We start from the raw sequence: 72,089 nt of genomic DNA, 5'->3' as shown, positions 1-72,089 counted from the left end.
AAGGGGGGAAATCCGAGGGGGAGAAGAACCATGAGAGACTATGGACTCCAGGAATCAAACTAAAGGTTTTAGAGGGGAGGGGCGTGGGGGGATGGGTTAGCCTGGTGATGGGTATTAAGGAGGGCACGTACTGCATGGAGCACTGGGTGTTAAATGCAAACAATGAATCATGGAACACCACATCAAAAACTAATGATGTACTGTATGGTGACTAACATAACAATAAAAAAATAATAATAATAAAAAAAATTTAAATAGACCATAAATCTAAATGGAAAATGTAAAGCTATGAAATTGGGAGAAGAAAGCTTAGGAGAAAATCGTTGTGAACTTAAATTAGGCAAAGAACTCTTAAGACATCAAAAGCATGATTCATAAGTGAACAATTGACAAATTGGACTTCATCAAAATTAAAAACTTCTGCTCTGCAAAAGCCACTTAAAGAAATGAAAAAAAGAATCTATACTGCTAGAAACTATTGCAAGTCACATATGTGATAAAAGACTTGTACTCAGAACCCCCCAAAAACCTCTCAAACTCAATAGTAAGAAAACAACTCAATAAAAAAAAAATGCTCAGAGCATACAAATGGCCAACAGACACATAAGAAATGCTCAACATCACTCAGCATCAATACAAATCAAAACCACAATGAGATACCTCGCACGAGTCAGAACGGCTATAATTAACAACTCAGGTAACAACAGATGTTGGCGAGGTTGTGGAGAAAGCGGAACCCTCTTACACTGTTGGTGGGAATGCAAGCTGGTGCAGCCACTCTGGAAAGCATTTTGTAATATATATAATTGTTAAAGCAGCATGTTGTACACCTGAAACCCATATAATATTATATGTCAACTATACTTCAATTAAAAATTTAAAAATAAATAAATAAAACAACTCAGAGAACTGTATAAGCAAAACAAGGGAGTCAATTCTACAGCTTAAATTTTAAAAAATTGTAAAAAAGACTTTGCAAAGAGTATTTTATAGCAGGGCTTCAGTGGCTCCCATGTAGTCCCATGTGAGAACAACAATAGTCATTAATAAAGTATCCTCCTTCCCTCCTTTCCCCCAGAAGGTTACACAATCAACCAAGACACTGGGACAGTGCTTGGGCCAAGAGTTTCTTCTAAGTAAGTGGTAACTCAACAACAAAATGTAGCATTACGGCCATGACTATGGGGTCACAGCGCATAAGGACCAAAAGAGTCTAGGATCTAACCAGCTCATGTGTGCACCTGCCCCCAGCACCCAAGGGACAGAGTTAAGAACCAACAAAAGGCTAAACCATGTTCTATGGCACTTAGCAGGCTGTGTGTCGCACATTTTATCATCAGGAAATCAGTCCAGTGGGGGCTTCTGAAGTTGGTGTCAACTGGAATTAATAACAGAGATTTTTTCTTTTTTTTTTTTTTTAAAGATTTATTTATTTATTTTAGAGAGAGAGAGAATGCAGGGAGTGGAGACGGGGCAGAGGGAGAGGGAGAGAGAGAGAATCTCAAGCAAACTCCCTGATAAGCACAGAGCCTGATGTGGGGCTCGATCTCAGGACCCCAAGATCACAGCCCAAGCCAAAATCAAGAGTTGGACATTTAACTGACTGAGCCACCCAGGTGCCCCAATAACAGAGATTTTTTTTTTTTTTTAACCACATGTGCCTTGACCAGTTCCTCTGGAAGAAAAGAATGCTATTTAGAATTTGTCAAAATTTGTAGGCATTAGGTATTTGTCAAAATTCACAGAACTGCACACCAAAAAGAGTAAATTATATTTTGCTTAAGCAAAAAAAAAAAAAAAAAAAAAAATTAACCTTTGGGAAAAGCCTATTATCTCTTTGCTCAGATCTGAACCATCCACTTTCTTTTTTTTTTCTTTTTTTCTCTTTCTTTCTTTCTTTCGTTCGTTCGTTCGTTCTTTCATTCTTTCGTTCTTTCGTTCTTTTTTTTTGTGGGCAGCAAAGCAAGGTTTATTGAGTAATAGCAAAGTGATAGTACAAAGCTCCCAAGGAGGAGGGAGGGGACCCAAGAGGATTGCCCCTGAACCATCCACTTCCAACAAAGCAAAAAGAACGGGGTGGTGTTTAGATACTAATAATCTTCATTGACAGCAGTATCAAAAACAGGAGGAGACACCAACCAAGGGCCAGAGTTGGCTTTAACACCTACATGGCTGGTGACTGAACTAGGCCTACCGCTGACTTGGCGCAATCTTCTGAGATCAATGTAGAAAGCCACATTCACTGCACTTCCAAAAAAAGAAAAAAATGTCCTTGGAAAACCAGTGACGGTGTGGTACTGTAATGCCTTCTATATGTTTCTTCATAAAATAGCACTTTCCTTACTAGTTTTTGTCTAAGTGTTCAGTGGGAGGAGAGACAATCCTGATTTGTTTAGAATATGTTCCCTTCTGGGCAGACATCTGACTTTTTATTTCTCACTGACTTTTTCTATCAGTGTGAGCTCCTTACCACCCCTCCTTCAGCCCTGCTTTCTGTCAGGCCCCTTCACTTCCTTGACGATACTTCTAAAAGCGGTGTTTCAAGTGACGCTTTGCAATCTAAAACAAACGATGTGTACCTTTTTGGGTTTTTTGTTTTTTGTTTTTTGTTTTTAAAGATTTTATTTATTCATGAGAGACAGAGAGACAGAGAGAGAAGCAGGCTCCCAAGGAGCAGGGAGCCCAATGTGGGACTCGATCCCAGGACCCTGGGATCATGACCTGAGCCGAAGGCAGACGCTTAACCATCTGAGCCACCCAGGCGCCCTACCTTTTTGTTTTTAAAAAGATTTATTTATTTGAGAGAGAGAGTGCAAGCAAGCAGGGGAGGGGTGGAGGGAGAAGGAGAGAATCTCAAGCAGACTCCACGCTGAGTGCAGAGCCCTACCTGGGACTCAACCCACGACCCTGAGGTCATGATCTGAGCTGAAACCAAGAACCAGATGTTCAACCAACTGAGCCACCCAGGCACCCCACGATGTACATCTTTTGAAAGATAAAAGAGAATCGGAGCTTCCTCTCCTCTTTGCCCTCACCTCCCAAGTGCCCATGCAACCTTGTTTGCCCCCATCCAGCCCGCGGCCATGTAGATACAGGCCAAAACTCACCACGATTCTATTTCTGATTAAACTGCAAAGAACATAAAAGTATATTATTACGTGCGACATTTGCCATAGGTTTCTCAAAAATAGCTTTTATCAAGTTAAGGAAATTCCTTTCTAGGTCTAGTTTGCTAATTTTTGTTTTTAGTTTTATCTGCAGGTATCTGAGATGTTATTAATGTGGTAAATTACACAGGTAGATATTTTAGTGTTGAACTATCTTTAACTAAATCCTACTTTCATATGTATATGTTCATAAGCTGCTGGATTCAATTTGTTAATATTTTGTTTGAGATTTTTGCCACTATCTTTATAATTAATTCCTTGCATTTTTAAAAATCTGGTTTAAATACTAAGAACTTCCATAGTGTCATCTTCCTCACGTGACTTGGCCAGATATTTCAACTCATTGTGGGGAAAAATTAAATCTTCATCCACCATAAGAAGAAGTCAATAATAGATAAATTAAAATTGATTAGCCACAAAATATCAATATAAGAATTACTGAAGAATAAGAAAGTAAATATGAGAAGAAACTTCCAACAGGATTGAAAAGAGTTGCCTCTAGAGAAAAGAGTGACAAAACTGGGAACTGCTTGATTTGCTTTCGTTTTATTTTGTTTTGTTTGTTAAAATAACCCTTTCAGTATTACTTTTCTTTTTAAACCATGAATATGTATTACTTTGATAAAAACTAAGAAACACATTTAGGTCTCACAAAACTCAGAGACATTTCTGGTGCAGAATCTATTTTGAAATCTGTGACATCTTTCTTTCTTTTTTCTAGTGAACATATATTGCAGTCATGGCTTGTTTATCTAAGCTTTTTCCAACCAGTACATTTTGCTCTTCTCTGTTCTGAACATGTGAAGCTTTTTCCCTCCACCTTATAACATCCCCCAAAACTAGACTTCTCCCAAGCAAATGTTGGAAGACATTTTTAACTACACCCCCCACCACCACCACCACCACTATTAGAAAGCATCCAATGAAGTAATCCTTATAGTCATTTTCAAACTTGAAGGACTATATGAAGGACTTCTGGTCTGGTAACAGAATTCCATAGAGGTCATGCACTGGTTGGTTGAGGGGTTTTTTGACATCTGGTTGAATGAGAAGGGCTGTGCTTTGCTTGGACAACTCATTCAGGATACACGATGGCTGCTGGAGGGATCCGTGAGTGATGATGCTGTCAGGAGGCACATCCTAGACCCAGTGTGGGCTGATTAGGAAGGGCTGCCCTTCACAGACACTGGTCCACCATCACTAGTTCATGGCAAGGCTGACTCTGGAGAGGAGAGAATACCTGCCATTTGTAGGATTATCATTTTAAATCAGGAGGCAGACTGATAGAAGGTAAGCTGCAAACCAATCATGACACAAAGTATTCTTTTTTGATTTGTTTCTTCTTGTTTGCAGTGGAAATGGGAGTCTCTCTCTTTTTTCTCTTAAAATAGTTAAGGCAGTAGCTTTTGAGTTTTGCGGGATTTTTCAAAATCGCCGCTGTTTGCTTGAATATTTGTTGAACCTTGTGGCTAAGATGGAAGGAGGTGACATTTTCTCTAAATTTGCATATTTAATCAACATTTCAGATTCCTTGCAGCAGACTGTTGCTCCCTTCCATCTATGGTTGCTATTGTTATTGTTGATACAGTTTAAAAGAGTTGAAAAAGTAGCTTTTAGCTTTGTGAGGTACTTTTCATTGAGAATTGAGGCCACAAGTGGTTATCATCTTGGAGCCTGTGGGGGAAATTCTTAAAATCAGGATTTCAGACTCTAAGGATAAATCTGCTTCCTTCTGTTATTTGTGTTTTTTGTCAAGTTTTTGGAAGAATTTCAGACTAATCTTTTTAATTCTGGAGGCTGGCTGGCTGTGGGATTTGAAGACTGTGATTGAGTTAAGAGGATGGTTGCTAGATAATAGTAATAGGAATGATGAGGTTTGGGGACTATATTGACATTTGGCTTCTGATTAGATTGGAAAAAGGGCAATTATAGTTGATGTGGCCATATTATATTTGATTGGATTAAAGTGTGGCTGGTTGGATTATCTAATTGAAAAAGGAGGTGGCCAAGCAATCTGATTTATGTTCTATCTAATAAAGGTCATCATACAGGGAGCCTGGAGAGAAGAAGGTATTGGTAACTTTGTGTATCTGTGGGTGGTGGTGGCAGTGGAGGCTACTGGAGACTTTCTGTAGGAGATGACCTTGAAGCTGATCTTGAGGGCTGGCACCATGAAGAGCAGGGCTCTAGGAAGAGTCTGTCCAAAAGAAACAGTTTATGAAAGGGCATCGTGTAGTCAGGAACACTGAAATGTTCCAGGTGACCGCCAAGTGGTGTGGAGCATTGGGAAATGAGTGGGTGGGTTAGGGTTAGGGTAGGAAAAATTTAACATTCCAGTTTGATCTTAAAAGAGAGAGTTGGAGGAGATTTTTCAAGAACGGGAGTGACATTATCAGGTTCATTTTTATTTCTTATGAGGATCACTGGATAATGTATAGAAGATAGAAAAGAATGAGAATAAACTCATGATGGGACACCTATGAGGAGGATTTAGGTGGGGAAGAAAAAAGCACAATTCCTGCATTAAGACCAGTGGTAGGAAAGGAGAGAAAAGGAAAATATATGAAAAAAAATTTTTTTTTAATTGTCTATGTGTGAAGGACAGTAGTCTAGGAAAACACCTGGGTTTCTTGTTTGGCGACTTTGGTGAGTGGTAACACCACATTATTTTCTTCTTGGCATGTAGGTGTCATATTTGACTATAATAACATAAAAGGTTTCTTCTTGAGGTTGTGCCCACAGGCATCTGTGCTTTTAGAAGGGGCTAGCTGAAAGGCTGGCATAAAGTTCACAGCCCATTTTTCTAAATGTGGTCCCATGAAGCACTGGTTTTGAGAATTATGAACAGCTACTCTGTATGCAGAAATGCTGAATAATCCAAAACTTTTGGGAAACATGAAATACTATACCCCTCTTGGAGAGTCATGGTGGAAACATATCAGAGACTCAGGGTAAAGAAACTCTTCAAATTTAACTCAGAATTTCCCATAGTTACTTGAGGTGAGAACCCTTTTTTCACAGAACACATATTTTGGGGGATCTAACTAGACTGAATGCAGTCTTTATATTATGAAATTTGGGACGGGGGCAAATTTGATTATCCAAGAATCACTGTGTTTGAATCAGAAGACAGAACTGTATCCAGTGGTGCGCTGATAAAGATTTTTTTTTTTTTTTTTTTTTTTTTTTTTTTTTAAAGATTTTATTTATTTATTCATGAGAGACAGAGAGAGAGAGAGAGAGGCAGAGGGAGAAGCAGGCTCCCCGCAGAGCAGGGAGCCCGATGCGGGACTCGATCCCGGGACTCCAGGATCATGACCTGAGCCGAAGGCAGACGCTTAACCATCTGAGCCACCCAGGCGCCCGGTGCGCTGATAAAGATTTACCGACCAACCTGGGGGAGGCGGGGGAGGTAGGAGAGAGAAGAGGTGTTAGAGATACAGGAGGAAGCATGAAATAGTTATGTTGGGGGGCAAGACAGCAGACTCACCGAGGCAGCATGATAGAATTACCAGACAGTTTTGAGGGCCCTTTGGAGGTTTGAGGTCATGAACTTAAAGTGAGACAAGCCCGCAACAGTCGTGCTATTTTCTCCAGCTGCCTGGGTTTAGGAGTTGAGAAGACAGGGGCTAGGTGTAACCAGGATGAGAGCTTTTCCAGGCAAGAATAACAGGAGGGAAAGGAGCATGAGAGATTGGGAATCTGTGCAACCTCTGGTAGGTAAGGAAGGAGTAAGGACAGGCGGGTGTGATGATAAGGGAGAGGTGCTGGGTCTTTGGATCGGAGGTCTTGAGCTATCAGAGGACAGTTCAAGTTGAGGTACTGGAGTAAGTAATTTGAAAATAAAGGAGGTGACTGAGTTCCCATTTGGGAGATGGGGCACTTGCTGGTAGTATAAGAACTAGGGTGTGACAAAGGAAGCGAGAAGGTCTGGGTGTCAGGTGGGTTCTGCTGATGACATCCAGGATTAGGATGGTTGGAGGATGGAGGGGGAAGGCATTTGAGCCAGGTGCTAATCCTCAAGGGTTCAGGAGGACGGGGAATTACGGAAATGACAGCAACAGCTGGGATGGTATCACTGGGTTGCATGAGCTTCAAGGGAGATGGAGTTAAAAAAAAAAAAATAGAAGAGATGTTTTCGAAACTGCAAAGACACTCATTGCACTTTTAGACTTTAAGATGATGTAGACGCCAGAAGAAAACAACCTGTACTTTAGGGAGCTGCAGGGAGAAATGGTCTTCTCAGGGAACAGCAGGCTTCCAGTGTGAGACAAGAAGGTAAAAGGGAAGGTTCCCAGAGGTGGCGGAGGATTTAGAAGAGTTTGCTGATGAGGTGCTGCCTTCTAGAGGGCAGAGTGGAAGAGTTTAAGAGAGTGGGGATGATTGGATGAGACCCTGTCTGGAGTTTATGGGGGTGAGGGTCCAGAGGATGATGGAGCTGTGGTGCCTCAGGCAGGTTGAGACTGGTCCCAAGGGAGGATGGTCAGCTCCAGTTGAGTCTAGTGAAGTTAGGGGGAGGCCTCACTCCAGTTGGCTGAAACACCAAGAAGCAGTTTTTTTACTTAGATCTCCTCTGCCTTCTATAGTTCCCTAGATGTCCTGTTTTCCACAGCAAGCGGGGCTGTACCCACAGTGCTTCTGAATTCTTTAACACGGGGCATAAGGCCTACTCAACAAATCCTCACTGCAGGAATTATTCTTGAGGGACAGCAACTAACATGGTCCTGCCTCACTCTTAACACATTAATGGGAGCTTAGCTAACATTACTGCCCTCTAGGAGAGTACTAAAAGGTGCTTCTGTCTGACTCTTCTCCCCTCACTCCCTTGCATCCCCAAGAAGTGCTCTGCATCTGATTGAGGGGACAGGTAGGTGCCTGCGCCCCCAGGGCCAGCGTGGGCATTTTCCTCTCAGACTCTGCTTTCCACCGGCCAACACACCCGAATCCAAGCCACGGCTGGCCTGCCTTCTTGGTGCCCGGACTCTTGCATGTGTGTGCTTGAGGGGGTACCTGGACGGATGAGGACACCTGCACAGGGAAGAGTTTGCTCTGTCAAACCGCCCTCTCCACGTGCAGCTCTCAAAACCCAGCCTTGTACTGTCCCTATGGGGGGGGGGGGGCGCTCCTAGTCACACACAGCTGTTTAGATTTAAATTAACTAAACTAAAATAAAAAGACAGCACCTCGACGGCACCCAGCCACATTCCAAGGGCTCAGTAGCCTCATACGGCTGCACACATCGGTCAGCACAGCTACAGAACATTTCCATCGTCTCAGAAAGTTCTATTAGAATGCACCGCCGCGAAATATTCATGAAGCTGTTATTCTGGTCCCTTTCTAACTCAGGCGCTTTTCATTGCTGCAGAGTCCGGGAGCTAGCCCCGAAAGCCCCGGGCGTTGGGAAGGTCCTGGAAGCGGGCGTGACTGCGTGTGCGCCGAGCCGCGAGCATGGCTCAGTACAAGGGCACGATGCGCGAGGCCGGCAGGGCCATGCACCTGATCAAGCAGCGGGAAAAGCAGAAGGAGCAGATGGAGGTGCTGAAGCAGCGGATCGCCGAGGAGACCATCATCAAGTCGAAGGTGGACAAGAAATTCTCGGCTCATTACGACGCCGTGGAGGCCGAGCTGAAGTCGAGCACGGTGGGCCTGGTAACCCTGAACGACATGAAGGCCAAGCAGGAGGCCCTGCTGAAGGACCGAGAGAGGCAGCTAGCCAAGAGGGAGCAGCTGGAGGCGCGGCGGCTGCAGCTGGAGGCGCTGCGGGAGAAGGAGCGCAAGCAGGAGCAGAAGCGCAAGATCTGCAGCCTGTCCTTCACGCCCGACGAGGGCGACGCGGGCGACGCGGGCGACGCGGACGCGGACGCGGCGGCTGGGGAGCGGCCCAGGTCCGCGGGGCCGAGCAAGAGGAAGAAGAACCTGGGGAAGAATCCAGACGTGGACACGAGCTTCCTGCCGGACCGCGAGCGCGAGGAGGAGGAGAACCGGCTGCGGGAGCAGCTGCGGCAGGAGTGGGAGGCCAGGCGCGAGAAGGTGAAGCGCGAGGAGATGGAGGTCACGTTCAGCTACTGGGACGGCTCGGGGCACCGGCGCACGGTCCGCATCCACAAGGGCAGCACGGTGCAGCAGTTCCTGAGGAAGGCGCTGCAGGGGCTGCGCAAGGACTTCCGCGAGCTGCGGGCGGCCGGCGTGGAGCAGCTCATGTACATCAAGGAGGACCTGATCCTGCCCCACTACCACACCTTCTACGACTTCATCGTCACCAAGGCCCGGGGCAAGAGCGGGCCGCTCTTCAGCTTCGACGTGCACGACGACGTGCGGCTGCTGAGCGACGCCACCATGGAGAAGGACGAGTCGCACGCGGGCAAGGTGGTGCTGCGCAGCTGGTACGAGAAGAACAAGCACATCTTCCCCGCCAGCCGCTGGGAGCCCTACGACCCCGAGAAGAAGTGGGACAAGTACACGATCCGATGATCCCTGAGGCTCCCCTGAGGCTCCCTGTCCTACCCCTCCACGGTCCTGCAGAGCCCTGGCACGCGTCACCTCCGCAGCTCCCTGGTGGCCTCCTGCCCACTTCAGGGCAGCGACAACCAGCATAGGAAACAGATTTCTGTACCCCGTAACTTAATTTGGTGACCTTAATTTCTTGCCCAAAATTGAATAAAGAACTGAGGGTTCACATTATTCAAGTGTGGTCGTTCTATTGCTGATGTTATTTTGGGGTGTTTGGTTGTTTGTGGGGTGGGTGGGTATTTTTAATGTTACTGTGTGGATTCATTATTAGGCTCTGTTGAGCTATACTGAAACCATCACTGGGCACACTGTGGGACAGAATGGGAATGACGGGTGCATTTTTGACCTGGGTCACACTGTTAAAGCAAGTAGTCACCAGCATGGACTCTGGAGCCAAACTGCCTGGGTTTGATTCTCAACTCAGCTTCTTCACTTGCTGTGTAATTTGGGACAGATTAATTGAACCTGTGCCTCAGTTTCCTCTCCTGTGAGTAGGGATAAGAATAGCACTGACCTCATAAGATCCATGTGACGATTAAATGAGTTAATATTTGTAAAGTACTTAGAACTCAATAAATATCTGCTATTGTTCTTCTTATGGTCGTGGTTAATTTATTTAAAGAACTGCTATGACCCATTTCAGAACCATGTGAGGGCAAAGGTTGACCTGCCCATAACTTTTCCCAAGATCAGCGGAGGAGGAGGGAAGGTGGCTCACAAACTGGGGGAGCAGCCCCCTCTTGAGTGGCCCTTAGCCGGGTTGTTGAGCCTCAGGGGTTAGGAGTTGGTTAGTATAGGCTAGAGACTGGATTACTGCTATGCCTTGGGCCTCAGGCTCCGATATGGCTCTGCACAGTGCTGTTAAAGATCCGGTCATTATTTAAAATTTTGATAATTTTATTCATTGTGGATTTCCTTGTGTTAATGTTGATTTTTTAAAATATTGTGTTAAATATCTTAAAATTTAATTTTTTGAGAGACAGAGGGGGAGGGGCAGAGGGAGAGAGAGAATCCCAAACAGGGTCCACACTCAGTGCAGAGTCCCAACACGGGGCTCAGCTCATGACCTGAGCCGAAATCAAGAGTTGGAAGCTCAATTGACTGAGCCACCCAGGAACCCCTAAAATATTTATCTTAATTACTGAGTTTTGGGGGTGTTTCCATCCCCTCCCCACGCCCCATTTACCTTAATGACCAAGGCAGATGCCTCACTCATCTTACCCCAGTCCCAGCTTGGAGGATAGGAGGGACCCTTTTTTTTGCAGAGTTCTTGCCTCAACCCATAAACAAGAACTTCCACCAGAATATTGGCCCTCTAGGGCAGTGGGTCCCAGCCTGGCCTGCCCATTAGGATCAGCAGGGAAGCTTTTTTTTTTTTTTTTTTTTTTTAATTTTATTATGTTGGGTGCCTGGGTGGCTCAGTTGGTTAAGCGACTGCCTTCGGCTCAGGTCATGATCCCAGAGTCCCAGGATCGAGTCCCGCATCGGGCTCCCTGCTCAGCAGGGAGCCTGCTTCTCCCTCTGACCCTACCCCCTCTCATGTGCTCTCTGTCTCTCTCATTCTCTCTGTCTCAAATAAATAAATAAAATCTTTAAAAACAAAAAACAAAAAACAATGTTTAAATTTTATTATGTTAGTCACCATACAATACATCATTGGTTTTTGATGTGGTGATCCACGATCCATTGTTTTCATATAACACCCAGTGCTCCATGCAGTACATGCCCTCCTTAATACCCATCACTGGGCTAACCCATCCCCCCTCCCCCCTCCCCTCTAAAACCCTGTTTGTTTCTCAGAGTCCATAGTCTCTCATGGTTCATCTCTCCCTCCAATCCCCCCCGCCATTTTTCCCTTCCTTCTCCTAATGTCCTCCATGCTATTCCTTATATTCCACAAATAAGTGAAACCATATGATAATTGACTTTCTCTGCTTGACTTATTTCACTTAGCATAATCTCCTCCAGTCCCATCCATGTTGATGTAAAAGTTGGGTATTCATCCTTTCTGATGGCTGAGTAATATTCCATTGTATATATGGACCACATCTTCTTTATCCACTCATCTGTTGAAGGGCATCTCAGCTCTTTCCACAGTTTGGCTATTGCGGACATTGCTGCTATGAACATTGGGGAGCATATGGCCCTTCTTTTCACTACATCTGTGTCTTTGGGGTAAATACCCAGGAGTACAATTGCTGGGCCATAGGGTAGATCTATTTTTAAATTTTTGAGGAACCTCCACACTGTTTTCCAAAGTGGCTGTACCAACTTGCATTCCCACCAACAGTGTAAGAGGGTTCCCCTTTCTTCACAACCTCTCCAACATTTTTGTTTATTTCCCTGTCCATTTTTGCCATTCTAACTGGTGTAAGGTGGTATCTCAATGTGGTTTTGATTTGGATTTCCCTGATGGCTAATGATGAGGAACATTTTTTCATGTGTCTGTTAGCCATTTGTATGTCTTCTTCAGAGAAGTGTCTTTTCTATCTTCTGCCCACTTTTTGACTTGATTATTTGTTTTTTGGGTGTTGAGTTTGAGAAGTTCTTTATAGATCTTAGATACCAGCCCTTTATCTGTAGTGTCATTTGCAAATATCTTCTTCCATTCTGTGGGTTGCCTTGAGAGCTAAAGACCACTCTGCTCAAGAATGTTTGGGTCAACCAGGAAATCAAAGGAGAACTTAAACAATTCTTGGAAATCAATGAGAACAAAAACATATCGGTCCAAAACCTATGGGATACTGCAAAGGCGGTCCTAAGGGGGAAATACATAGCCATCCAAGCCTCAAAAAAATAGAAAAATCCCAAATTCACCAACTAACTCTACATCTTAAAGAACTAGACAAAAAGCAACAAACGATGCCTAAGCCATGTATTAGAAAAGAGAAATAATTAAAATTAGAGCAGAGATCAATGAATTAGAAACCAGAAACACAGTAGATCAGATCAACAAAACTAGAAGTTGGTTCTTTGAAAGAATTAATAAGATCGATAAACCACTGGCCAGACTTATCCAAAAGAAAAGAGAAAGGACCCAAATTAATAAAATTAGGAATGAAAAGGGAGAGATCACGACTAACACCAAGGAAATAGAAACAATTATTAGAAATTATTATCAGCAACTATATGCCAATAAACTGAACAATCTGGATGAAATGGAGGCCTTCTGGAAACCTATAAGCTGCCAAGACTGAAACAGGAAGAAATTGACAACCTGAATAGGCCAATAACCAGTAACGAGATTGAAGCAGTGATCAAAAACCTCCCAAAAACAAGAGTCAAGGGCCTGATGGATTCCCTGGGGAATTCTACCAAACATTCAAAGAAGAAATAATACCTATTCTACTGAAGCTGTTTCAAAAAATAGAAACAGAAGGAAAACTTCCAAACTCATTCTATGAGGCCAGCATTACCTTAATCCCCAAACCAGGCAAAGACCCCATCAAAAAGGAGAATTTCAGAACGATATCCCTGATGAATATGGATTCCAAAATTCTCAACAAAATCCTAGCTAATAGGATCCAACAATACATTAAAAGGATCATCCACCACGACCAAGTGGGATTTATCCCCGGGATGCAAGGGTGGTTCAACATTCGCAAATCAATCAATGTGATAGAACACATTAATAAGAGGAGGGAGAAGAACCATATGGTCCTCTCAACTGATGCAGAAAAAGCATTTGACAAAATATAACATCCTTTCCTGATTAAAACTCTTCAGAGTATAGGGATAGAAGGAACATTCCTCAAGTTCATAAAATCCATCTATGATAAACCCACAGCGAATATCATCCTCAATGGGGAAAAGCTGAGAGCCTTTCCCTTAAGATCAGGAACATGTCAAGGATGCCCACTCTCGCCACTATTGTTCAACATAATACTAGAAGTCCTAGCAACAGCAATCAGACAACAAAAAGAAATAAAAGGTATTCAAATTGGCAAAGAAGAAGTCAAACTCTCTCTTTTCGCAGACGACATGATACTTTATGTGGAAAACCCAAAAGGCTCCACCCCCAAATTACTAGAACTCATCCAGCAATTCAGTAATGTGGCAGGATACAAAATCAATGCACAGAAATCAGTTGCTTTCTTATATGCTAACAATGCAACTGTAGAAAGAGAAATTAGAGCAACGATTCCATTTACAATAGCACCAAAAACCATAAGATATCTCGGAATAAACCTAACCAAAGAGGTAAAGGATCTAGGAACTACATACTCTAGGAACTACAAAACACTCATGAAAGAAATTGAAGAAGACACAAAAAGATGGAAAAATATTCCATGCTCATGGATCGGAAGAATAAACATTGTTAAAATGTCTATGCTGCCCAGAGCAATCTATACCTTCAATGCCATCCCGATCAAAATTCCAATGACATTTTTCAAAGTGCTGGAACAAACAATCCTAAAATTTGTATGGAATCAGAAAAGACCCTGAATCGCCAAGGAAATGTTGAAAAAGAAAAACAAAGCTGGGGGCATCACGTTGCCTGATTTCAAGATGTATTATAAAGCAATGATCACCAAGACAGCATGGTACTGGCACAAAAACAGACATATAGACCTATGGAACAGAATAGAGAACCCAGATACGGACCTCAACTCTATGGTCAAATAATCTTTGACAAAGCAGGAAAAAACATGCAATGGAAAAAAGACAGTCTCTTCAATAAATGGTGCTGGGAAAACTGGACAGCCACATGCAGAAGAATGAAACCCGACCATTCCCTAACACCATTCACAAAGATAAACTCAAAGTGGATGAAAGACCTCAATGTGAGACAGGAATCCATCCAAATCCTAGAGGAGAACATAGGCAGTAACCTCTTTGACATCGCCCACAGCAACTTCTTTCAAGATACATCTCCAAAAGCTAGTGAAACAAAAGCAAAAATGAACTTTTGGGACTTCATCAAGGTAAAAAGCTTCTGCACATCAGGGAAGCTTTTAAACCATCCAATTCCCAGTGACACTCAGAGCGAGGATCTCAGTGGGAGGCACACATTAGCATGTTTTGAAGCTCTGCAGTATTCAATGTGCAGTCAGGTTTGAGAATGAATGTGTTAGGGTTGCCCTCTCTCTACCTCTTACTAAGTCCTCTGCTGAGATTCCAGGCCATAAGCACACCTGGGTCAGAGCCCAGGACAGGCTGAGGACCACCAGAGTGGACTCTGGTTTATTTCAGTGGGGTGTGAAATGGTACCCAAAGTATGATCCTTGGAGCGGCAGTGTCAGCACCTGGAAGCTTATTAGAAAGAATCACAGGTCCCGCTTCACACCACTGAATTGGAATGTGTGGTCCAACAAGATCACCAGGTGATTCATATGCACACTAAGATTCAAGACTGCCAGACTGTGCTGGCTACATGTCTGCTCTGTAATCTGCAGTTCTAACATGTTAACTCAAGACCTAGACTTAGAGGGTACTAATAAGTAGAACCCTGCGTCTTTGGTTGTAGGTCCAAGCCACATTTTCTAATCCAGCTTTAATTTAAATGTTGATATGCTGGCCACAGTCCAACTCCTGCATCTATTTCTTAATTGGCTTGGTGTTACTTAGATTTACCTTACTTTGTTCTACCATGCATGACAAAACCTCCAAAGTAACAGTGCCTTAAGCAAGCCTATTTCTTTTCCTATGCAAGCCAAGAGATAAGTTTGCATAGCATCAGTCAAGGACCCAGGCTACTTCCATCTCTTCTTGTATCCAAGTGGCCTCCATACCCACAGTTACATCATAAGCCAAGATGGAAGCTCCAACTCCAGTCACTGCATCCACATCCCAAGGAACAGGAAGAAGGTAAAGGGAGAAAGGAAAGTCCTAAAGGCATAAAATGCCTATCTCTTAAGGATACCTGTAAATTGACAAATAATAATTTGGTTTAGATCCCTTTTGCCAGAAGTTGGTTACTTGGCCACACCTTGCTACAAGGAAAGCTGGGAGATACAGTCTTTTTTTGTCAATTTTTAAATTTTTTTTTCATTTTTTTTGATTTTTCAACTTGAGTACAGTTAAGATACAATGTTATATCAGTTTCAGGTATACAATGTAGTGATTCAACAATTCTAACAATACTCAGTGCTCATCATGGTAAGTGCACTCTTAATCCCCTTCACCTATGTCACCCATCCCCCCCACCCAACCATCTGTTTGTCTCTATAGTTATAAGTCTGTTTTTTGGTTTGTCTCTTTTTTCTTGTTCATTTATTTCTTAAATTCCACATACAAGTGAAATCATAGGGTGTTTTTCTTTCTCGGACTGACCTATTTCACTTAGCATCATACCCCCTACATCATCTATGTTGTTGCAAATGGCAAGATTTCATTCTTTTTCATGACTAATATTCCATTATATATATATATATATGGAATGTATGTCTGTATGTATGTACATGGTATATATACACATACCACATCCTCTTTATCCATTCATCTATTGATGAACATGGGCTGCTTCTATAACTTGGCTAATGTAAATAATGCTGCAATAAACATAGGGGTGCATATATCTTTTTGAACTAGTGTTTTCATATTCTTTAGATAAATTCCCAGGAGTGCAGTTATTGGATCATATGGTGATTCTGAGGAACCTCCATACTGTTCTCCACAATGGCTGCACCAGTTTGCATTCCCACCAACAGTGCACAAGTGTTCCTTTTTCTCCACATCCTCACCAACACCTGTTGTTTCTTGTGTTGTTGATTTAAGCCATTCTGACAGGTGTGAGGTGATATCTCATTGTGGTTTTGATCTGTATTTCCGATGATGAGTGATGTTGATATTTTTTCATGTGTCTGTGGCCATCTGGATGTCTTCTTTGAAGAAATGTCTGTTCATGTCTTCTGACCATTTTTAAATTGGATTATTTGTTTTTTTCTGGTGCTGAGCTGTATGGGAGATGTAGTCTTGAGTTGAAGTACATCCTTACTGAATTTCTGTCCTCTGTATCTGTCCATTTCTGATAAAGGGTTGTATAAGTCTCCAGCTATGATAGTGAGCTAAGCATGATAACCACTACACTATGGAAACTTAATTCCAACTATGATAGTGGATTCGTCTATCCTTGCAATTCTCTCAGTTTTTGCCACACCTACTTTGATGCTCTTTGTTAGGAGCATGCATGTTAAGGATTGTCATGTCTTCCTGAAGAATTGACCTTTTGTCATTATGTAATGCCCTTCTTTATCCCTGATACTGTTCATTGCTTTGGAATCTGCTCTGTCTGAAATTAATGTAGCTGCTCCTTTCTTTTGAATAGAATGGTATATTTTTTTTCCTCCATCCATTTACTTTAAATCTATATGCCTATATTTAAAGTGGGTTTCTTGTAGACATGTATAGTTGGGTCATTTTTTTATTTTATGATTTTATTTATTTGAGAGAGAGAGAGAGCAAGAGAGAACACAAACAGTGGGAAGGGGCAGAGGGAGAAACAGACTCCCCGCTGAGCCTGATGCAGGGTTCTACCCCAGGACCCTGAGATCATGACCTGAGCTGAAGGCAGACACTTAACTGACTGAGCCACCCAGGCACCCCAGGTCATTTTTTTTTTTTTATCCACTCTGACAGTCTCTGTCTTTTATTGTTGCATTAGGACCACTGATGTTCAAACTGATTATTGATATGGTTGGATGAATGCCTACATATTTGTTATTATTTACTATTTTTTGCCTCTATTTTTGTCTTCCACTCTTTTTCTGCTTTTTATGGTTTTAACTGAGCATTTTATATAATTCTATTTTCTCTCCTTTCTTGGCATATCAGTTACAGTTTTTTAAAAAAACTTGTCTTAGTGGTTGCCCAGAGTTTGCAATATACATTTACAGTAATACAAGTCCACTTTCAAATAAAGTATTGCTTCACAGGTAGTGTAGGTACCTTATACTAAAAAAGTAATCCCAGTTCCCCCTTCCAGGGCCTTGTATCATTGCTGCCACTCATGTAACTTATATAGAAGCATATGTAAGCATATATATATATATACATATATATATGTATATACATAAGCATACATTATCAAATACATGGTTGCTATTATTTTGAACAAACTGTTATCTGTTAGATAAATTAAGAATAAGAAAAACAAAATATTTAATTTTACCTTCACTTATTCCTTCAACACTCTTCCTTTATGTAGATCTGAGTTTCTGTCCTATAGCATTTACCTTCTCTCTAAAGAACTTCTTTTAACATTTCTTACAAGGCAGGTCTACTGGGGGAAAAAAAAATCCCTCAGTTTTTGTTTGTCTGAGAAAATCTTTATTTCTCCTTCATTTTTGAAGGATAATTTTGCAGGTTACAGAACTGTAGGGTGGTGTGAGTTTTTTGTTTTTGTTTTTCCTCTCAACATTTTAAACATTTCACTCCACTCTGTTCTTGACTGCAGGGTTTCTGAGAAGTAAGATATAATTATCTGTTCCTCTATAGATGAGGTTTTTTTTTCCCTTTGGCTCATTTTGGGATTTTTTTTATCTTTGATTTTCTGTATTTTAAAAATGATACACCTAAGGTATATATATGTATATATATATATAACATTTATCCTTCTCGGTGTTCTTTGAGCTTTCTAGATCTGTGGTTTGGTGTCTGACATTAATTTAGATAAATTTTCAGTCATTATTGTTTCAAATATTTCTTCTGTTCCTTTCTCTCTTCTCCTTATGGTATTTCCATTATGCGCATGTTACAACTTTTGTAGTTGTCCCACAGTCCTTGGCCATTCTATTATTTTCTCTTTTTTTTCTTTATTCCCTTTGATTTTCCATTTTGGAGGTTTCTATTGAGATGTCTTCAAGATCAGAGATTCTTTGCTCAGCCATGTCCAATCTGCTAGTAAGCCGATCAAAGGCACGCTTCCTTTTTGTTATAGTGCTTTTGATCTTTAGCATTTCTTTTGGGGTCTTTCTTAGGATTTCCATCTCTCTGCTTACATTGCTTATCTGTTTTCACACGCTATTTATCTATTAGCACACTTAGCCTACTTAAATTCCCAGTTCTGATAATTCTAACAGCCCTGACATGTCTGGTTCTGATGCTTTCTCTGTCTCTTCAAATTGTGGTTTTTGCCTTTTGGTATGTCTTGTAATTTTTTCTTGATAGCTAGACATGATATACCAGGTAAAAGTCTTTTAGTGAGACTATGCCCCTGGACTGTGAGCTTCAGAAGTGTTTTCCAGTTTTTTTCTCTCCCCCCTTAAGTTAAACAGGATGGTAAAAGTGGGCTGGAATTGGGTATTTCCTTTCTCTCAAGTCAGTTAAGCTCTGATAATACCCCAGCAGATTAGGCTCTAGTTAACTAGTTTCTTCTGAGGGCAGACCTTGTTAAGAAAAGAGTGCTCTGTTGCATTCAAAATTGTTTCCTTTCCCCTCCCCTTGCAGGAAACAGGAAGGAATTTTTCTCTGATATTTACTGTGGGAATCTGATTGACCTCCTGAAGTTAAAACAAAAGTATGGGGTCCCTGAAATTCTCAAGAGTTGATCACACTGAGCCTGAAGTAATTGTCAATTACAGTTCAGGTTTCTGTATACTAGCAAGGTTTCTGCATCCTGGCACTGTTCCTGCAGAGGTTTCTCCTCATGGGTTTCTGCTCTGGTAAGTTGAGATTCCTTTGATCTGTCTGTTTCTCTAGTTCTGGGACAACATTCTGTTCTGTGACCTTACTTCTCTGATGGTTCTATGAGAGTTGTTGATTTTTTCAGTTTGTTTGACTTTTTATTTGTTTATTAAGTTAGGATGGAGACTTCTGAGCTCTTTATATGCCTACCCAGAAACCAGGAGTACTCCTACCCCTTCAATATTAGGAAGCATTGAGCATTCTAATAACTTTAGCCTCTTGAAACAGAGATCTTCTGCAGTCTTCTGATGTGTTCCAGTCTGGGTTGGTTTCTCTAAGTGGTCCATGGCTGACATTCTGGAACCTCCCTTCACCATTATCCTGGAAATACTCTCCACCTGTCTTGTATGTTAAATTCCATGTTTCCTGTATCTTGGGTCTTCTTCTTTCTTGATTTACTTCCTCTTTTTGATGAAGTACATTCTCCCATTGCTTGATGATGAAGGATATTTGAAAAGTATTTGTTTTTAGAGCTTGAATATTTAAAATTTTTCTTCATTTTACCTTACCACATGATTGAAAGTTTAGCAGATGGAACTCACTTTCTGTCAAAAGGAATTGTTCCATAGTCTCATAGTTTGCTTTCTTGATTATTCCATTTCATATATTTAACAGAAGGTCAAGCGTAGGGGTGGTTACATAAAATCCAGGGCAACCATCCCTGACCCTCCTGGAGGAATGGCTGAGATGAGGCTTCCTCCATTTTCTTGCCCCTCAGTTCCTCTGTATGTTTTAAGATGCTCTGCTCCTGCCTGCCCAAAGAGGACTTCTTCTCAAAGGAAGAAACCCTCCTTTGCTGGGTCATCTAATTTCCCAGTCTTCTCCCTGGCAAGTCTTCACCCAGATGTAAGTCTTCTCCCTCTATTGTCCATACCACTTTGTACTTGTCAGATATTCCCCCCACATTTCCACGTATCCTTTGTAAACTCCTTAAGCCCAGGGGTCAAGATTTTATGACTCCTGTCTCCCCAGATTGACTAGACCACAAAAACTTTGTTTACTTGACTCGGACGGAGATGAAATTTATTCCAGGATACAAGTGTACATGCACAGACGTCAGCTGGCCCAAATCTTTCTGGATAGAATTCAAGACTGAAGTAGACAGAATGCATTATTTTGGAGGCTCCCATCCAAATCAATTTAGGAGAAAATTGTTACCTCCTTGAGTGGTACTAATGGCTCCACAGAACACAAGACACAACCCATCCCCCTTCTGCTGCTGCTGACCCCAAACTAACACCATGGGGACACACTTGTCATTGCACCACCTCTAAGATGAAGTCTGTGTTCTAACTAAAGTGCTGCATTTCAACATCCTCTATTACTGGTCTGTGTATTATTATTAGCCAACTGCCTATTCTTCAGCCTGAAAAACCCTGTAGAAGACTATTCATAATGAGAGCTAACATTTAGTACATGCAGTTATGCTGGAAACTGTTCTAAGCACTTCAGCTATTTTAACTAATTTAATTCTTATGAGGATCCTATGAGACAGGTTGTTATTCCCATTTTACAGATGAGGCTTAAGTAATTTCTTCAAAGTTAAACACCAGTGAGAGCAGAGTTGGGCACTGCTGCGTTTCTTCCCTTTGCCAAGTAGAAAGCACCTGATTTATTTTCGCTTGCTTTTGGGGATAGAAAAAAGACAATCCTCATGCAATGAGGGCAAAAATGCTTTTATGCAGAGTCAGTGTGAAGGCCACTCAACTTTGAACATTTCCCTGTAAAATTACATGGGAGAAAGCCCGTGTACAGATAAGCTCTTGGGGATCATCACATGATCTCCCCTCTTCTTCAAACACCCTAATTAATTGAGTTACTTAGGAAAAATATTAATAGATGAAAGGGAAGAGCTTCAACTAGTGTGACACAAACAGGTGCCAAGCAGGTATATTGATTTGAGAGCCATCACAGGGATCTCAGGGTCAGGGTCTCATTTGTGTTTTTCATTATTTCTCAAAATGAGGGATCAGAGTTTCTGCATTCCTAACTGAAGGATTGCGGCAAGGAAAGGCATTTCTCATGGATTCATATATTTTTGCCAGGTAAATATAATAATAAGTGATATTAAGATGAAAAAGAAAAACCAGATGAAGAAAAAACAATCCCATACTGGGAATTTATAGACTTTTTGAAAAGTAACATATATTTATATTTGTGTGTATGTATGTATCTGTACATGTACATGAGGTGTGTGTGTGTGCGTGGGTGTGTGGTGTGCATGTGTGTGTGTTTTTATTTGGATCTCCAGCAGAAAAGAAAAGCTCCTTCACAGGCCTCAGGGGCCACAAGATACTGAGTGTATTTCACTAGGGCAGTGTTGAGTAGTAGTTAGGGCTAATGAGCTGGAGAAGCTGAGATCACTGGGAAAGCAATGGGATTTTAATCCACACATGTGGGAGCCACTTTCCAAGAGGGCCCCCAATGATTTTTTTCTTCTTGGTTTCATGCCCTTGTGTAACCAATAAGATTTGGATAAGATGACAGTGTGTAACATTTAAGACTAGGTTATAAGAGGCATTGTACCATTTTTCCACCTTACTCTTTTGAATAACTCACTCTGGGGGAGGCCAGCTATCACTTTGTGATATTTAGCAGCTATAGGGACAGGCCCACCTGGCATGAAATAAAGAACCAAGGCCTTCTTCTAGCAACCAACAAAAACAGAGCATCCAACTTGGAGTCAGATAGCCCCAGTCGAGCTTTCTGATGACTGCAGCCCAGGCCAACAACATGACTGATCTCACGAGAGATCCTGAGCCATATATAACTAATATAGATGTATTAATTGAGACATATTTTATATACCATAAAATGTACTCATTTAAAGTTCAGTGATTTTTAGTATATTCATGGATCTGTGCAAACATTACCATAATATGATTTTAGAACATTTTCATCACTCCAGAAACAAACCCTGTACTCATCACCCTCCTCCCCAGCCCTAAGCATTTACTAATTACCTTCTGTTTCTAGAGATTTGCCTATTCTGGACATATCATATCAATAGAATTATATACAATGTGGCCTTTTGTGTCTGACTTCTGTCACTTATCATAATATTTTCAGGATTCATCCATGTAGTAGCATGTATCAATACTTCATTCCCTTTTATGGCCAAATAATATTTCAGTGCATGGGTATACTACTTTTCCTTTATCTATTTATTAGTTGATGGACATTTGGGTTGTTTTCATTTTCTGGCTTTTATGAATAATGTTGCTGTGAACATTTGTGTATAAGTTTTTGTGTGGACGTGTTTTCACTTCTCTTCTCTTATACATAGGAGCAGAATTACCGGATCTTATGGTGACTATATGTGTAAACTGTTGAGGAACTTCAAGGCTATTTTCCAAAGCAGCCACAGCATTTTATGTTCCCATCAGTAATGTCTGAGGGTTTCAAATTCCCTTATTATCAACAACGCTTATTATCATCCATCTTTCTATTTAAGCCATCCTTTTAGGTGTGAAGTGGTATCTCGTGGTGGTTATGATTTGCATTTCCCAGATGGCTTTTGATGTTGAACATCTTTTCCTGTGCTTATTGGCCACTTGTGTATTTTCCATGAAAATTTTCTATTCAGATCCTTGGCCCATTTTTAATGGGGTTACTTGTCTTTTTATTATTGAGTCTTACGAGTTCTTTACATATAATAATCCAAGTGCTGTGTCAGGTATATGATTTGCAAGTATATTTTCCATTCTGTATGTTGTCTTTGCACTTTCTTGATAGTATTATTTCAGACAAAAGTTTTAACTTTAATGTAGTTCAGTTTATCTACTTTTTTATTTTGTTGCTGGTTCTTTGGTATCATATCTAAGAAACTATTGCAGAATCCAGGCTTATAAAATTTATTCCTGTTTTCCTTTAAGAGTTTTAGAGTTTTACCTCTTACATTTATGTCTTTTGATTCATTTTAAGTTAATTTTTGTATATGGTGTGAGGTGTGAGGTAAGGGCCCAAATTAATACTTTTGCATGTGGCTATCTAGTCCCAGCACCATCTGTTGAAAAGGCTATTCTTTCCCCATTAAATAGTCTTGGCACCCAAATGACACAGATCAGTTGACCATAGACACATGGGTTTATATCTGGACTCATGGGTTTATATCTGGACCTATTCTATAGAATAGATCAATTCTATTCCATTCACCTATGTGTCTATTGTTATGCCAACACTACACTGTCTTTGTTACTGTTGCTTTTAAATAGTTTTGAAATAGGGAAGTACGTGTCCTCTGACTTTTTCTTCTTTCTCAAAGCAGTGAATTTTCTCAGTTTTTAGTTTATCTGGGAATGTCTTTATTTCACCTTCATTTTTAAAAGATAGTTTTGCTGATCATAAGCTTCTTGATTCATAGGTTGGTTGGTTGATTTTTCCATCATATTGAATATGGCCTTTGGCTTCCATTATTTTTGATGATAAGTCAGCTTATTGAGGATTTGTTCAGTCTTATTAGTAATCCCTTGCATATGATGAGTCATTTTTCTCTTGTGGCCTTTAAGATTGTTTCTTTATTGTTGGCTTTCAACATTTTGACTATGATGTGTCTGGGTGTGGCTCTGTGCTTTAATCTTACTGAGAATTAATTGAGCTCCTTGTATGTGTAGATTAATTCTTTTCAGCAAATTCTGAAGTTTCCAGCCATTATTTCTCTTAATATTTTTTTCAGTTCCTTTCTCCCTATCTTCTCCTTCTGGTATACCCAGTATGCATATGTTGATGTACTTAAAGATGTCCCACATTTCTCTGAGGCTCAATTTATTTATCATTTTTTCTCTTTTGTTACTACTGCATAATCTCCATTTATCTCCCAGTTTGCTTATGCTGTCTTCTACCAGCTCAAATCTGTAGTTAAGTCCCTCCACTGAAATTTTCATTTTAGTTAACTATAATTTCAACTCTAGAATTTCCATTTGGTTCTATTCTGTAATTTATATCTCTTTTTTTATATTTTCTATTTGGTGAGACATCATCATCACACTTTCCTTTAGTTCTTTAGACATGGACACCTTTAGTTCTTTGAACATATTTATAATAGATGCTTTGAAGTTTTTATCTGCTATGTCCAACATCTAGACCCCTTAAAGGTAATTTCTATTGTCTGCTTTTCATCCTGTGCATTAGTCATATTTTCCTGTTTCTTTGCATGTCCTCATATTTTCTGTTGAAAACTGGACGTTTTAGATAATATATTGTAGCAATTAGGGATGCTGATTTTCTCCCTTCTGAGGACTGTTGCTGTTGTTGTTTGCTTAGTGAGTTGGCTTGACCCGTTCAGTGAAATCTATTTTCCCTGCACTGTGCAGCCTCTGATATCTCTGCTCAAACTTTTTGGCCTCAATTTTATCTTTAAGCCTGGTTTCCAGTCACCCCTGAGTCAGCATAGGTTATCAGTGAGCCTCTGATTGGTCAGAGGTTGTAGTTAAGCCCCCTGAACTGATGATTTTCACTTGCTACCATTAGATTTGGGTGTGGTTTGGAGACTGCTTTCGCTGTTCAGGGTTTTTACAGGTTGCCCCACTTTTAGCCAGGGACTAATAGCTCAGAATTTGTCTCCATTTACTCTTTGAAGGACTCAGTCTTGGGCATACACACAGAGTTCCTGATCACAGGATAAGTGCAGGTTTAGCTGAGCTCTCTTTGACTCTCTCTTTCCATGACCTCCTCATTAAGCTTCTGGCTAGTCTGCTTCTATACGTATCATACCCACTTGTTAGCTTCCACTAATTGCTGGTCAATTACTTCATTGTTTTCACTAATGACTTGGGGCATAAATTGCTCCATAGTCTGATCCAGTGAAAGTAGAACCCCTTAGCAGCATCAGGGGATTGCCAGTCTTAAGGCTTGCTCCAACTTTTTCCTGGACAGGATCTCTGTGCTTTGGATGAAGAGTCAGAGAGGTGGGGAGATCGGGAACTCACTCTTTACCAGCTGCACCATCCTTGTCAAGCAAGAGCTGTGTGGGGGGAAGGTAGGAACTGGCACCATCAGCTAGCTACCACTACTGCTCATTATAGATCTTCCACAGCCCAGAGGTAAGGTTTGGGGGTTGGGGTGGGAGGTGGGATTTGCCAGTATTCACCAGCTGCCAAATCTGCCTGCAATAGCTCTTCCACCTCAGGAAACTGGAGGAAACGGGAGCTGCCCCTCAGCTGTTAGCCTTGACTGTCTCTTGGGAAGGTCTCTTTAATTAGATATAAATGGTCTGGTTCCAATTCAAAGACAGTCACAATAATATCTCACCTCATACATTCTTCTGCAATGTGATCTTGTACCTCCTTCATCAAAAGGGGAGGTTTATTTCTCCACCTCCTTGGGTGGGTGGCAGGCCCTGTGTCTGCTTTGACTAGTGCAACATAGGGGGAATAATGCTGTTCCTGTGGATGGAGTTTGAACTGGCCTCACATCTTCTCTTCCTGCCTCTCACAGTCCTTGCTCCCAAGACACACTCTCCTAAGATTCATCTATCATGCTGTGAAAAGCCAGTCTATGTGCAGAGGCCATGTTAAGGTGCTTCAGTTGGTTCTCTAAACTGAGCTTCCAGCCTATAGCCAGCATCAACTGCCAGCCATGTGAGTGACCCATCTTGGCTGTTCCAGCCCAGATAAGGCTCCAAATGACTTCAGCCCCCACAGATAGCATGCACAGGAGAACCACCCAGGTAAGCCCAGTAGATCCACAGAATCATAAGAGGTAATATGTTGAATATTGTTGCTTTAAGCCATGAAGTTTGGCTCAATGTGTTCACCAACCTGGAAGTTCCCAAACCCCATTGTTTAGGGGTTTTATGGATGTTTCATTGCATAGGCATGATTGGTGAAATCACTGGCCATTGGTGATGGAAAGTCTGTAGCCCTTCTTCTCTCCCCAAAGGTCAGGGGGTAGAGATGAAAGTTTCAACCCTCTAATCACATGGTTGGTTCCTCTGGCTGCCAGCCTCCATCCTAAAGCTGTCTAGAGGACCAGCAAGAGTCACCTTATTAACATAAAATCAGGTGTAGTCTACGGGACTTGTTAGGAATAACATATACTCTTATCACTCAGGAAATTCCAAGGGTCTCAGGAGTTCTGTGCTCCAGGGTCAAAGACCAAATTTATGTATTTTTTCTTATACCACAACCCTATATAAGCAACATCTACCTAAATCAGTGACTTCCAAACTTCTTTGGCCATGACCCTTAAATATATCTTACATCCTAACCAAGTGTGCAAACACCACACACATATATATGTAAGTGCATATATATCACTGAAACCAAAATTTTTTTTTAAGATTTTATTTATTTATTTGAGAGAGAGAGAATGAGAGAGAGAGAACACATGAGAGGGGATAGGGTCAGAGGAAGAAGCAGACCCCCCGCCGAGCAGGGAGCCCGATGCGGGACTCGATCCCGGGACTCCAGGATCATGACCTGAGCCGAAGGCAGTCGCCCAACCAACTGAGCCACCCAGGTGCCCTGAAACCGAAATTTTATTCAATTTCTAGGAAATCATGTTCACCCTCACTATATGCAATATACTCCGATATTTTCAATTCAGTTCAATTCATTCCTGTTCCCTTCTGTTTCTCTTTCTTCCTTTGTCTTTCAAATGCTGACTCCAATGAATGAAATGGCTTTCTTGACCCACTAATGTGTCTCCAGCCATAGTCTGAAAGACACTGTGCTCTCAGTAGCCAAGACTTACTGTATCTCTAGATCTCTGAGACTTTATAGAGAAGAGGGAGAAACAGACACCCTTTGTCAAGGAGAGCCACCCCCTGGACCAGCAGGTAAAGATTCAAACGTGCAGAGTAAGAGAACAGAGCTCAGTGAGCGTCAACTATCTAACTATAAAGAAGAATGAGAACAGGTGATAGACGGCAGAGGAAAGACGTCCATCCCTTACAGCCAGCTCTCCCTCACACAACTACTGAACACATGCTTTTCAGTCAGTCACTTGTTTCAGAAACCCAAATTTGTGCTCCAGGACCCTCTGAGCCCCATACCTGCCCTCAAGCTTGTCCTTGAGTCCTTCTGTAGCACCTCTGCCCTGAGGCTTCAGACTATTCCTGAGAAGGCTGACTTCATAGAGTCTGGGTGACCTCACCACCAGACACCAATAGCCAGCAGGTTGACCAGCACAGAATCTCTTCCAGAGCTGTGGACATAGTCAGAAAGGGAGTCCTCGCCCAGCCCTGGAAAAGGGATTCTGGCTAGAAGAACCAAGTATGTCCCAGAAAGGATGGCTAAGGGCTTTGTTCTTAGAGCTGTCACACCCAGCCTTGTGGGTTTAACGACAGATGTTCTTTGAGATTCTAGAGAAGCATATGGCTTTTTACGCTTTCTTTATTCTTTCCTGGGTTAAATTGCTCTGGCATTGTCTCACTTCTTCTAATGGACCGTGTCTAACATCTGTGCAGTTACAAATGGGGCATGCTCATTTGTGGGTTTATGGAGCTTGAATAACCTCAAGTCTGCCAGGGATCCGCTGCTTCACGCAGACAGAGGGAAGTAGGGGGCACTGCTGGAGTGTGAAGTAAGTCAGTTCACAGGGCAAGGAAAAGTACTGAAGTGATGGGCATTAAGGACAAAACAAAAATCCTAACCTAACTCTCCTGTAATATTGTTGAATCTGGATTCATTTGCCTTCTCTAGAGGTTGTATGTGATATTTAAATGGCATTTATTGGGTTTCATTTTTTTTATATTATAAATGTAACATGCATATTACAGCGAACTTTTAAAATATAAAAAAGGAAACAAATCACTCATAATTGTGCTACTCAAAGAAGACCACATTTATTGTTTTGATTTTTTTTCTTTTATTCATTTTATCCCAGGCATGTGCATACTTGAGATACATTTGAATCATTAAACCGTATATGCAATTTTGTAATCTCCTTTTTAAATATCCCATTATATTCCCCGTGTGGTCTTCAAAAGCATCCCACAGAATATTTTTATCTCAATTTCTCTTTCATTCTTATAAAAAATATACGTGTAACCCCATTGATATCATCAAAGATAAACCGATTTGGAATATGCAGTATTTCAGTGTTCTAGATTTTAAAAATTAGTGTCCTCAGTAATGACAGGCCAAAGTAAAGAGAATACAGACCTCTCTTATTTTTCTGCAATCGCTTTGAAATTAGGCTTTCTCTGTATGGTGGTGGCACCTCCTATGCGTTCATTTGTGGTAGTTGAGATGCGCATTTGTGTATCCTGGGAAAGAGGCCTAGAACCCTTTTTTCAGGATTAAAATCCTACTTTTTAAAGAGTTGAAGGTCTACTAATCTAAACACTGAATTTTTTTGAAGGGGGAGAGTAACAAAGTCTCTTTTCAAATCAAGTAATTGTGAAGTTGAGTTTCTCTCTGGGACCATTTAAACACTGTTTGCAGTCCCCTAACACTGAGGTACAGCCTTTTCAGACTTGCAGACAGAGAGCTCTAGAACCCTCCATAATTGCTATGAAATGGAAATTCTTCTGAATTCTATGGATTTTATTGGGGGGGGATATTTGATTTCAATTTGGGCATAGAAAGTGGGAGATGGGCAGGAAACTTTTTAAAAATTATAAAACTCTTCCCTTGTCCCCACCCAGCTCCCTTTGTGCACCTACAATATTGTTCTTAGTTTTTTAGAGAATTTAAACCAGCTCCCACCAAGCCACGCCTCTTTTCCCAAGAGCCCATTAGAAGCCTAATGTGGGGCCCAGACTCGATCCCATCCACCTGCAGAGGACAGAAGGCCTCCTTGCTCAGAAATTGCACCACCCCCTTCCTTCCTGTTAATGATATAATAAACTGCAAATTTCTCATTTATACTTTATAATATCTACATCCTCCCTATCAATCCAGCTACCTTTTCCAGCTACCCTCAAATGAAAAGGCAGCTTTACTCCTGTTCCTCCAAATGAAGTAGACTTCAAATAAGGGAAAATAAGGACACTAAGTCCTCTGGCCCATTTGATGGCATCCATCAGAAAGCTGACGGGGAGAATAAAATGCCATTCAAATGGGTCCTTTGTGTGGCTTTGAATGAGTATGTTGAACAAGGCAGTACTTGGGCATCTCCGGGGTTTTCACCTGGGCCAGATAAGGTGCCACAAGATAAATTCCTTCCGTGTTTCTATGGATGCCGAGCAACCAAGGGCCCGGGACTGCTTTTGAGGGCTGGTGCAAAGCAATATCCTCCTCCACAAAGGACGCTTTTATCTGATTGGGGCTGCGAGATGGCAAGTCTTCTTCCCTCTCCTGGCACCCGAGGACCAGGCCATGGGGACAGTGCTAGGGCCTAAGTGACAAGGAGAAGAGCTGGGAAAAGCTGTTTGCGGGGAGGAAAAGCAGCCCAGAAGCACCAACGTTCTGCATGCAGGACCCTACCTGCTCAGAGTCACAGGGGCCTCGGTCCTGGCAGAGTTCTCAAGCATTCCTTCCTAGAGAATAGTGACCTGGGGAACCTGTGTTTTCCACTGATGCTAACCTCGGGCTCAGTCAGCCTCCAAGTCTTCACCACAACTGCATCCCTGGGCTCTATCAGCCACCAATCCAGCCTCCAATCTACAACCTACAGATTTAAGAAATATTTAACCAGGAGGTAAGGGAATTGGTTTTGGTTGGGTTGGACACAATAGTTTAGTTTTGTCTTTTCAAGGAAGCTGTGATTTTTCAAGGCACCAGATTTGTAGCTGTATCAACCATTTAATGCCACTGATAAAAACCCAGTGCTGTAAGGTACAAAGTGACAACAAGAGTTAAACACCTTGATCTTCCAAACCTACTTCCTTCTGTCTTTGCACCATTGTTTCCTTCCTGCGCCACACTCCCTGTGCCGAATATTAGGTGGGTCATTCTGGTCTGTGTTATTTGGTAGAGATTAAAATCTCTTCCACCTCCGCCTTCATAAAGAAGCCAAGATGAATCTCAATTTCAATTGTAAGTAACAAGCCAAAAAAAAAAAAAAAAAGAAGAAGAAGAAGAAGAAGAAGAAGAAAAGAAAAAGGAAATGAGATCAAATTTTAAAATTTTCCTCCAGGACAAAAAAAAGAATGTGTGTGTTTGTATTTTCTCTTTTTCCTGTCTCATTGTATATGATTTCACATCACAAGAATTTGTTACAAGTCAGACCCAGTTCCACCTTTGAAAGAGGCACCAAAATGCAGTTATGGAAAGGAAGGTATTTCATCTACGAGGCCAGCGTTGGAGGATGTCCTGCGGCTCTTAAACTTTGGTGAACATGGGTCACAAGAGCTTCTTAAAACTGTAAAGATCCTGCCAGACTTCCACTCCGAGAGATTCAACTCAGTACACCTCCAGGGGATTCTAAAGCAAATGAGTGGAGGTGGGGCGGGGTTCAGTCTTTGAGACACACTGCAAATTAGAGCAAAACACCTCTGGCTGTAGCAGCCTGTCGACCTTGGGGAGGACCAGAAGGTTGGGGGTGAAGAAGTGAAAGCCATAAGGATAGACATCCTTTTAAAGATGTTTAGAAAGGGAAAGGAAGAAATTGAACAGTAGCTAGTGGTAGGTGTGGGGAACAAGGAGATACTGTGTGCCTTAAAAAAAAAAAAAAAAAGAATGGAAAAATTTAAGTGTATTTATGTGCCGAAATGAAAGGACCAATAGTGAGAGAGGTTGACGATAACAGGAGAATGGAAGATGACCGGAATCTAGGCCCCAGAAGAGGTAAGAAGACTTAAGATCCAGTGCATCACCAGTGCATGACCAACCAGCTTTGCAGAGGACGAAGGGAATTTATCTCTGAGTCAAGAAGCAATTCAAATAATAACCTTCTGAGATAAGAGAAAATGGATGGACTCCTAAAGTTTCTATAGAACAGTGTTGCTTAGTAGTTTGAACTTACTTGAAGTGCTGAAATAGGGAAATAAGACTTAAAGAAAAAAATGCATACCCGGGAGAGCTCTAGTTGTCAAACCCCAAATGGTACCCTCTCCTAAGAAGCAGTGGTCCCTAAATGTTGGGGAGAAATGGCTCTATCTTCTCACCAAAAAGGGGACAATTGGAATCCTAACTTTTTCTCATGGCCACTGTCTGACCCTCTTATTAAAAACATCCTGCAATGTTAATGGAGCACTGGGTGTTATGCACAAACAATGAATCATGGAACACTTCATCTAAAACTAAGGATGTAATGTATGGGGATTAACATAAGAATAAAAAAAATTTAAAAAAAATAAAAACATCCTGCAATGTTAGATTGTAACTTTTTTGAGGCCAGTGACCCACTGATTCTCAGGGGATAATATTTCACAAAGCACTAGGCTGTGTTAAAGGGATCTGATACATTGTTTCTGATGTTTATTTTGCATTATACACAAGTTATGTGTATCTATTATTACAGAAATGTACATTCGTATTCCAGCAAATAGAGACAGGCAGGAAAGGGGGGGGGAGTCAATCACAGTCACACGAAGATGTGACTTTTAAGACTTGAGTGCTGGGGTGCCTGGGTGGCTCAGTTGGTTAAGCGACTGCCTTCGGCTCAGGTCATGATCCCGGAGTCCCTGGATCGAGTCCCGCATCGGGCTCCCTGCTCGGCAGGGAGTCTGCTTCTCCCTCTGACCCTCCCCCCCTCTCATGTGCTCGCTCTCTCTCATTCTCTCTCTCTCAAATAAATAAATAAAATCTTAAAAAAAAAAAAAAGACTTGTGTGCTGTATTAACTAACCTCCGGGAGGCCCCCAATAATCCTTGCCTCCCAGTATTCGCACCCTTACGCTGTCCCCTCCCACACAGAATCAGAAGTGGCCCTGTGTGCCAGTAGAACATGGCAAAAGTCTGCCTTTTGAGGCTAGGTCAGAAAGGACATTGCCGCTTCCACCTGTAACCAGCGGTTTTCAATTGCAGCGCTATTAACATTTTGGACCAGAGAATTCTTTAGGGTGGGTGGCTGTTCTGTGCATTGTAAGAGGTTTGGTAGCATCCCTGGTCTCTACCTGTTCAATGCCAGTAGCACCTCGTGCTCAGTTGTAAAAATAACAAATGTCTCCAGACATTGCTCAATGTCCCCGGGGTGAGAGGCAAAAGTCTCTCCAGCTGAGGGCCACTGACCTGGATTGTTGACCTGCTGGCTCTGGGGGAAACCACCTACCAAGCATCATGGCACATCGTGTGTGACCACCACACTGTGGAGAGGAACTGAGTCCCCCCTCCCATCTAATAGCAGGTACCAAGGGACCACCACTGTAAGAAAGCCACCTGGAGGGTGGATCAAGTCACCAGATGACTGTGGACCAGCCAAAACTGATGGCAAACTTCACGGGAGCCAGAACGACCCGGATGGACTGCTCCCAAATTCTTAACCTATGGAAACTAGGAGAGATAATAGTGATGATGTTTTAAAAACCACTCAGTTTTGGGGTGACGTGCTTAGTTGATTCCTTTGTTTAGCAATTATCTTTGATGTTTGCATACTGAGTACATATAGAGTAGATAGGCACTATTCTAAAACCCTTTTTCTTTCTTTCCCTCAGGTCTAGGTGAAAAATGAAGATCAGCATGATTGTTTACTTGCTACATAAAATTATCTTGTGAACTTGAATTATTCATAAAATTTCAGTTAGTGGGTAGAAAATAAGTTACAAACACTAGCCCTCAGGTATGTGGTGGAATGAGAGGCTGGCTCCAGAGAAAGCCTTAGCTATCGCATCCTAATTTTTGTGAACTAAGTTCCTGTCTCCAAAGCAATGACATTATAATCTGTAGGAACCCCCACTCCCTGCCTGGCCAGATCTCTAGAAGAATTAATAATGCATCTTAGGGGGCCTCAGTTCTTCATTTAGGCATACGTCATGAAGCGAACTCAGGAGTAAGTACCCTGGTGAATTATGCTAATTCAGATTGCTTACGGATGGGTCTACCTACCTCCACAGGCTTAAAGAGAATGTGAATATCGTTTACTACTTAAAAAAACAAATCTAGGTGTCTTTTCTAAACAGGCTGAATACACTGCTCCTGCAGTGAGGTGCTTACTGAGGTAGGAAATCACATTTATCAGTCCTGAGAACAATGAATCTGAGGCTCTGCTCTTGCTGGTCCTGTTGCTTTAGTATTAACCTCTGGGACCAGTGTGTTTGCCCTGAGATTTTGGCAAGGTAGCTTGGGGGTTTTGTTTGTGTCATTGTGTGTTTCCCATACGATTCTCATTTTTGACAGTGGATTAAATACCCTGTGCCTCCTTTTTCTTTTCTTTTCTTTTTTTTTTTTTTAGGGGCCATAGGCTTGAAAGGGTGATTCAGCTTTGGTTTCCAATACTGTTAACAAAAATGTATTACTCCAGGGTGGCTGGGTGGCTCAGTCGTTAAGCGTCTGCCTTCGGCTCAGGTCACGATCCCAGGGTTCTGGGATCGAGCCCCGCATCAGGCTCCCTGCTCAGCAGGAAGCCTGCTTCTCCCTCTCCCACTCCCCCTGCTTGTGTTCCCTCTCTTGCTGTGACTCTCTCTGTCAAACAAATAAATAAAATCCTTTAAAAAAATATGTATTACTCCACTTTTTTACTATGGTCGACAAATACATATATTATTCCATTAGCAAATTGTCTGCTGTTTTTAGATTACTGAATCCAGTTATCCAGTTCTGGAAATATAAATGCCATGCCAGTGATTATCCTGGAAATTTATTAGGAGAGAGAAAACTGGAAATTAGGGAGCAAAGAACTATTAAATTCTTATTTCCTTGGTTTGATTTTAAAGTTCTACCAGCTGACAGATCACCAAGCATTTATTTGAGGGAAAAGGACAGAAAGGAAGGAAAGAAGAATAAGAAAACATTTTTAGACCTTAAAATGAGCCAGATACTTTGTGAGACTCTGCATTTTCTCATTTAGCCTTCATTAAGAAGGTAGGTACCATCCTCCCCAATATCAGATGTGGAAACTGAGGCATTCAGAGCTTTAGCAACTTGTCCTGATTTTTAAGTGGTCGAAGCAGGATTTGACCCTAGCTCTGCCTTCTTCCTGGCCACTACGCTAAGCCAAATAGATGACATTTCTCTTTGTGTCAGAGTTCTTGACTGCAAACAATGAAAAACAGCTGTGATAAGCAAAGAGGAATTTACTGGATGGAAACGGGGTTGGTGGGAAGTGGGAGAGGATATGAGTTGTGGCTCACAGAATCAATAGGAGAGCGAAGGACCAAACTTGGGAATCAGTTCAAATAAGGCATCTCTGAAGTCCTAAGATACAGCCATAGTCTCCCAGGCCTGCTGACTCTTTTTCTGAGAATGACTCAACCCTTTCTCCCAGCCTTCCCTCGAGAGTCAGAGTCCCAGATAACATGTCTAATTGGCCAAGCTTAGGGCTCATGCTTACCCATAGAGATGCATCCCAACATGAGGAAGCCTCTGAATTCACCCTCCACCAAGACCTCATAAAGCAGGGGAGATGTGGGGTCATGGACGCCAGACAGAAAGGCATGTCAAATGTCCACCGAGCTCTTGAAAACTAAATGTCTTTTCTTATGGGAAAAACCAACCAACCAACCCTGTAGAGTTGCAATGTAAATGTGACAAATCTACCTGGGATGAATGGGTCTTCCTGGTTAGAACATACACTCCATGAGGGGTGGGACTGTATCTGTCCTGGTGTCACCCAGAGTCTGGGACATGATGAGTATCCTGATAAATATTCCTTGAATGAATGATTTTCATGAATAAATTTTGCCTACTGTTTCTCCCATACTTTATCTGGGGACATCACACTTAGAGTTCTGCGCAGATCAGACATACTTAACTCTATGTGCAGACTTAAAATATAAACCAGGAGAAAGAAAACTCCCCAGCATTCCTGCACAGTATTATGACCAAATGTCGTTCAGTGCAAAAGCAGTAAAGCTCAGGATCAACCTTCCTTGTTACACTTTCCTGCAGAAATTTCACAAACCATGTTCCTTTTTTTAAATTTAAAGATAATGTATCATCAAAATTAGTTTTAAAGAACATCCAAAGCATATCCCCACCATTTTTGCATATTATCTTTATCTTTTTCTCCAATACATAAAATATTTAGTGTAGTTATAATTAGAGTTTACGTACCTTTTATTATTATTTTTTCCACAAGATATTAATGACACTGTTCTAGGTTTCAAAATTGACTACATAAATTACAATGTTAGTGGTGGCATAATATTCCATGATCTTGATGTACCATAATTCAATAAGCTATTTCCTTATTGTTGGACATCTGGTTCATATGAATCAGACTTTTAACAAGATATGTCTTCAGAGGAGATCTAGAATATGGTCAACAGATGGCTTGTGAAAGTGATTTTGATATTACAGTATATTTATTGATGACTGCAGTCAATAAAATGTAACTAAGGATTGCTCACAAACTGGTTGGTGATGTGGGCATTACATACACAAATAGAATTTAAGGCAAATTAGAGGGATATATGAAGTTCAACAGGATGACAAAAGTAAATGAGAAGGAAAGAGTCAAATAAGCATAGAAACAAAATGGAGCCAAACACACAGATAAGGAGATTTTAGTCCCATTATTCATTGATATGTTAGAATTTTCATGCTCCAGGGGTTTCTCTATTTAAATCCATGATTCCAGTTAGTCATGAAACATTTGTGTTTGAGTGTGTTCTCCAGACCTAATATCCCTGGTAATGATAAATCTTTTTTCAGTTTCTCCCTAAGATTATTTTAAATCCATATTCCTAGAATAAAGCAACAGCTTTTGGAGTCAAAGGCAGGAATGGACAGAGATGGGAAAAGAAACAGAGGAATCCCGGGGTGAATTTTGAATTATGGGCTGGTGGAAATTTATGAAGATAACTTGAACAGAAATAGAAAAAAAAATTAAAAATTAAAAAAATTAAAAGAACTATTTCTGTAGAGTGTATTTTTATTAAGAAAAAAACAAAAAGCTATATAATGCCATTTATGCCTTGTATCAGACACACTCTCTAAAGCATTCAGAATATGTCTTAGGTCTTAAGGGGCTGAAGTCGTCCATTTATAAAAACCAGATCCTTATCCCTGCCCACACTGTTCCCAGTTAAGCAATGGGTCAGATTCCATCTCCCTGGAATGTTTTATCAGTTGGAGCGACAAACTGGAAAATTATTCACATTGATTTGGCTCTGATAGGAACAAATGTTTCTTCATTTTTCTTCCTTCCTTCACTGGTCCTGCTGTGACTTTGTACCAACCTTGAAAATTCACCCAAACTCTGATACAATGGGACGCCCCTATGTGATGGAAAATCGTCTTCGGAGACAGTGGCCTGTGACAGTACAAAACCCAAGTCCTAGTTCTGCACAGGGGAATGCCCTAGGTCATCCTAGGTCTCTTGGAGGATGTGTCTATAATAGAAAATACATCCTTATTCCTCAGGTTTTATCTGCTCTTTAAATGGCAGTTACTACAACTCCTATGTTAAGGAAGTGATCAAATTCTATCATGCGGATGAATATACTTAATTACATAACCGTATCAGACTGGATAGATGAATGGACAGATAAATAGATAGATAGATGATAGACAGATAAATAGATAGATAGATACATAGCCTTTCTGACATCATGCCCCATCACCCCTTAAGTACTTCACCATGTACCTCTTAAAAACGAGAACAGTCTCCCATACCACGCGACTCTCCAAGTCCGGAAATCCACATTGACACAGCACAGCCATCCAATCGGTAGACCTTGTTCAACTCTCTCAGCCATGTCTCTTTTCCCTTGCCATGCAGGCTCCCCCCCGGAACACGCATTGCATTGAGTTGTCCATCCCACTAGTGTCCTGTCAGGACTACCCCTGTTTCTGCCTGCCTCTAGTGTCCTTGATCTGTCTTCAAGAGCACAGGCTTTTCATTCCCTCTACCAGCAGGAACACCACCGGCATGATGCTGGGCTCTCCTCAGCACGTCACTTCAGAAGGCTCACGCTGCCAGCCTGTCCCACCTGTGGTGGTGGTACCTTGATCACCTAGTCAAGCTGTCTGCCACCTTCCCTCTTACATTTGATTAATATTTTGTGGGCAGATAGTCTCACGTTTTGCCAGTATCCTATTTCTCATGAACCCTCCACTCACCAGTGACATACACATATATCAACTACCATTACAATTGTTGCCTAGTGGTCATTATTTATTTCCGTTATTCCTCCTACCTTTATTAGTTGGCATTATACTATAAGGAAGAGCTCTCCCTTCATCACATTTATTTATTCATTTACGTATTATTTTTTTTTTAGAGAGGAAGAGAGAGATCGTGCACGTGTGAGTGGGGGGAGGGGCAGAGGGAGAGAGAATCCCAAGCAGGCTCCACACCCAGCGCAGAGCCCGATGCGGGGCTCCATCTCCCAACCCTGAGCTCATGACCTGAGCCCAAATCAAGAGTCGGTAGCTTAACCGCCTGAGCCACCCAGGCGCCCCTTCTTATTTTTTCAGTATGGACTCACTGATTCCTATCTCATACAATGGGTTGTAATCCAATTATCTATTCTGAGACTTAAGTTATTCCAAAATTGGCCAGTGAGGGCCCCTTCAAGTCGGCTCGTGTGTCTTTCTGACATGTTGTCATCATTCTACACATGATGCAGAATCCTGGGGAAGTAGGAGAACCACTTTAGGTCAGCTGATCTGGGAAGGCCTCTCTGAGGGGGTGAGTCTGGATGACAAGGCCACGGGGGTGGCAAAGGCAATGCCTCAGGAACGCGCAGGCTCCAGGTTCAGGAACTGAGTCGAGGCCGGTGCACCTGCAACACAGACCAGGGAAGGAGTTTGGGGGTCATGCTAGGCGAGATGGGAGGACACTGGAGGGTTTTAAGTAGGGGTGTGCCATGATTCGGTTTCTATGTCCAAGCACCATGCGGGCTGCCATGCGGAGGATGCTCTGCGGGAGAGCAGGAACGGAAGCAGACAGCAGACAGGAGGGGAGAACATCCTGTGTTCAGTAAGCAGGAGACCAGCTACTCCCTCTCCAGACTGACTTCCCGCTCTGGAAGCTACGATGCCTGATTAAGTCAATAACGCGTGTTCGCTTGCTCCCTCATTCGGCTTCTGTTCTGTACGAGACCCTGTCAGGTGACACGTGGGGCTTGACTTCACTGGACTCTCTGTCCCAGCATCCCCCCTCCTGGCTCCTGGCCCAGTACCTGCTGGATGACTCATTAGCATCTGTGAGCACCTCAAAGTCCCTAGGATGGAAGTCCTTGTGTAGCCTCAGCATCGCGCATGCTCTGGTTCTATCCTCTCAGGTTCTAGGTGACTTGCCTGGGATCACGGGCATCACCCCATCCTCTTGCTCCTGGCTTCCACCTTCCATGCCAATGTCTCCCAGCTCCAAGGATTCACAGCTCAACTCTCTCCGTTGTCCTTGGCATGCTTTTCTACATATACACAAAATAAAAATTGCATGCCTGGCCACACAAGGAAGAAAGATCGATCCCTGTGGATCCACACTTGGAAGAGTTAGTGTGATTTATTAAAGTAGGATTTCTTAAAACCCACACCTTTGCCTCACTTGAGAGGTGAAGGTGTTTCCTAGAACACAAGCCCTGATTTCCCCGGGGCTCTTCCTCTGCATCCCCTCAACTCTCTATCTATTGAGTCAAAATAAAACAAGGTCATCTGCACCTTGTCTCCAACACAGTGCTTTCCTCTCGCCTCCTGGCCTTTCCCCGACCCCAGCCCCCAGCGCATAAGCTACCACGTGCACATGGACAGTGCACCACTGGGAAATATCCCCAGTGATCACGAGGTTGTATTCGTCTTCTGCTGCCACCAAATTTACCACAAACTTAGCCCCTCATGATGACACAAGCATATTAAATCATGGTTCCTGTGGGTTAGGAGACCAAGTACGAGGTAGCCAGGGGCCCCTGCAGGGACTCCCCAGCCTGAAATCCAGGTGTTGGCCTTGGGCTTTGATCTCACTGAGACCCAGGGTCCCCTTCCAAGCTCATTGGTAAAATTCAGGTCCTTGTGTTTATATGAGTGAAGTCCCAGGGGAACCCCTGTTCCCTGCCATGTGGCCTCCCCAGCGACATGGCAGCTCCAGGCCAAAGAGAGCTGCTGTCTCAACTCTCTCTTTTCAGACTGGCCTCCTTTCAAGGCTCAACTGCTTAGGTCAGGCCCACCCAGGACAGGCTTCCTTCTAATGAGCTCAAAGTCAACTGGTGAGGGACCTCAATTTCATCCGAATAATCCCTTTATCTTTGCCATAGAAGCAACTTAATGCCAGGAGTGAAACCCCATCCTATTCACAAGTCTTGCCCACACTCAAGAGGAAATTATATGGACGGAACATGGGCATGGGGGGAAGGACTCATGGGCCACCTTAGAATTCTGATTACTTGAGTAGAGTTTCCCCTTAGGTTTTTTTTTAATTTATTTCTAACTGTAGTGAAATACACGTAAACTTTATTGTTTTAATCATTTTTAAGTGTGCAGGTAGTCTAGTGGTATCAAAGACATCTACAGGGTTGTGCTACCATCCCCTCCATCCGTCTCTGGAACTCTTCTCATCTTGCAAAACTGAGACCCCGCCCGTGAAACACTAACTGCCCATCCCCCCTCCCCCAGTCCCTGGCAACCGCACCCGCCCCTCCCCATTCCCAGCTTCTCCAATGCAGTGATGGCAGGAGGAAAATCAGATAAAACGAAAAATTTGCCTGTCTCACTTCAAAGGCTTGCAATTTCATCAGAGCCTCCTTTCTTGTGCAACTCAAATTAAAGATGCCCCTGGGCTTGTTCTTTGAAAGCCTTGTGTCCTCAGCCCCAGGGCTGGGACGGTAAACTCTGGTCCCTTTGCTGGGCAGAAGAGAGAGGAAGAGAGGAGTCAGATGACAGAAATAGGACCCACTGCCCGATCCCATACTGCCCACAACCTCAAACACAGCATGCATTAAAATCAAAACTTCTCCCTGAGTCAGCAGTGTGGTCCATTTTCTTTGATTTGGAAAAGGAACTGAGTCCAGACCAAATGAGGAAACTCATGCCTCTTTTGTGTCTCCATTTCCCAGCTAACTAATGGGGTCTGCAAAGTCAACTTTTTTTAAATCACATGCTCCCTGTAGAGAGGGAAGTAACATACTAGAATAACCTAAAATGCTTTTAATACTACGAGAATTATGGGGCGCCTGGGTGGCTCAGTTGTTAAGCGTCTGCCTTCGGCTCAGGTCATGATCCCAGGGTTCTGGGATCGAGTCCCACATCAGTCTCCTTGCTCAGTGGGAAGCCTGCTTCTCCCTCTCCCACTCCCCCTGCTTGCGTTCCCTCTCTCACTGCGTCTCTCTCTGTCAAATAAATAAAACCTTAAAAAAAAAAAAAACTACGAGAATTATGGTCTTAAACTGCACAATGAAAGATAATTCTTCAGTGGTTTTTTGTGTGTTTGTTTGTTTTGTGAAACTTCCCTACTCATAAATCTGTCAGTATTTAATAGGGTAACAAACATGACTTTGAGTCGAAGGTTTCTCATTGAAGCAATGCGTCGTGGGTAAAAAAGCCCTGCTTTTTACACCTCAGGAGTCTTAGGCACACCTGTGTCCAAAACATAGGGGAATTTTATTCCCTTCATTTAGGTATGGATGTTATATTTTATACACTGTAGACTTCCACAGCTTTGTTCACAAGGCATAATTATTTCCAGACAAGATGCTGGCTCAGATTGACTGCCTTGTTCCCAATGTGGCTTTTGAGTTTCGCAAGCAGCAAACTCAGGGCTTTCCTTCACTGTCCCTTCTGTACATCCTGGTAACGTGGCAGAGAGAAATCATAACTACACAAGAGGTCATAATTTCAAGTTATGATGAAGTGTTTCCAGAACAAAATAACTTGGTGTTCGAATTCCGAACCCACATGGGCAGAAACTATAATTTTCTGTGTGGATGGCAACTCTCTTCTACCAACAGAAGGAGACGGATCATGCCAACGGCTTCTGCTTTTGAAATATGCCTGTGCCTGGAGCCAAAGATGAACATCAGTGGCCTGTCCACGTGGTCAGCCCCTCGGTGAGAGCGAAACAGCCAGGTGCAAGCAGCTGTGAGTCCTGACCTACTGAAGAACCACAGCGGCGGGTTTCGGTTGCCCGGGCCCTCTGCACACCTGGCAAGAGGAGTGAAGTGGCGTCTGGCCCCCCTTGCTGGGAACCATCAATGGGAAGCCTTGGTGTCTCTGTTGCACCACCACAGAAATATGTTGAGTATTGCAGAACTTGTACTTGCATTGGTTTCCCTCGGGGACTTGGTTTTAAATAGCAAAGCAAACACCAATGCAAGAGCCTTCTTGCTTAAAAAAAAAAAAAATCAGGTTCATTTACATTGCCACATCAATATTTTTAACGTGCTTGAGGGTGCAAGAAAACTCCATAGAGTAGACAATTAACAAGTACCAGCTCCTAAAGATTCCTTTGCAGCGATTCCCACCTCCTCCAGAGGGAAAGGAATTCCAGTTCCATGATGTCACGGCATTAGCCGATCTTTCTGAAGGACGCAGCTACCCAAATGTGCACATGTTCTGTTTGTACGATGTCCTCTTGTGTGTCCCAAAGGCATGAGAGATGAACGAGCCATGGCGACATTCAGCAAGCTGTGTCTGACCCAGAACTCTCCTGAGTCACATGCTTGCACACACAGACACAGTTATTTGTGCACTTCTGACCCTGCCTGGCCTCCCTCCACTGTCTAGCTTTGAGCCTCATTTTTGTCCCGGAGCTTCCTCTTGTCTCCTCTACACCGTGTTTGAAAAAGTGCTCTAGCTTCCTTGTTGTCATGTGCAGAAGTGTCCCGGCTGCTTCTCAGCCTCCCGCCTGCATTTCCTCTCACTGGTTCTTTCTGAGGTTCCGGCTATGACCTCACTCCTGCTCTCCAACGTGCCAAGGAGCTTGGTCTCGGAGGAGCTCGCCCTCACCCACCCACGGCTGGCTCCTCTCTTCACACTTCATCGCAGAACTGTGTCAGCAGCCCCTGAAGCACTGATCCTTGCCCTCGAGGATGGATCTGTCTCTGAGCTGGAGGCTCCACTTAGCTGTGTCCTCGCCCTTCTTCCCTCCCCCACCCGCCCCAAAACCAAATAGTCTCCAAGACTTCCCACTCTGCCTCCCTCCAGGTCCTTCTGATTCACTTCCTCCTTTGTCTTCCACACAAACCCATGTCTCTCCACTGGCCTGACTTCAAAACTGTGATTAGGGTCAAACAGAGCCTTGCAGAGGCAGGGAATCTGATCTAACATCATGTAAATAACTGTAAGTTATGGTTGCGGCACATCTGTAGAATATGAAAAGAATTTAGAATAGAAGTCAGCCAGAAATAGCATTGTGACATCCAGTCATGTGGTACAGAGACCTGGCAGGAAGAAGTAGGTAACATGGAACCGAATACGGGAGGCCGGGCTGTGCACCCAACTCATTGCAAGGCATTGACAGAGCACATATGGGACCAGGCTCAGCGTGGCATCGAGAAAAATCATCCTGGACGATTTGACCGCTAGCTCACACTTCCTCCCTAATATCCCTGCACATGATAAAACCTCAGTGGGCTGGTAAGGAGTCCCCCAAAATTCACTGAAGAATTCAATCCCAAATGTATTTGGAATGATATAATTTTTTCCTTAGTGGACACATGACTTTTAATACTAAAAAGATACAGAATTAAGTATAAACATGAGAAAGGTAAATCAAATCTATTATTTATTTATTTATTTATTTATTATTTATTTTTATTATTATGTTATGTTAATCACCATACATTACATCATTAGTTTTTGATGTAGTGTTCCATGATTCATTGTGCATAACACCCAGTGCTCCAATGCAGTACATGCCCTCTTTAATACCCGTCATGAGGCTAACCCATCCCCCCACCCCCATCCCCTCTAGAACCCTCAGTTTCTTTCTCAGAGTCCATAGTCTCTCATGGTTTGTCTCCCCACTCCGATTTCCCCCCTTCTTTCTTCCCTTCCTGCTATCTTCTTCTTTTTTTTTTTTTAACATATAATGTATTATTTGTTTCAGAGGTACAGATCTGTGATTCAACAGTCTTACACAATTCACAGCGCTCACCATAGCACATACCCTCCCCAGTGTCTATCACCCAGCCACCCCATCCCTCCCACTCCCCACCCCTCCAGCAACCCTCAGTTTGTTTCCTGAGATTAAGAATTCCTCGTATCTGGGGCGCCTGGGTGGCTCAGTTGTTAAGCGTCTGCCTTCGGCTCAGGTCATGGTCCCAGGGTCCTGGGATCGAGCCCTGCATCGGGCTCCCTGCTCCGCGGGAGGCCTGCTTCTCCCTCTCCCACTCCCCCTGCTTGTGTTCCTTCTCTCGCTGTGTCTCTCTCTGTCAAATAAATAAAAAACCTTTAAAAAAAAAAAGAATTCCTCGTATCAGTGAGGTCATATGATACATGTCTTTCTCTGATTGACTTATTCGCTCAGCGTAATACCCTCCAGTTCCATCCACGTCATTGCAAATGGCAAGATTTCATTCCTTTTGATGGCTGCATAATATTCCATTGTATATACACACCACATTTTCTTTATCCATTCATCTGTCGATGGACATCTTGGCTCTTTCCACAGTTTGGCTATTGTGGACATTGTTGCTATAAACATCGGGGTGCACGTACCCCTTCGGATCCCTACATTTGTATCTTTGGGGTAAATACCCAGTAGTGCAATTGCTGGATCATGTGGTAGCTCTATTTTCAACTTTTTGAGGAACCTCCATTCTATTTTTGATATATTAAAGTTGAGAAATAATTTGTGGCTAGTTAGTATTTTTCTTTATGTTAGGTTTAAGAGGATGCTGTATGCTGGAGTGTCAGGCCAAACTTGCAATTCTAATTTAAAATGTGCAGTTAAATAGTTGACTTAGATTATGATTTTTACGTTGACATTTTAAGAGAATATAAAATTCATCCTGGGTCCAGATTTTCTTTGTTATCTTTCTAGGAATAATTACTTAAGTGTTTGGGAAGATTTGTTTGTTAATGAGGCAATTAAGGAAGTCAAATGATTATAAGTCCTGTGTAAAAGGTTATTTAGTTTTTGTTAATAGAACCAAGGATTAATCAAAGGCCCCCCTTTTAAAAGTTATTAAATATTACTAGATTCATTGTTTAAAAATAAGATTTTCAGGTTGAATAACATGTACAAATGCCATTGTGTTAAACAACATTTAAAATATTCACCAATTTTGGGTCCCCTGGGTGGAGCAGTTTGTCAAGTATCCAACTCGGGTTTCGGCTCAGGTCATGACCTCAGGGTCCTGAGATCAAGCTCCGCACTCAGCAGGGAGCCTGCTGGAGAGTCTCCTCTCCTCTCCTCTGCCCCCACCCTTGAAATAAATAAATAAATCTTAAAAAGAATTAAAAAATCAAAAAATAGTCACCAATTTTTATTATAAGAGGATTTCTTAAAAAGCACTTTGTTTTCTTCCACTGAAAAAAATCATCTCAACCACTAATGATGGGCACATGCTCACAAGACAGGTAAGAGAGGGTGTAGTTTGGGCTCGGTTAGCCTGTGAAACTAAGCCACGTTTTTTTCACCTGTAAAATGGCATAATAACAATTACGCCATGCAGCCATTTGCAAGGATAGAATGAAATGAAATGGATAAACAAGCCCCTTGCCAAGCACCTACTCATAGCCGACGCCCAGCAAATGGTACTTGATATTGTTCTCTCCTTCGGGAGACCTAGGATAATAGTAAACATAATATTCTTTTCCTGTGTCACTGTTCGCTTGGATTTTATTGGAAATTTATGTTGTAGGGGAAACTTGCAGAGTGACCCTGGTAACGTGTCAGAAATACATCACTGGCTGGCTCGAAGCCCTCCCATGGCTCTACCTCGTCTCCACTGCTCATTTGGCCTCACCAGCCACCACTCCCCTGCCTCCCCTTCTGGGCTGTTCCTGGGACATGCCTGGCCACCTCTCTGCCTGGAAGCTTCTCCTCCAGAGCTCTGCATGACCCACCCCCTCCCACTTTCGGGCTTCTGTTCCAAAGTCACCTGACCCCCCTGTTTAGAAGCATCCCCCACCCCTCCCACCCCTGTATGCCCCTTTCCTCACTTTCTTTTTCTCCCCATTTCATAGGACATGTATTGCCATCACTGGTCTGTGTGTTCACGCCCCACCCCCCTTCCCCGGATATAAACGAAAGCAAGAGATTTTGTCGATGTGGTTTGCTGCTGTGGTCCTCACATCTAGAACAGCGCCTGGCACCCAGAAATAGCAGAGCAAGTAAAGAAAAGCGGGGGCCAGGATTCAGGCAATATAGGTTTTTATTCCAATTCTGAGGCTCACCTGTCCTGTGACCTTGTACAATTCACTTGGCATTCCGGACTCTTCATTGCCTCCTGTCCGCAGTGGGCACGGCAATCCGCCTGCTGGCCACTTGGTGGGGTTGCTAGAGGATTAATCGAGGTGTGTAGGCACATTTACTGTAAGGGGGCGCAGAAACATGACAGATTATTATCATTAGTTGGTGACATTTGGGAAAACTGCCTACGCGCACACTGTTTTGAATGTTTTCAAACTGGGAATTATTTTCCCTGTAGCATTGGTCTGGAGTAAGATTGCTCAGTCCAGGGCGCCTGGGTGGCTCAGTTGGTTAAGCGACTGCCTTTGGCTCAGGTCATGATCCTGGAGTCCCGGGATCGAGTCCCGCGTCGGGCTCCCTGCTCGGCAGGGAGTCTGCTTCTCCCTCTGACCCTCCCCCCTCTCATGTGCTCTCTCTCATTCTCTCTCTTTCAAATAAATAAATAAAATCTTAAAAAAAAAAAAAAAGATTGCTCAGTCCAGTATGACATCCACCCCCAGCACCACCACGCCTGCCCTGCAGCATGAGGTAAGCAAGGATGGTCCACATTTTCTCAGAACCAGTGAAAACCGGGGTTGACCTGAAGATTCTAGAGCTCTCTCGAGGTCTGAGTAGCATCTTTAGTATTTGTCTCATTGTTCTATGAAATGCCTGGACACGGTTCTCTCTGGGGGGGTTTGAAAAACCGTATGAAGGGAAGAAACCTGATGATACACGTTCTCTCGGATAGCGAAACAATTCTATCCGTGCACCCCCTTATATCCAAAGGGGGGGGTATAACAGTTTAAGAGGTAGTAAAAGGATTCTCTTCATTGGTTATGCTAAGGTTGTTCAGTCTGCATTTTTAAAAACTCCTCCCATGACGTCCAGAGACCAAGGATCTTTCTCTCGTAAATGGACACTCTTGAGCAGGAAAAACAGGCATGTTTCCTGAGACCAGGTCAGTGTGAGAGGTCATGTTGGCAGCACTGGAGAGTAATGAGTGTCCCACCAGCAGAGGCCACAGTATCCAATAAAGCTCGTCTCTCTAACCAGTCACCCTTGTCAGCACCTACAAACACCTGTGCTTAAGCTAACTAAGGGTCCAGGCTCCGTGTGTGATGGAACAGCACTGTGCTTTCAGAAGACAACTTCAGTATCTACGTGGCAACCCGGGTGATGTCCCAGGTTCCCTGGGAAATAAAACATGTGAGTGTCAAAAAAAAGTTATGGAACAGGTGATAAGATGGTGTGGGAAAGCAGACCTGGGAAACATAAGCCCTCATCCTCACTGCTCTGCAGCAATTTAAAAATGCCAAGTTTCTCAGGGAGGGGAATGAAGAAAAGAGGTGAGCGCCATCTTGTGGAGAGACCCGCAGGTGCTCGTGGTCCCCTGCCGGCCCCTAACCTCTCTTCCCAGCCCGAAATTCTGCCAAACTCACCCCCTCTTCACCATCTTCTGACTCAAACGCATTAGGAACATATATTGGACAACATTGTTTCAACTTTTCCAAAATAATAGTCATTAAAAGCTAATACCTCTAATCTGCCCTGCTAAGGTCTCCCAGAGGCTGTGCGCCGATCCGCTCCCCAGGAAGGTTACTCTATGGCATCTGTCTTCCCCCCAGACGCCTTTCTCCTCAGTTTGTTGGGGTTCCCAGTTGGGAGGAAGGGAGTGACGGTTCTTTTGCTCATGCAGCCCCTCCCCCACTCAGGGTCACACCATTTACGTTCATGCAAGAAACATTTGTTATAAACTAAAGAGCCCACAGGCACTGGGGATGCTCAAATGAATAGGGATAGGCTTTGGCTTTGGGGCACTGTATCAAGGAGTCGGGCCAACGCATCCCCGTGATAAGTGCTGACTGTGCACAAAAAGCAGTGAGTCCAAAGGAGCTGGAGAAAGAAGAGAGGCCATGGATGCTGTCAACACCCCCAGGGTCCCCCTCCCTCAGTGCTCCTCTCCAGACTCCTCAGTGCCATCTGGAGCTGCAGCTTTGGCCACGTGGACAAGCCCGTCCTCTGGGGCCCTCTGCCCTCCCTGGCTAGGCTGGCCTGGGTGTGGACACGTTGCCTTTCCTCTTAGCTCATCCAAGGCAAGGTTGGAATTTTCCCGTAGAAATGTTTACTAGGCAACTAAAGGAAAAAACAAAAGAAAAAAAAAGAAGAAAAAAAATGAAACAGCTTGAGAGAAGGTGCCTTTCACCAATGGCAGGCACCTCAACTTTGGTGCAGACTGGTTTGGGGAGAGCAGCTTCTCAGCACACAAGCCCCTCTGGCTCCTTCACTTCACATGTGTCTCCAGGGCTGCAAGGCCAGGCTGAGGCCGACTGGCTCCCGGGCCTGCTAAAATCTGCAGTATCTTCCAGAACCTGCTTCCTAAACTCTGCTCTTAGATGAGCTCATGGCCCGGGGATACCAACGCACAGAGAGTTTAAGCAACTTGTCGAAAGTCACACAGCTGGTCATTGGCAGAGCCAGGCTCGGTCTCAGGCTCACGGCTCCAGACCCTGGATTCTTAATCATGATGCTCTCTGTTAACCAGAGTTAAGTAATTTTTTTCCAACCCCCAGGCAACTCTCAAAATCAGTGTTTCCGGGGTACAATTTCCGAGCATCAAGTTCCCAGGGCCCTGGATTCTGTGGTGTTCTACCTCAGGTCATCCACTGCTGCACTAACCCAGCACGGAGGACCCTGCCTCCTCACAGAGGACAGGGCATGGGGACAAATGCTCTCTACCGGGCTCCAGGGCCCATCTCATCCAGGTTTCCTGCCCAAGTCTTGTCTGCACATCTTGTAATGTTTCTTGTACAAACTTGCTTACATCACTGATTTTTTAAGAACCTAGTTATTTCGAAGAGGAAGGGCTTGAGTTTTCTTCTTGGCATGCTTCGTGCCATAGCCCACGGGAAGGCCAAGACCCTGTGTCTGATTATTTTCTCTGTGCCCTACTAGAATTATGTATAGTTGCAAAGCCTGTAGGCCTGTAATTACGGCCTTCACACATTCTTGTTATGTATTTTATCTAAAAAGAAAATTCTGATAGCAATTGCCTGCTTCCTGCTTTTTGAAACTTATTAAGCAGTACTTATAAGCCCTAAATGTACACCTTTAGAGTTGTAACACCTTCTATTACAGTTCTCACCCAACTGAAGGAATAAAAGCCAATTTTACCGAGTTAACATGAAAATGATAAAAATTCGTTTTCGCCTCGTTCTGAAACCTTCAGCTGGAAATGGAGTGTGTCAAATTATTTTAGTCAGCTGTGGCTTCCTCCTTCCTTCCAAATATGCCTGCTTAGTTAGGTCTATTGTTTTGTAAAATCACATCTATTTTCTCCGACTATTATTGATGTGAAGTGTGAATATAGCATGCTGCCTGCTGGGCTGGAAATACACCCATAGAGCCAACCCCATACTTCATTTATGATCTATTATTCCCCATTATTCCTGCAGAGTTCCTGATTGCATTCTTATTAATCGTTCTAATTTGCCCTTCATTGTGTCAACTACTTGCCATTCAGCGCCGGGCCTCTGCTCAGCTGGCTTCCAGTGTTTAGTAACTTATGCCTCGATGTGGCCTCTTTGGACGGTGCAGCGCGAGGAAATTCAGACCCTCAGCATCTCTTCTGCTGCCGAAGAGGACGTGGCAGAGGCCTCATGTGCCCGCATCTTAGGTGGCCCGTAGTTAGGTCACTTCTCCTCTAGCCATTACTCATTCCCTCATCCTGCCGCTATTTATTGAACACCTTAGGCAACTAAGCCTATGCCGGGCGCTTTGGTAATAGGCCTGCCCATGCTCCCAGCCTGGTGAGGATAGAGGGCCAGCAAAGCCATTGACCACAGCCCAGGAGCCCATCCTCCTGGGGTGCCCTCAGGCCCCCCGTACTGGTTAGGACACTTTCAGGTATGGGTCACAGAAACCCACTCTCAAGGGATAGGCAGCAGGGAAAACATCATCTCTCTCTTTTTTTTTAAAGATTTTATTTATTTATTTGACAGAGAGAGACAGCGAGAGAGGGAACACAAGCAGGGGGAGTGGGAGAGCGAGAAGCAGGCTTCCTGCCGAGCAGGGAGCCCGATGTGGGGCTCGATCCCAGGACCCTGAGATCATGACCTGAGCTGAAGGCAGATGCTTAATGACTGAGCCACCCAGGCGCCCTGAAAACATCATCTCTTAAAACAAGAAGTCAGGAGACAGGGCTCATGACACAATAGTGTTAGAGGGTCACTGTGACCTGGGTCATTTTCCTCTTCCTGCCCCTCCCCCTCAGCATGCTGGCTTCCTCCTGGGGCTGACTATCCCCATGTGCTCACCGGATGGCTGCAGCACTTTCTAGGGACACTTCTGGTCATGACTCCTTCACAGGAAGAGGAAAGGGGCTTTCTCTTCCTGTTGTCTTTTGCTAAGAGTGAAGAAATCATTCCTGAAAGCCCCCCACCAAATTATCCCTTGGGTCTTCTTGGACAAACTTGCGTCATCCCACACTTGTGTTTAAACCAGTCACTGGCAAGGGACATGGGGTCCCCATGATTATCTCAGACCCATCAGGACCTTGGGGTGGGAAAGGTACCTGTCCTCCCTAAATACGTGGCTGCATGGGAGGGTGGAATACTAAACAAACTTAAGGTTCTGTTAGGAAGCAGAAAGAGAGGTAATGGCTGCCGGGTAGACCACTATGGTCACTTTCTCTCAAACTTGAGGAATGATCAACTTCTTCTTCTAAATGAAAAAAAAAAAAAAAGGATTCCTAAATGGATGTGGACTTTGTTATCTTTATTATAATGTTCTTAGTATAGTCACATAGCTATAAAGCTAAAGCCAATCTATAAGTTCAGTACAAACGTACAAAACCAAGGAAGTTAATTGTCAACATTAATTTAAGATGGCGGGCAAATGACGTCGTTTTACTGAAGCCAATAGCCACTCCCCACCTGAATAAGCTGCTACAGAAGCCTGTGTTGTACAGTAACCCAGTCCTCTCTCCACTGTCCCTTCACCCGCACCACTGTAGAGTTCTGTTCATCCTTGAAACTGATGCCACTTGGCTTACGACTGGCATGAACAAGGTCTACATCGGTCCCTTTCCCGTGAGCCAGTGAGCATGTAATGGAGTGTTACTTGATGCTCACAGGCTACATTTTAAGAAACAGTGGCTTAGAATGCTTTGTACTAACATCCCACCTGTAATCAGAAATTCTGGGAATTGAACAATAGCTAAAATATGGAAAGAGCCCAGATGTCCATCAAGAGATGAATGGATAAAGAAAAGATGTGGTGTATATATATATATATATATATATATATATATATATATATATATATATATATAAAACACGGAATATTACTCAGCCATCAAAAAGAATGAAATCTTGCCATTTGCAATGACGTGGATGGAACTAAAGGGTATTATGCTAAGTGAAATAAATCAGAGAAAGACAAATATCATATGATTTGTCTCATATGTGGAATTTAATAAACAAAACTGATGAACATAGTGGAAGGGAAGGAAAAATAAAGTAAGACAGAAACAGAGAGGAAGAAAAACCATAAGAGACTCTTAACTCTAGGAAAAACTGAGGATTGCTGGAGGGGAGGTGGGTGGGGGGATGGCATAACTGGGTGAGGGGCATTAAGGAGGGCACTTGATGGAATGAGCACTGGGTGTCATATGCAACTGATGAATCACTAAATTCTACCTCTGAAACTAATAATACACTGTATGTTAATTAAATTGAATTTAAATAAAAAATTATAAAAATAAAACAAAATATAAAAGAAAAAAATTCTGGGAGTCAAAATGTTATTAGTGAGGATAGGGAAAGGGTAAAAAGAAGGAAAAATTCAATTAGCAATAATCACGCCTCGGATAAACCTCATTGGCTACGATACTGCCACTGCGCAAAGCTAAAAGAAGGAAAAATTCAGAAGAGAGAATTATGCATTGTAATTAGAAAATATACAAAAAATGTAATGAATTTTTTTCACCAAGCCCCTACAGATAACCCCATATCACCTCAGTTTACCCACATGTGTGCACAGACTATCATTTTCTGCGTGTGCCATGACCTGAAAAAGCTATGTTCTAGAGGCTCCTGTTCATGTGCTTTAGGAGAAAAGATGTTCACAGCAGTGTTATTTATAACAGCAAAAAAGTAGAAACCGTTTGAATGTTAGTTGGTTAAATAGATTGTGGTATATTCATACAATGGACAATTTTATATAGCAGTGAGAATTAACGAACCACAGCTACATCCCCAAAATACAAGTAACATCTACACAACTGCACGGATGGAAGACATCACTAAAATTGTATCTTTAGGGGTGCCTGGATAGGTCAGTCGGTTCAGCATCCGCCTTCAGTTCAGGTCATGATCCTGGAGTCTTGGGCTTGAGCCCCGCATCAGGCTCCCGTTCAGTGGAGAGTCTGCTTCTCCCTCTGACCCTCACCATGCTTGTGCTCTCTCTCTCTTTCTCTGTCAAATAAATAAATAAAATCTTTAAAACAAACAAACAAAAAAAGCTGTATCTCTAAGACTGCCACTTGCTGAAGCTGTAACCTTTTGGGCATCAGTAAGAACAAAAGCAATAATGGACTGAAACACATGTCTATGTTCAAATCTGTCCTTTCAGCAACAAAACTACACCAATTTGCTGGTTATTCCTATACTAGGAGACCAACTTAGTATTTTAAAAACTGATAAGTAACAGGAAAGTATGACGCATTTATCTGGTCTTTCCTGTATTAACTGTAGCTAAGATAATCAAATAGTTGATGAGGAAAAGTTTCTCTCGTGGAAGCATCCCAGCAAGCGAAATGAAGGGAAAAATGATTTAAAAATTAGAAAATCACCATTTTGCAATCTTTAATCACAATCTAGGCATGAATAGCCAGGCATTCGTGGTTCCCAGTTGAGATACACAACACTATCTGAAGTATTCTGGACCCCCCAAAACAACAACAAACAAAAAACACCCCCAAAAGAACTCAAGATCTAACTACTAGAAAGCCCGAGGACAGGGACACAGGCTGAAAGACACCACGTGCATGCAATTAGCAAAATCCAGGTCCTACAGGATGAGTAATTTGGCTTCTTCCACAAATATATTCCAAAGGGGTCAAGAAAAGAAAAGGAGCAAGTACAGATTAGAAAAGATGTAAGAGGCACATCAACTAATTGGAATGATTTGAACTTCTTTGGCTCCTGATTTGAACAAACTATAAAAAAGATATATATATGAGACAGCAAAATTTTTAAATCATTGTGCATTTGATGATATTAAATGATGGATGTTAATTATTTTAGGTGGGATATTGATAGTATAGTTATTTTTTAGAGAGTTTAACTATTTTAGAGAGCCATACTGAAATATGTATGGACAAAATAATGTGATATATGAAATTTGCTTCAAAATAACCCAGAGGGAATGTCTAGATGAAAAAAGATTGGGCATGAGTTGACAACTGTTAGGTTGGCTATTGGATACATGGGGATTTATTATACTATACTATTTTTCTTGTCAATATCTATGAAAATTTTTGGAAATTTTCCATAATAAAATTTATTTCCTAAATTTTGTTATCTCTAGGATAATTAGTGTATATATTCCACTCAGCAAATATTTTATTTAGTGCAAACCTGTACCCAGGATGACGATAAGACTAGTCAACCTCTCTGGGCTCTGTTTCCAATCCTGGGTCAGTGATTCACTGGCTTCTGCTAGAGTAGATGTGGGGAGTGTCCATAAAATAAGCAAATTTCAATTCAACACTCTGTTAAGGATGAAAGAAGAGATTTTTAACCAGTTTGTAGTCAAGAGACAGCAGGTCTGCATGCATGTGAGCAGTGATATTCACCCGCGTCGCATTAACTAGTGGTTTTATACAATACCACTCAAGGGGCATCTCTGTCACTCGAGGATGACACATACCCTTATCATCATAAGCAGGTCATAAGAAGCTCTCCTGATCCAATGGGTCATCTTCCCTGTCATACTCCCCCTTTCAATCTAGTTAATTCTGATAGCAGGCTTGGTTTAGGTTACATTTCATTGCAGATCGACTAGAAAATTATGAGTTCAACTGGGATGCAGGAACACACATCTTATTCCCACGGTATGCATCAATGGTTATTTTCCTGCTCTCCCTGTCTCCTTCAGGGGTCAGCAGACATGAAATGGATGCAGACAACTCACAGGAAGGAGTCAGTGCACAGTGGCAGGGATTTTGTCCAATTACAGTTGTGCCAGTGGCAGACCTATGGGGAATGGCACCTTTGCCGTAAAATGCCGTGCCTGATGCCAAATGATTAATTCTTTCAAGCCCCACATCCGCTTCAGCTTGTTTTATGAGAAAAGGATGTAAATAAGAGCTAAAGTGGTGGCCACAGTAGAAAAGCAGGCAGTGGAAATGCACCACTGCAGAGTTCTGAAAAGTAAAATTAGATAAGAATTCTGTGTCCTTGGGGCACCTGGGTGGCTCAGTCAGTTAAACGGCTGACTCTTGGTTTCGGCTCAGGTCATGATCTCAGAGTCGTGAGATCAAGCTCCTAGTCCGCTTGAGATTCTCTCTCCCTCGCACTCTGCCTCTCCGGCACCAATAGATAAATAAATCTTTTTAAAAAAAGATATTCTGTGTCCTTGAATAAATGTTCTCTCCTCAAGCACTACACTTTCTTATACTGGGTAATTAGTGCTTGGAATGGTGTCCAACCCAGCTGGAAAGCAACAGCCCCCCACTGCTCCCATTTGGAGGGAAGGCTGCCGTACAAGGATCCATTTCCGTACTGGGTCTTGGAGTTATTGGGAGGACCAAATTATGAGGACTTGATAGTACTTTCTCCTCCCCACCCTCATTTATTTCCTCTCTTAAGACACCTCTTCCAAGTATCACGGCACTTTTAACTGCTTCCAAGAGAGTATTTCAAAGATGAGAAGACCCGCATTCCTAGAAGTGGTCCCTTGTTCCCCACCGGACCCTGGCTACAGCCACCCCAGGGTTGTCCTGAACCTATGAGTGGAGAGGAGATTGAGGAAAAACTAGTTTATTGTCATAATGAGACAAATGCATGGAGAGAAACAGAGCAAGGAAGCTCCAGCCCTGGCCACCCTCGGTGCAACGATCACGCGCATGTCCCCTTCCTCCCACAGGCCCTGGGAGTTCACTCGTCCTCAGCCAAAGCCATGGCACCCTCTCATCCTGACTCCTTGAGAATGGTCTCAGCTCAGGTCAGGGCTCTAGGAGGGAACAGGGACTCTCTGATGCAGCCCAGGGGATGCCTCTAGGTTCACGTGGGAGCCACGTGTCGTCTCAGCCCTGATGAAGCCCAAGGAAATCTGGAGCTCAGAGCTGTAATCAAATATATCATAATTTATGCCTTAGATTCCTGAGTTGGGTTATCCTTGTTTCTCTCAACAGACTGAGTAATTGCTGCGGACCAAGCACCATGCTAGGCAACGTTTGCTCACAGCTGGATCTCTTCCAAAACAGACTTCAGGCTGCCTCGGCCCTGTGGGAAGGCCTCTGCGTCTTCCAGTTACGGCTTTTCAACCTTTTTTTTTTTTTTATAAAGGAGGCCATGGACAACACAGGTGCTTCTTGTGCGAGCTCCTCCTTCAGAAATCAGCTCCCTGCTCAGCTGGACAAGGACGCCAGGGTTTTTCCTGTTTTGAATATTCTTTTACTCCCATCTTCAGGCAAGAAAATACAGCCCTCCCTCTGTCCTTGGCAATCAGACAGAAGCAGCGTTGAGACTCACCCACCGCTCGCCTCCAGAAGCAACTGATTACTCTGGGCCTCCGTGTCTTCTAGACAAGTGGAAACTGCCCCAGCCTGTGGAATCAGCCTGAGGAGACAAAAAGCCAGTTTCAGAGATGTAGTTATTGAAAATTTTGCCTCTGTGTCCAACATTTCGATAATTTATTATTTTTTTATTTTTTAAAAGATTTTATTTATTTATTTGACAGAGAGAGAGAGAACATGAGCAGGGCGGAGGAGCAAGGGGAGACCAAGAAGCAGGCTCTGCACTGAGCAGGGAGCCTGATGAGGGGCTCAGTCTCAGGACCCCGGGATCATGACCTGAGCTGAAGGCAGCCAGCTTAACCGACTGAGCCATCCAGGCACCCTCGATAATTTAAGTAATTTCTTATAGGTCATAGAATGCCTATATTTCTCCCCCATGCCCCACCAATGCCTGCAAAACTTACCGCTTTGTCACTTATTTCACACTTAGCACAATATGGGTCAATTTTGTTCTGGATATTTTTTGGTTCCCAAATGATATTATTAAAAGGTGAGGCCAGTTGGCAGCACTGTGGGACGGGATGGTGACAACTTCTGTGGCAGAATTTCACTTAGCATAGAGAATTCCTTTTTGACATACCCTTTCAGGTATCGTTTTGTTGTGGAAAAAAAAAAAAAAATAGCCCTTGGGGCCCAGCCAAGAAGGATGGCAGAGAGACAACATGAACAAAAGTTTCCGTTTAATAAATGTCTTCAGGGTAGCCCAAGAGTGAAAAGCCAGGAGACCCTAGACCAGGAAAAAAAATTTAAAAGGTAGACAGAGAGGAGTAAAAACACAAAGAAGTGCACAAGGTTCTGCTTTGAAGAAGAACCAGGGAGAAGTTTCAAGAGGGAAAAGAGAGCAGAAGGACTTGTAATAACCAGGATTTTGATTATCAGCAATATATAGTCATTTGGGGGAGGTTTTGTGGGGTAGTCACTAGCCTCCTGTATGACCCGCCCACACATTCCCCATTTCCTCAAACCTTGAGGGGAGATGGATCCTCCAGTGGGGACGCTGCAAGTTCAGGAGGAACAACACAATGAGACAATCAATAATTTGGAGAGAGAGGGTTCCAGAACAAGAAGGTAGAAGTGACTGGGAGGAATCTTAAAACGCCCCCACTTCCCTGCAAATATGAGAAGGATGCTGGTTTTCCCAGCATTGGTGAAACAGGGGTTTGAGGAACTTTATTTACATTTCAAATGGAGTAATGACCCCAGCAGCTAGACTGGGCCAATCTATGCAGCTGTGGATTGGATGCGCCCTCTCCTGCAGGCCCAGGATCTAACTCAGCAAAATGTGTGCTGAATTAATTTGGGTTACCATGAAGATACTGGTCTTAAATTGGGCAATAAGAACCTGAATACACATCTGTCTGTCCCTTTCCAGGCTGGAGTCTGGCTGATGAACAAGATCTTTTTCATTTGGGACCATAAATAACACATTCAGAAAGATTCCATCAATTTAGCCCTGCGGAAATATTGGTGTCAGAATTAGCAACACTGTGGTCTTTGTATGACGTGAGCCCTTTCAGAGAACCCACTAATGCCCTCCCCCGCGGATTTTGTTAATCGCACCTTTACAAAGGGGCCCCTATTTGCTAAGAGAATGACACAAAGGGGTGGTCCTCAAGAACTTTACCACCGATTTCTCTGCATTTTTTCTTTCCCATATAATCACTTTTTAAAGAAATTAAAATAATCATCTGTGGTTTTTTTTTCTTGTAAATATGCTATAGTCACAAAACTTGGAACATCAAGGGGAGAAAAGAATCACAACCCTCTCCTGTTGACACAAGCAACTGTGAACATTGTAATTTATTCCTATGAACACTTTGATATATTTCTTTGCAATTCTCCATTGTTTCATTTTCTTCGAAAATTATGAAACCTTTCAAACACACAGAAGATAACATAACAGACATCTATATACTGATCACTAAAAAAACAAATACGTGATCATTTTACGTGTAATTGCAGATATCTCTCTCTTTAAATAGGTAAATCATGACAGATACAGCAAGAGCTCCCACCCTGGGATCATATCGGCGCCCCCCCGACACCCACATGCTGTGGCCACATTGTGCGGCTGGCAGCGGGCCTTGGTCCAAGGTCTGACTTTGTACTTTGTGCAGCATATTGCTTGTATCCATAAACACCTACTGCCGTTTTGAGCGTTTTTGCATGTACATAAAGGATAACCTATCGTTTATCTTTTCGCTCTTTATTTTCCCTTTCAATGTTATACTGGTGAAGCTGGCCCAGACCTAATTCACTCCTTTCCACTGCTGTATTGACTACAGTCTAGCTGATTCATTCCCCTGCTGAGGGAGGTTAGCTTGTTGCCACTTTGTTGCTCTTGGAAACATTTTGCACAGATTCTTTCCTGTGCCTCCTTGCATATAGATGAATTACTGGATCCTACCACATATCCATCTTCATCTTCAGTAGAAAGTGACAGATCCCCCCCCAAAATTTTGCATAATGTGCACTCCCATTTTTACAAGTTCCATCTGCCTTATTTTCGCCAACACTTGGGAATAACAGACATTTATTTTTTCAATTATGATGAGGTTGTGTCTTTTTTTTTTTGATATATTGACCTGTCAGCTTCCTTCTTTTTATTATTATTATTATTTTTTAAGATTTTATTTATTTATTTGACAGAGAGAGACACAGCAAGAGAGGGAACACAAGCAGGGGGAGTGGGAGAGGGAGAAGCAGGCTTCCCACTGAGCAGGGAGTCCGATGCGGGACTTGATCACCGGACCCTGGGACCATGACCTGAGCCGAAGGTCATGCAGACGCTTAATGACTGAGCCACCCAGACGCCCCTGTCAGCTTCCTTCTGTTCAGTTTCCTATTACTTTCCATTGGATTGTTTGTATCGTGGTGGATTATTTGTATGGGTAATGAGGATGAGTTTGGAAGGTTCTAGAAGCATTCAAAACACTCTCTGTTCTTTGTGGGGGTGGTGACTGTGCTGGTACACCAGTGGGAGACCTGTGCTTTCAGTTGTTTTTGTCGGGGGGCGGTCCCCTGCCAATTCCCATTGGTACAAACCATCCCAGAAAGGAGAGAAGCGGTGGAGAGGCTGAAAGGGAAAGGAAAGAGAAAGGGAACCAGTCCTCTGTTGGGGGCTCCTGTGCCATTTTTGTCAAAAACTCAACCAAGGTGTGATCTGGGTGAGTGAGGTTCAAGCTGACTTTGGGGAGTTGGAGAAAATGAAGAGGGTTATAAATTAATTCACTGGGGGGCTGGGGAAGTAGAGAGTAGGACCATGAGCAGAAAAGGACTCAGGTAGTCCAAGACACAGGAAAAGCAGACCCGAGACACTCCCCAGGGGGCTTGTCATCGAGTAGCCTCGTGCTCCTTGAGGTCAGGTCCATGCTGGAAGAAGGGGAAGGCTCTTCATTGTTAGCTCCTCCCTTGTACTCATCTCTTTCATTTATAAAACCAATGGACTGAAATCCTGCTCACCTTTCTCCTGTCATTCTTAGGCACTCTTTCTCCTCTCCATCCTATAGCCACCCTGTTGGCCGAGGGGCTCTCTATGTGCACTTGGGTGGATCAGTGCAGTTGTCTCCTAGACGGCTTGTCCAGTCCAGTCATCCCGCACACTGTCCTAATGAAGCTCACTAAAGCACACTTACTGAATCACATCACAGCTCAAGATGCCCTAGTGCATTCTTTCTCACAGCTGGACCCACTGGGCTCATCTCTTGCAGCCTATCTCCTTCCTTCTCCTTCGCATGCCTCATTCGTATCCACCTCCAAACCTTTGCTCAACTGTTTCTACAGCCTGGAATATTCTCTCCCCTTGACTTGTTCAATCTTTCACAACAAGTCTCAAGACCTCTCTTGTCCATGAAACCTTCCCTCACCATTCCAGGCTTCTCCGCTGCTACATTTACTTTGCTCTCTGGCCAGAGGTACAGGTTTTCTCCAGGTTAGCTATTCCTAAATCCAGAGAGACTGAACACTCTACTCTGTGGTGACTACAATTTACTGAACTTTTTATGTACTAGACAGTGTATCTGTTTCCACCTGGATCTCTACCACAAATCCAAGAAGTACATGCTATTACCATATGTTAGGGATTCACATTCTAAGATCTCTGAAATCTGAAGCATCTTAACAATGGATGGCATCTTATAACTGCAGTTACCGCAGTGGAAGTCTGATGTCTTCCGGAGAATACCTGCACTTGCTTCTGTCAGAACCCGGGGCACTACCAAGCAGAGGTTACTTTAAAATGAATCCTAGGCTTGCTGGTGTGAATTCAATCCACCAACTGATCTGAATACTGTTTTGTGGTCCAAACCCTCACGGAAGTTTTATTTTTCTCTCTCCCTCATGTCCCCAGATGGAGGCAGGCTTGTTTCCTCAGTGACTTTTCTGCGTGGCAGAGTTATTTCTCTTTACTCTTACATAGAGAATGACTTTGATGTCCCAGTTTTACGGGAGGTCTCCTGTTAGACAATCCATCTCTGGCATTTTCTATTTCTTAGTTGTGTATAAAACAATGCTATAGGGATGCCTGGATGGTTCAGTTGGTTAAGCATCTGCCTTTGGCTCAGGTCATGATCCCAGGGTCCTGGGATGGAGCCCCACATGGGGCTCCTTGCTCATCAGAGAGCCTGCTCCTCCCTCTGCCTGCTGCTCCCCCTGCTTGTGCACTCTCTCTTTGATAAATAAATAAAATCTTTTTTAAAAACAATGCTATATAAAATAATGGCTTGCACCTTATCTCCATGATACAGTAATCCCATTCACATATTTAAAAAATGAAGGAATTAGTTCAGAGCCTGTGGACAGAGATGTGTGAATGAAAAGTACAAGAGGCATTTAGAAATGCCTGTTGGTTAATTCACTGGTTGATTGCTTCTGACCCTACATCTCTTGGAATTAGATTCTCCATCGAGCCACTTTACTCTGAATCCAAATCTCAGGTGAGCAGCCTTTCAATGAGGTACACATAGCTTGATATGTAAACTCACCTAAGCAAACAACTGATATTTAATCTGTCATCATTCCAATCACCGAACCAGGGATTAAGAGAGAGCAGAAGTTGGGACTGTCCTGGGAGCACATCTCAGAGCAGAGCAGGGACTGGGTAGCTCTTCACCTTCCACCTCGAGCTCCGCTCAGCTCACAAGGTCAGAGGCCCTCAGATCTCTCATCCACACTCAACGCTGGTTGTAAAAGTCCTTTGCGCTGGGTATTCTTTGAGGGTTCTTTCAGAGAAAACCACAAATTTGAGTCCTCTTCAGCAATTCCGCACTCGACATACGTGAGTCCCACAGAGATTCTGTTGCATGAGTACATTTCAGTCAATCTGAAAACTAAGCAAAATCAATGTACAGTAACAGAGGTCATTTGAGGGTTACTCTTGTGGGAGTGGAGTGACTGGAAGGGACACAGAGGCGGTTTCTGGGATGCTGCTCATATTCTGTTTCCTCATCTGAGTGCTTGCTACACTCGTCTGCTTGCTTTGTGAACATTCTTTGAACTGAACCCTCAGGGCATGTGTGGTTTTCTGTATGCACGTTACGCTTAATTAAGAAAGCTTAATTTTTAAAAAAATAGAAAATCGAAAACACCCTGAAAACTTGGCTGAGGTGTTTAGAGAGTACTCCTAAGAGAAAAAAGACTCATAAAGGGAGGAAGAGAATGGGGAAGATAGAGGAGGAGGTGATTTGAATCCTACGGCTGGTGGGGCTGCTGGGAGTCAGATGGCTGGAGGGGGCCCCCAGACAGAGCCCCACCGCGACTTTCTTACTTTAAAACAGTGTCCACACTCCAGTGAACCGCAGCTATGAGAGCAGAGTTCTTAAGACACTTCTAAGATGCTCTTCTAGCAGACACTCAGTGGGAAACTAGGCTGGCCACATCCAAAAACAACTCCTGGTGGCTTCTCTCCTGGCCTCGGAGCTCCGCAAGCAGAGACGCTGAAGGTGCAGGAAGGGTCACCGGTGGAGGAACCCACCCTCCGCTGCGGCCGGGAGCCTTTCACTGGCTGGCCTGCTGAGCAATCACAGGGGTCCTGGCTAGGGCCAGGGCTTAGGAAGACATTTTAGGGAGCCCACCCGGTCTCCAAAAGGAGCAGGGCACCGCTGTGCTGTGACTTACCCTGGAAGCTCTCCATGCCCGGCCCTGCGCTAGCTCCGGGCATAAGGAAGCCATTTCGGACCGTCGGGGTAAGGGACTGAAGCCTTACGATGCTGACCGCACGGCTGCTAAGAATCTTTATGAATCAGCTAGGTCGCTATCTTTCTGGGTCGGTTTGTGTTATGTACACGTGTGCGTGCGAACGCACACTGACCCACTGGGTTCCTGTGGAGATTTAGTATGAAGTGTGGTGGAGGGGCGCCCGGGTGGCTCAGTCGGTTACGCGTCTGCCTTCCGCTCAGGTCATGATCTCAGGGTCCTGGGATCGAGTCTCGCGTGGGGCTCCTCGCTCAGCGGGGAGTCTGCTTCTCCTTCTGCTTCTCCCCACTCGTTCTCTCTCTCTCTCTCACTCACTCTCTCTCTCTGTCTGAAATAAATAAGTACAAATATTAAAAAGTCTTGTGGATTGTGTCTCCCACTTACAAAGCAGCCTGTGTAAAAAAGAACAAACCCCGAGAGGTGATGGTTTACATTGGGTGCAGCCCGGGGAGGAGGAAGGTGATCCGGGGACCCAGCCAGCAGCTGCTAAAAGCAGAACTCTGTTTGCAGCGTTCTGGGAACATGTATGCACCTTTGTGTCCTGCGTAAGGAAAGGAAAGGGACTTCCTGCACGAGCCCTATGGCCTGAAGCTTAGGGAGAAAGTCTTCTTCCTGTTTCCAAAGGAAAGAAAAAAAAAATCTATCAAGCGAATGATTCAAGGCTCAACTCTCACACACTCACTGGGTAAACTGCAGGATAGTGCTTTTTGTGTAGTACTGGGCCGGGTTCCTGAACGACTTTGAGCTACTTAGCAAGCACCGGGACCCTAGAGGCAACAAACAGTCCTGTAAATAACAACACGACAATGAGTTACTGACATCTGCCTCACCCATGGGTTTTGGAAAATGACTTCCATTCACATTAGCATTTTCTGAAATTTTTTAAATTTTTATTTATTTGATTTTTAAAAAATTTTTAAAATTTATTGGAGAGGGAGAGAGAGAGCTCACAAGAACAGGGGGAGCGAGAAGCAGACTCCCCACTGAGCAGGGAGCCCGGGGGCTCAATCCCCCAATGCTGGGATCATGACCGGAGCCAAAGGCAGACGCTTAACGACTGAGCCACCCAGGGGCCCCACATTAGCATTTTTTAAAATGTCTTGCCAAACCAAGAAAAAGGTGTGACCCTGCTCATTCCCAGCACGTTGAATTCAGCAGTAATAGGAAGATGTTTTGTTCTCCGTGTTGCAGAATGCGGTCCCCTTTGACCCTGCTCAGCTAGATCTGCACTCCTGGGCACAAATCCTCAGGGCAGAGCATGTCCCTGCCCCCGTGATGCCGTCTTCTGTGGGGAGCCTGTGGTTCCTCGAGGCAATGATGCTGCAGAATGACCGGGGCCAGGGTAGCCCTGTGAGTTTCTCCCCCGTTCTGAGGAAGGGTCCTACTCTCTCTGCCTAGGAGACGGCAGAGCAGACTGCGGCTGCATTTGCGATACGGCTTCTTGCTTCTTCCTGGCTAGGCAGTTGGAGGAAAACCAACTATTTCTTCCTTTCAGAGCAATGTGTGTTCTCTGGGAAATACAGAGCACCATTCTTGCCAACTGTTCCGGAAATCTGACCCTCTGCAACGCTCATGGATGTGCAGATGTGCCCCATGGAACACGGGGACGCCGCTGCTTCATAAAGGAGAACAGATCTGCCTTAAATCTCGCCCTCTTACCACAGGCGGCCCAAAACTTAAAGTCGACTTTTGGACCAGGTTTGCAAAAAGGGCAGCTGTTTGGAACATCCACGTTCCACCCACATGAATTTAATATGCCTCCCAAGACAGTGGAACTCTTCCCTCCTTCAGTGAACAGTATGAGAAGCAAATGAATGATGGGAAGCAAGTTCACTTCCTAAATTCTTCTCTGGGCCACCGTGGAGGGAGTCAGGTGTCTATATTTTCACTGTCCCTCCCTGACGGACAACACAGGCTTGAATGCAAGCATTTTCTCAACACTGAGGCCCAATGCCTGGGTCCACAGCGAGCAGGAGCCGGCCTTCCGTGACCCGGGACTTGCGTGACCAGCTGCGGAAAGAACTGCAGGGCACACTCGAGGTCACCCTCCGACAACCCACCTGTCCCTCGCTTGTGGTCCCTGCTCTGCAGATTGGTTTAGATGCTTCAGTCCAGGCTGAATCTGCAGAGGGAAGCAGGGGGGTCCACAATGCTGATGTCTGGTCCAGTGAGCAGGTCTGGCTGCTTGGAGAGAGAAAATGCCCTCAGGATCAGCTGATCACAGAGCCCAGAATGCAGTTCACTCTGTGTCTTATCCCATCTAGTTGGCATCCATTCCACAAGGATTTGTGTTTGGAGGTCCCTTCTCTTGCTGCTCTTTCACTCTCTTTCCTTTCCCTACATTCTCCTGGGCTTTTCTGCCCCTACAGTTCTCCTCAAGATTCCTGGCTCCACAGCGAGGTCCTGGAGGTCGCTTTGAATATGATCTTCAAAATTCTCCTCACAGGAGACCATCAGGAGAAGCACAGAATGTGTTTCTTCTAAGGTGATGCCTCCTTTAGCAAAAGTCCTTTGGGTGTCAGAGTGACACATTTCTGTCTCCACTCCATCTTACTGTGTATCTCCTCTCCCGCTAGATGGAAAGAGGAGGGAAAAACCAATCTCACCGCTTGGCATTTCTCCTTAAACATTTCTTGTAACTGTAGCATCAGACTTTGTCCCCTTTCAGGCACTGGCAAGTCACTTTTTGAGTCAGGGCCCCCTCTCTTAAGTCTACGGAATCCTAAAATATGGATGCTGCCAAATTCGCCTCTCCTGATGGCCCATTGCCAAGGAAAAACAGGGCCTATTTTTATTTAGAAATCTTTAAAAGTAGTGTAGGAGGTGGGAGGGTGGACAAAGTGACTTCTGAAGTCCAGCCTAGGCTCAGGAAATTCTGCCAAATTTGGAAATGTAGGTTTTAAGAGACTTGGGGGGGGGGAGCGGCGCTTCACACAATGAGGTCCTTTTTAGCATTTGCTGCTGCAGTCTGATGAGCTGAATTAATCACTGTTCTTCACAATCAACTAAGGAAAATGGCCTTTCCTTCAAAAACCAGCTGTCAGCAATGACTATAAATTGGTTCATTTTACATGGAAAGATGCCCTGTGATAGGTTGTCAGCTAAATGAATGCTTACTTTGATGTAATTTGAAACAGAGTGTTAGAAGTGACAATATATGAATAGAACAAGACAGGGTAATAAACAGCAATTTCTTTAGTCCCACTAAAGGCACCACGAAGAACACACCCAAGGGGTAAATTTTGAAGCTGACAAGTAAAAATCATAATCCCAACAATGATGCCTCATGTTTATTGAGCATTTGCTATGTACTAAATGCATTAGTTGCCTTATCTACAATTAAAACATATCCAAGGACTATTTGCTATTGAGACCTGCCAGGGCTTCATCAAAATCACAGGTCCATGTCAATGATCTAAATGCATCAACTAAAAGAGATTGCCAAACAAACAAACACAGAAATAAATAAATAAATAAATAAATAAATAAATAAATAAATAAATAATAACAAAGATTGCCAAAGTGGATCAAAAACACGACCCAACTATACTTTGTCTGCAAGAAACCCACTTTATTTTTTTTCATTCAAGATTTTATTTAAATTCAAGTAGTGACAAAAAGGGGCACATGCACCCCAATATTCATAGCAGCAATGTCCACAATAGCCTAAGTTGGAAGGAGCCTAGATGCCCTTCAACAGATGAATGGATAAAGAAGACGTGGTCCATATATACAATGGAATATTACTCAGCCATCAGAAAGGATGAATACCCACCATTTGCATCGACATGGATAGAACTGGAGGAGATTATGTTAAGTGAAGTAAGTCAAGCAGAGAAAGACAATTATCATATGATTTCACTCATATGTGGAACATAAGCAATAGCACAGAGGACCATAGGGGAAGGGAGGGAAATCCAAATGTGGAGAAATCAGAGAGGGAGATGAACCATGAGAGACTATGGACCCCGGGAAACAATTTGAGGGATTCAGAGGGAAGGAGGTTGGGAGGAGGGGGTAACAGGGTGACAGGTATTGAGGACAGCATGTGCTGTGATGAACACTGGATGTTATACTTAACTAATGAATCGTTGAACACTACATCAAAAACTAATTATGTACTATACTGTGGCTAACTGGACATAATTAAAAAAAGAGTCTGTTTCTTGGTTCTCTCTCTCTCCCTCCTTCTCTTTTCTTTTCTCATTTGTTTTGTTTCTGAAATTCCATATGTGAGTGAAATCATATGCTATTTGACTTTCTCTGACTTATTTCACTTAGCATTATACTCTCTAGTTCCATCATGTCATTGCAAATGTCAAGATCTCATTCTTTTTTACAGCTGAATAATATACCATTGCATAAATGTACCACATCTTTTTTTTTGCAATCACAACCTCATATTTTATTTTATTTTATTTTATTTAATTTTATTTTATTATGTTATGTTAGTCACCATACAATACATCATTGGTTTTTGATGTAGTGATTCATGATTCATTGTTTTCATATAACACCCAGTGCTCCATGTAGTATGTGCCCTCCTTAATACCCATCACTGGGATCACCCATCCCCCACGCCCCTCCCCTCTAAAACCCTCAGTTTGTTTCTCTGAGTCCAGAGTCTCTCATGGTTCGTCTCTCCCTCCCATTTCCCCCCCTTCATTTTTTCCTTCCTTCTCCAATGTCCTCCATGCTATTCCTTATGTTCCATAAATAAGTGAAACCATATGATAATTGAATTTCTCTGCTTGATTTATTTCACTTAGCATAATCTCCTCCACTCCCATCCATGTTGATGTAAAAGTTGGGTATTCATCCTTTCTGATGGCTGAGTAATATTCCATTGTATATATGGACCACATCTTCTTTATCCATTCATCTGTTGAAGGGCATCTCGGCTCTTTCCACAATTTGGCTATGGCAGACATTGCTGCTATGAACGTTGGGGAGCATATGGCCCTTCTTTTCACTACATCTGTGTCTTTGGGGTAAATACCCAGGAGTGCAATTGCTGGGTCATAGGGTAGCTCTATTTTTAATTTTTTGAGGAACCTCCACACTGTTTTCCAAAGTGGCTGTACCAACTTGCATTCCCAACAACAGTGTAAGAGGGTTCCCCTTTCTCCACAACCTCTCCAACATTTGTTCTTTCTTGCCTTGTCCATTTTTGCCATTCTAACTGGTGTAAGGTAGTATCTCAATGTGGTTTTGATTTGAATTTCCCTGATGGCTAATGATGAGGAACATTTTTTTCATGTCTGTTAGCCATTTGTATGTCTTCTTTGGAGAAGTGTCTGTTCATGTCTTCTGCCCATTTTTTGACTTCATTATTTGTTTTTTGGGTGTTGAGTTTGAGAAGTTCTTTATAGATCTTGGATATCAGCCCTTTGTCTGTAGTGTCATTTGCAAATATCTTTTCCCATTCTCTGGGTTGCCTCTTTGTTTTGTTGACTGTTTCCCTTGCTGTGCAGAAGCTTTTTATCTTGATCAAGTCCCAAAAGTTCACTTTTGCTTTTGTTTCACTAGCCTTTGGAGATGTATCTTGAAAGAAGTTGCTGTGGCCGATATCAAACAGGTTACTGCCTATGTTCTCCTCTAGGATTTTGGTGGACTCCTGTCTCACATTGAGGTCTTTCATCCATTTTGAATTTCTCTTTGTGTATGGTGTTAGAGAAGGGTTGAGTTTCATTCTTCTGTATATAGCTGTCCAATTTTCCCAGCACCATTTATTGAAGAGACTGTATTTTTTCCATCGCATATTTTTTCCTGCTTTGTCAAAGATTATTTGACCATAGAGTTGAGGGTCTGTATCTGGGTTCTCTATTCTGTTCCAATGGTCTATATGTCTGTTTTTGTGCCAGTACCATGTTGTCTTGGTGATCACTGCTTTGTAATATAGCTTGAAATAAGACAATGAGATGCCCCCAGCTTTGTTTTTCTTTTTCAACATTTCCTTGGCGATTCGGGGTCTTCTGATGCCATACAAATTTTAGCATTGTTTGTTCCAGCACTTTGAAAAATGTCATTGGAATTTTGATTGGGATGGCGTTAAAGGTATAGATTACTCTGGGTAGCATGGACATTTTAACAATGTTTATTCTTCCGATCCATGAGCATGGAATATTTTTCCATCTTTTTGTGTTTTCTTCAATTTCTTTCATGAGTGTTCTGTAGTTCCTAGAGTATAGATCCTTTATCTCTTTGGTTAGGTTTATTCTGAGGTATCTTATGGTTTTTGGTGCTATTGTAAATGGAATCGTTGCTCTAATTTCTCTTTCTACAGTTGCATTGTTAGTGTATAAGAAAGCAACTGATTTCTGTGCATTGATTTTGTATCCTGCCACATTGCTGAATTGCTGGATGAGTTCTAGTAATTTGGGGATGGAGTCTTTTGGGTTTTCCACATAAAGTATCATGTCGTCTGCGAAAAGAGAGAGTTTGACTTCTTCTTTGCCAATTTGAATACCTTTTATTTCTTTTTGTTGTCTGATTGCTGTTGCTAGGACTTCTAGTACTATATTGAACAATAGTGGCGAGAGTGGGCATCCTTGACGTGTTCCTGATCTTAAGGGAAAGGCTCTCAGCTTTTCCCCATTGAGAATGGTATTCTCTGTGGCTTTTTCGTAGATGGATTGTATGAGCTTGAGGAATGTTCCCTCTATCCCTATACTCTGAAGAGTTTTAATCAGGAAAGGATGCTATATTTTGTCAAATGCTTTTTCTGCATCAATTGAGAGGACCATATGGTTCTTCTCCCTCCTCTTATTAATGTGTTCTATCACATTGATTGATTTGAGAATGTTGAACCACACTTGCATCCCAGGGATAAATCCCACTCGGTCGTGGTGGATGATCCTTTTAATGTATTGTTGGATCCTATTAGTTAGGATTTTGTTGAGAATTTTGGAATTCATATTCATCAGGGATATCAGTCTGAAATTCTCCTTTTTGATGGCCTCATAGAATGAGTCTGGAAACTTTCCTTCTGTATCTATTTTTTGAAAGACCTTCAGGACAATAGGTATTATTTCTTCTTTGAATGGTAGAATTCCCCAGGAAATCCATCAGGCACTGGACTCTTGTTTTTTTGGGAGGTTTTTGATCACTGCTTCAATCTCGTTACTGGTTATTGGCCTATTCAGGTTGTCAATTTCTCCCTGTTTCAGTCTTGGCAGTTTATAGGTTTCCAGGAAGGCATCCATTTCTTCCAAGTTGCTTAACTTATTGGCATATAGTTGCCAATAATAATTTCTAATAATTGTTTCTATTTCCTTGGTGTTAGTCAGGATCTCTCCCCTTTCATTCATAATTTTATTAATTTGGGTCCTTTCTCTTTTCTTTTGGATAAGTTTGCCCAGTGGTTTATCGATCTTATTAATTCTTTCAAAGAACCAGCTTTTAGTTTCATTGATCTGATCTACTGTGTTTCTGGTATCTAATTCAGTGATCTCTGCTCTAATCTTAATTATTTCTCTTCTAATGTGTGGCTTAGGCATCGTTTGTTGCTTTGTCTCTAGTTCTTTAACGTGTAAAGTTAGTTGATGAATTCAGGATTTTTCTATTTTTTCGAGTGAGGCTTGGATGGCTATGAATTTCCCCCCTTAGGACCACCTTTGCAGTATCCTATAGGTTTTGGACGGATGTGTTTTCATTCTCATTGGTTGCCATGAACTGTTTAAGTTCTTCTTTGATTTCCTGGTTGACCCAAACATTCTTGAGCAGAGTGGTCTGTAGCTTCCAAATGTTTGAATGTCTCCCAAATTTTTTCTTGTGATTGAGTTCCAGTTTTAAAGCATTATGGTCTGAGAATATGAAGGGAATAATTTCAATCTTTTGGTATCAGTTGAGACATGATTTGTGACCCATTATGTATTCTGGAGAAAGTTCCACGTGCGCTCAAGAAGAATAAGTATTCTGTTGTTTTAGGGTGGAATGTTCTGTATATATCTGTGAGGTCCATCTGGTCCAGTGTGTCATTCAAAGCTCTTGTTTCTTTGTTGATTTTCTGCTTAGATGATCTGTCTATTGCTGAGAGTGGAGTATTGAGGTCTCCTACAATTAACATATTATTATTAGTATGACTCGTCATTTTGGTTAACAGTTGGCTTATGTAGATGGCTGCTCCCATGTTGGGGGCATAGATATTTACAACTGTTAGATTTTCTTGTTGGATAGACTCTTTAAGAATGATATAGTGTCCTTCTGTGTCTCTAACTAGAGTCTTTAGCTTAAAATCTAATTTGCCTGATAGAAGAATTGCTACCCCAGCTTTCTTTTGAGATCCATTGGCATGGAAGATGGCTCTCCATCCCTTCACTTTCACTCTGGATGTATCTTTAGGTTCAAAATGAGTCTCTTGTAGACAGCATATGGATGGGTCCTGTCTTTTTATCCAGTCTGCAACCCTGTGCCATTTTATGGGAGCATTTAGGCTGTTCATGTTGAGAGTGATTATTGAAAGATATGAATTTATTGTCATCATGTTGCCTGTGAAGACCTTGTTTCTATAGATTGTCTCTGTAAATTTCTGTTTTATATCACTCTTGGGGTCTTTCTCCTTTTATAGAACCCCCCTTAATATTTCTTGCAGGGCCAGCTTAGTGGTCACATATTCTTTCAGTTTCTGCCAGTCTTGGAAGCTCTGCATCTCTCCATCCATTCTAAATGACAGCCTTGTTGGATAAAATATTCTTGGCTGCATGTTCTTCTCATTTAGTACCCTGAATATGCCTTGCCAGCCCTTTCTGGCTTGCCAGGTCTCACGTTATTCCGATGTTCCTCCCTCTGTAGGTAAGGAATCTCTTCCCCCTAAATGCCCTTAAGATGGTTTCCTTGGTTCTAAGATTTGTGCATTGGCCTGTTTTCCTTGATCTTGGGAGGGTTCCTCTCTGCCCGTAGGACATGAATGTTTGTTTCATTCCCCAGCTTAGGGAAGTGCTCAGCTACCATTTGCTCAAGTATATCTTCTAGTCCTCTCTCTCTCTCCACTGCCTCAGGGATCCCAATAATTCTGACATTGGAACGTTTCATGGTGTCACTTACTTCTCCGATTCTGTTTTCATGGATTTTGAGTTGTTTCTCCCTGGCCTCCTCTTTATCCTTCTTTTCTATCAATTGGTCTTCTATATCACTAATTTGTTCTTCTGCCTCGCTTACCCTAGCTGTTAGATTATCTAGATTAGATTGGATCTCATTGATAGCATTTTTAAGTTCTGCCAGTTCAGCTTTCATTTCTGCCCTTAGAGACTCTATGTTGCCATTAATCAATTTCTCCATTCTAGCTATTGCCTTTGCAACTGCTACCCTGAATTCCATTTCTGACATCTTGGTTATATCTGTATCCATTTGTAAATCTGTGGTAGAAGTCACAGTCTCTGAGTCTTTCCTATTTGGGGGGTTCCTCCTCCTAGTCATTCTGTTGAGGGGTGGTTGAGGGAATGTACAGAGTCCAAATTATTGACCACAACCCAAGCAAGATGTACCTATATTATAGGGACATTAAGGTTGTTGGCCTCTTGTTCTCCTAGCCTGTCTTCTGGGGGAGATGCCTGCCTTGCTGTTACTAAGGCAACCCTGTTTGGGCAGAGTTGCCCTGCCCCCTGTGTGTGGGGGGGTGGGTTCAGTGAAAACTGTTTTTCTGGGGGGCTTTTGTTCTCTGGTGGCTTTCCCTGGCAGCTTTCCACATCTCTTCTGAGAGTCAGAGCAGAAGAGATTGTTTCCAACCCTCTGCCTCAGAGCAGAGAGATCACAGTCTGTTCTTCAGTGAGCTTTCTAGGCCGCACTATCTCCATTTCTGTCTGTGCTGCTATAACCTGCAGTGTCCTGGGTTGTACACCCTTCAGCAGTACTCCCAGTCCTCGCCTCCAGGTCAGGGCATGGGGGCACGTCTCTGCTCTTTGTGCTTTTAAAACCGCCAGCCCCCCTCCCCCCAGCCATTCCAGGTTTCAGTATGGGGGGCTGCCCTAGAGTCCTTTCCCTGCCACTACTGGTCTGCAAGTCTGTGCCCTGTCCCCAGTGCGGGGGGCTATTGCTCATGGAGGTGTAGGATCCCCACGGCTCCCTCCCCCTTCCATTTATCTTCAGATACATGCCCACAGAATCACGGGTCTCCGCTTCATACCTCGAAACCAACCGCCTGCGATATTCTGTTTGTACAGATCCAGATCTATCTTCTTACATCTCAGGCTGATTTCGTGGGTGTTCAGGGTGGTCTGGTAGATATCCAGCTCCTTGAACTGGAGGTCCTTGCTAATGCAATAAGGAAAGAAAAGTTACACAGATTGGGAAAGAAAGACATAAAGCTGTCTTTGTTCATAGATGACTTGATCATCTATGTAGAACTGACTAAAAACCCTTTTGGAACTAAGGATACAAAATTGATACACAAAATTCAATTGCTTTGTATATACTGATAATGAGCAAGTGGCATTTAAATTAAAAGCACAAACCATTTACATTAGCACCCCCCAAAATGAAATACTTAGGTATAAACTTAACAAAATATATAGAAAGCCTATATGAAGAAAACTACAA

General features: G+C 43.0%; 1 protein-coding gene, 1 long non-coding RNA gene and 1 other non-coding gene across 4 annotated transcripts; 1 reads left to right on the top strand and 2 right to left on the bottom strand.

Annotated features, from left to right (window-relative positions):
- Positions 1 to 8,615: 8,615 nt before the first annotated feature.
- On the top strand, positions 8,616 to 9,638 carry FAM50B (family with sequence similarity 50 member B). 2 transcript variants are annotated; one of them, XM_045865959.1, is made up of 2 exons: positions 8,616 to 9,023; positions 9,072 to 9,638. In XM_045865959.1, the coding sequence occupies exons 1-2, from the start codon at positions 8,616 to 8,618 to the stop codon at positions 9,636 to 9,638; spliced, it is 975 nt and encodes a 324-aa protein (XP_045721915.1). The 2 variants fall into 2 exon arrangements, with proteins under 2 accessions (XP_045721915.1, XP_045721914.1); XM_045865958.1 differs by having other exon boundaries at positions 8,616 to 9,638.
- Positions 9,639 to 45,568: 35,930 nt separating this feature from the next.
- On the bottom strand, positions 45,569 to 71,801 carry LOC123836902 (uncharacterized). The gene is made up of 4 exons (XR_010413526.1): positions 71,677 to 71,801; positions 60,344 to 61,881; positions 55,318 to 55,404; positions 45,569 to 45,701 (listed from the first exon to the last, which is right to left on the bottom strand). It is a non-coding gene; the product is annotated as an uncharacterized LOC123836902 (long non-coding RNA).
- On the bottom strand, positions 51,331 to 51,468 carry LOC123837971 (U4 spliceosomal RNA). The gene has a single exon (XR_006789332.1). It is a non-coding gene; the product is annotated as a U4 spliceosomal RNA (small nuclear RNA).
- Positions 71,802 to 72,089: the final 288 nt, after the last annotated feature.

This window comes from Mirounga angustirostris, unplaced genomic scaffold (genome assembly GCF_029215605.1).
Source record: "Mirounga angustirostris isolate CCGP_5_RB_7025 unplaced genomic scaffold, mMirAng1.0.hap1 SCAF_8, whole genome shotgun sequence".
NCBI lineage: Eukaryota > Metazoa > Chordata > Mammalia > Carnivora > Phocidae > Mirounga > Mirounga angustirostris.
The sequence above is the reverse complement of the archived record's forward strand: the minus strand, read 5'-3'. Positions and strand labels throughout refer to the sequence as shown.

What these genes read in the sequence shown, in the direction of transcription:
- FAM50B (XM_045865958.1), top strand. Translation starts at nt 8,616, where the DNA reads ATGGCTCAGTACAAGGGCACGATGCGCGAGGCCGGCAGGGCCATGCAC.